General features: G+C 32.9%; 1 protein-coding gene across 1 annotated transcript; it reads right to left on the reverse strand.

Annotated features, from left to right (window-relative positions):
* Positions 1 to 26,650: 26,650 nt before the first annotated feature.
* NMBR (neuromedin B receptor) lies at positions 26,651 to 52,035 on the reverse strand. The gene is made up of 3 exons (XM_051997863.1): positions 51,349 to 52,035; positions 33,482 to 33,830; positions 26,651 to 28,530 (listed from the first exon to the last, which is right to left on the reverse strand). Exons 1-3 carry the CDS (start codon positions 51,804 to 51,806, stop codon positions 28,129 to 28,131), a joined length of 1,209 nt encoding a protein of 402 aa, XP_051853823.1. The 5' UTR covers positions 51,807 to 52,035; the 3' UTR covers positions 26,651 to 28,128.
* Positions 52,036 to 60,948: the final 8,913 nt, after the last annotated feature.

Consider the following 60,948-nt stretch of genomic DNA (forward strand, 5'->3'; position numbering starts at 1 on the left):
AAACAATAGGTTAAATTTCCAAATAAAGCTTTTACTTCATTATATGTAGTAATAAAAGAAGAAATGCAAAGCATGAACTCCAACATAGAGTCACCAAATGGATCAAAAGAAAAACAAAGTGTCTCTTCCAAGAAAAGACAAATTAAATTCGTTGACCACACAAACATACATGTAGATATATCCCTAAAATACACATAAACAGAAAGTCAACAAGCATTTATTAAGAACTTACTTTAGCCAGACCCTATTGAATAAAAGACAAAATGGAAATCATTCCTCACTTCTTACCTGAGACAACACATGTATTGCATGGTGTGTATCTATGTATATGTGCATGTATATAATACAGATGTGTACTGTGTATTTGTGCAGCACATAAGCTATACATCAGACTAAAACAGAGTCTTTTGATACAGTTATCTGTAGCAATAATGAACTTATCTCAAGAATGATCTAATCTTAACTCCGGAAAAAAATAGCTCTTTGATAAAGACTAATATTCCTTAATCAATAGGTTAAATTTTTTAAAAACACATATGCATGTGTGAATAAATGTGAATATGTGTATGTTATTTGTGTATGTATATGTTTATGTGTAGAGGTCTGAAACTCTGAATCAGACAAGAGAACACTTAAGGCTACCTATTCAATGAGATGATGGCTCTATTAGCATATATTTGGATGATGACTCTCCTCACCATTGGTGCTTGCTGAATGTTTGGTAGTAAGATAGTCATAGGCAAGGATTGGAGGGCAGAGGGAGAGAAGTGAGAGGCACTTGGTGGCAGGACGAGGAGAAGAGAGACTGGAGACTCCAGACTCCAGAATCCAGGATACATCTTTGGTAAGCCACATGGCAGCTTGCCTGCCTCCTTCACTTCTCCCCCTAAATACCAAGAACTTTGATTTATGCTGGCACTGGCTGACCCTGGGGCCCTCCAGGGAGCTAGCCCACTTTACATTTATGTAAACTAAAATGTAAAAAATACAAATATGCATATGTGATATATGTTCATAACTACACACAGACACACATATATATATACATATATATGTATGTAGAGAGAGAGAGAGAATCACTCAGTAAGCACTTAATAACCATTTACTATATGCCAGTTCTAGTTACTATAGGTTCAAAAACAAAAAGACATATTTTAGCAAAGTCAACATGTATGTATATATGCATACATATACACACATGTTTATACCTACATTGTATAATACTCAAGTGTATATACACACCGATATGCTATGACATCTATATACACATAGGACTGTGTATATATGTGAATATACATAGTCAGTCAACAAGCTTTTATTAAACTATGTGCCAAGTACTTATTGCTCAGCACTGAGAATACAAAGAATAGGAAAATCATGTTCCCTGATCTCAAGGAGCTCACATTCTAATGTAAGAAAACAATATGCAAATAACATGCAAGTGGGTTTATTTATATCCTACAGCTTTTCTGAAGTTATTAATTGTTTCAGTTAGTATTTTTAACTGACTATTTTTCTCTAAGTAAATTATCATATCATTTGGGAAAAGTTATAGTTTTATTGCTTCTTTAACTATACTTATTCCTTTCATTTCTTTTTCTTGTCAGTTCTAGAGGTAGCATTTGTATTACAATATTGTTTACTTTCTGAAACTTCTCTTAACTCTTATGTTTGTATATAATGTTTTCTACTCAGTTCTGATCTTTTTGTTTTGAATACTTGGAAGCCATCTATTTCAATAAAGGTCCATATTTTTCTCTGTAGGATTCCTCAGTTTTGTTATGCAGGTTTTAATTATAGGTCCTTTGTCTTCTGAAATATCATATTGCAAACTAGAATGTTCAAGCTTTCCCCTCCTTTATAATAGTGTCTGCTAAATTATATTTGATCCTATCTGTGACTCTGTGATATTTGAATTCTTTCTTCCTGGCTATTTGTAGTTTTCCTTGACCTAGAATCCCTGTTTTGACCAGAATGTTGATGGTTGTTTTCATGTTGTCATGCAGTTCAGCAAGTGATAGAATCTTAAATTTCTACTTTTCACTAAGATTTTAAGATAACCAGGTAATTTTTTCTTATGATATCTTGAGATATGACATCTAGGCTCTTTTATATTTATAGTTTGAGGTAAGTACTTTGATTCTTATGTGATCTTTCCTTATTCTGTTTTCCAGATTGTTTTTTCCCTATGAGATATTTCAAATTTTTTCAATTTTTCACACTTTTGACTTTGCATTGTTTCTTGATGCTTCATAGCGTTATTAGGTTTTCTATTTTTTGCAAAAGCATTTTTTCAGTAAATTTTATAACTCTTTTCCCCAAGTTATTAAATCTTTTTTTATATCTTTCTTCCTAGTTCTCACTTCTTTATTTTTACCTCTTAACTTTTCTAAGAATTTTTGTTGGATTTGTATCCAAGTTGCAATCTCTTCTTTTCTGCCTATGGTTTGAGCTTCTCAGTGATTATAGTACTTTTATTTTTTTAAATGACTAAGTTCATTTTGTTTGCTTGTTTGTTTGTTTGTACTTCCAGACTACTCCTTGTCTTTGAACCTCACGTTAGTATTGGGCTTTGTACCTTTTGGGTAAGGGAGGGTCAGAAGGATATCTAATTTGAACTTCCTGCCCTAGTCTCCTGTATTAGTTTTATTTGTCTGCCTCGACACTAAAAATGTTCTTCACCATGAGGTAGAAGCCTGACAGACTCTATCCTCAATGTCTGCAAACCAATAGTTCATTTTTCTAAATTGTCTTACACCTCACACTGAATAAATGACTCACTGTGTAAGGTGTTTTGTTTTGTTTTGTTTTGTTTTTTAGCTTTTATAAACAAAATTCAGTCTTATTCATGTTCTAGATTGTTGCAAAAAAGGAATATTGGGCAAGAAAGCTCAATTGTTTCCTTCTATATGACTATTTTAATTCTACCTCTGTGCTCCATTATTTTCTACTCAATTGAAATTAAAATATAGAAAGATGCAAAATAAATAAGAATGAAATGTAGGCCAAAGTCAGATTGTGTGGGACTCTCAATGATGGGCTCATGCTTTTGTATTTTATTCTGAAATAAGTAGGAAGCAATAGAGGAATTATAAGAACATTATATGTGTTTTAAGAGATTATTTTAGCATTGGATGTTGGCCTTCAAGTTAGCACTATTTTCTTCTTAATCTTCTTCCTCAACTCCTGGGTTTCTAGATTTGAAAAAGTTATCTCTCTCTTCATTTACTGGGTTTTCACTGACTTGCCCTGCCTATCTCCAGATGTCAATTGGAGGTTTATAAGAGGGAATTATCCATAGTCAATTTCTAGTTGAAGTTTCTATGCTGTGATTTGTTGGCTATGTGAGTTCCAGGGTAGATCCCTAAAGAATGATTTGGTATTGGACCAATCCAGAACTTTGTCACATCATACATAGCAATTATCCTATCTTCCCTAATCTCCATTTCCAAATGACTCCAGAAGCCAGAACCATACTTGGAGCATTTTCATCGACTAGATGTGAGAGAATACAGGATACCAGTTAGACTCAAAAAGATCTGTTCAGATCTTTTCTCAGATATATATTATCTATGAGTCTGAATGAGTCCTTTAGCCTCTGCTCCAGTCTCTGCTCTGAAGAATGAAGATACTAACAGCATTTACCTCCTAGGTTTGTTGTGAAGATCACATGAAGTAACATATGCAAAGTTCTTAAAGCACTACCTGCTATCATATTACTATCATAAAGATCAAATAAAGTAATATACTTTACTTTGCAAATTACTTTGCAAACCTTAAAGTGCTAAGTAAATGTTAGAACTTATTATATAGTTGGAAGGTAATAAATGATTTTTGCATAGAAAGGTGAACGAACCCCACCTAAATGCTCAGAACATTTTATTTTCAAGTAGGATTTTTCCAGATCTCAAAGAGTTAAAAACTCGTTGGAAGCAACTTAGGCAATAAGAAGAATAGAATTCTGTGTGTCTTAGCAATCTTTCCAAAATAATGAGAACAGTAAATTTGCACAGCTGTTCCTTTTTTCTTTCCATGTAGCTCCAGTTTATTTTGAGTATTCAGGGAATCTCTGCAAACAGAAGATACAGGATTCCATAGAAATGATCCAGGTGGTCGGGTATTTAAGTGAAGTGAATAATAATTAGAAGTATGAGCATTAGCATCAAAGTGGGGAAGAAAGGTCAATCAAATTCAATCACAATGCTTTTTATCAAAAGAATATTTCAAAAGTAGTTTAGAATTATAAGAAATAGCGAGAATTTTTTTGCTTCTTTCTTTCCTTGTAATTCACTTTCCTGGTCTTGGTTGTACCCCAATCCAGCTTTTAATAGACATTGATGGTGGGTGCAGTTCATCTTCAGATTCTATCAGAGTTGAAAGTATTTCAAAAAGCTCAGCCTTACAAGTCAAAAAAAAAAAGATGTTTCATGCCACGGACCTTCAATGACATTTAGTGACATCTTCACCTTTCAAAGAATTGCTAGGACTATTGTTCCTTTGTTCTGTGCCTGCAGCTGTTAGTTGAATGTTTATGAGTTGAGAAAATTCTGATGGGTAAAAGAGCTAGCTTTTGTCTGTTGCAGCCTATTGAATTCTCTTCCAGAGGACTTATATTTGTACTTTTTGAGGCAAGGTGGAGTGTATTTTCCTCTCACAGAACAGAAATAAGTAATGGATTCAGCAGGACAATACAGTGTTGCTGGAAATAAGGCTTATAATATTAAATTTTCCACCAAGATAAGAGGAAAAATGTGCCTTTTGTTCCAACACAAAGTGTCTTATCTTCTCCCCTGGCAAGTATAGTTTGTCTTTTTCTAAAAGATAGAATCTGAAACTTTTTTTTTTAAGTTTAGACTATTTTCTTCTATTAAGATACCTTATCACTGATCTAAGACTGTCATGCTTCAACATAAATCCTTATCGCCTTTTTACTATCAGTCGCCATACATTAAAAAGAAATGAGAAAATTTGGCTTTATTTCCAAATGATTCTCTTATGTATATAGATGTACATGATTGTTATGCTACTTTAAATCAGATGCATACTGATTAGTAATTGAAAAAGTGATGATGATACCTTATATATAAATGACATCAAAATCATTTAATTTCTTTTACTTTATTTTTCAGTAATACAAATTAAAGAAATAAAATTTTCATTGGGGACAACACCCTATCAGAATTCCTTTTTTTTTCCTTTAAGGTTGTTCATATACCACTTCCTCTATGAAGTATACCTTGATTCTACCTGCTATGGAATTCATCATGCCTCAAATTTTCTTTAATCATTTTGTCTGTATACACACAAAAAGATTAGATAGATAGATTGACAGACAGATAGATATAGATAGTTTTATTCTTGTCAAAATCTTGTTATTTGTACTTATTTGTATAGATGTAACATCTTCCAGGAGACTTTGGAGCTGTCATTTTTTTTGGGAGGGGGGATAGCCTGGCATCTAAGACAATATATATTGCACATATTAATCACTAATATTTGTGGAAAGAAATGGAATAGACTTCCATCTTAAGCTCACAATGAAGTCAAATGAGGATGGGGGGAAAGGAAGATTCAAAACTGGTGAATTTTGGCTGACTGGATTTTACTCTTTGAAATACTATTTTATCAAGTTTTATAAAATTCCTAAGTTTGTTTTATTCTAAACTGTGAATTGCAAAATTTACCTAAAGTACATAGTATTTAAAATGTAATGTAAGGTATAACCAAGGTATAGGGGCAAATAAAAGTGAGGTTAAATATAATTAAATCAGCTTTGTTCCTATTCTTTCATAGTCAGTTTGAATAAGTAATGTTCAACATCATTTATTTAGTGAAAGTTTAGTTATGTCCATAATCAAGAGATAATGAAGTTCTATTACTGTTTGCTGAGTAATGTTGCCTAGGCAACCATCTTGACTGAATATTAATTTTGGTCACTTGGGTATGCTTAAAATTGACCACTTCTCTCTTCCTAAAGAGATCTACTCTCATCTCAGTCACTCAGTTAATAAAGATGACTTTATTAGTAATTTCTCTTACTAAGCTTCTTTTTTATTTGCTTTTCCCTTTCTAATCAGGAAAATTTCTCTCCCTCAACTATATGAATTTCCTCTGCTTTGATCTCTATTTCTTCTCCATAACATATGCACACATCTGTAGAGGCAGAACTAGGAAAATGTGATTGGGTATTTCCTGAAGGCAACAAAATTAGAGGAGAAAAATTAAAATGTAATCCTTCAGCAACAAGAAGGAACTATGGAAAATAATATCTATTGCCATTCAACTGAATTTATCTTATTTACTTTGTTATTTTCCCATCATGAATCACAAAGTTGGCTTTAAGAACACGTTTTGTGAGGTTTGCCTTAAACCTACTTTTGTCATAAGCAGCAAAAATTGTAAGTTTGACAGGCACAACATGACACCTACCTCAGTGAGTACAAAGGAATTAATTCCCTCTTTAAGTTTCCAATTCTGACCTCATCACCATGATGGCAAATAAAGCTTCTTTTTATGCATTTCTTGACAAAAATATATTACTTATGCCCTTTCAGTTATAAATCTGTGATCCCATGATCTTATGAGCTAGATGGAAAGGATCATATAGATTATCTATTCCCATGCTTCATATTTCACATGAGAAATGAGACTTAAAGGGTTTAAATAACTTGTTCAATATCATTTAGGAAGCAATGAATAGGTATAGGATTCAAAGCAAGATCTTCTGAAAAAAAATTAATGATTTGAAGGCATAATACACATCAAGTCAGATCAACAAAGAGAGGCTTGGATTTAATTCACCATATTCAGTGTGCCTAGAAGAGAGGAAAATCTGAGTCCAAATTTTGCCTCAGATGCTAATTAGCTATGTGAGCCAGGGTGAATTATTTAAGTCTTCTTAAATTCATTTTTTTATCAGTAAAATAGGAATAGCAATAGTATCTGTCTCATATAATTACTGGGATTTAAAATGAGATAATGTATATAAAATATTTGTTAACCTTGAAGTGTTATACAAGTGCCAGCTACTATCATTCTGAATCTAAAGAAGAAAAGAGACTAAAAAAAAATTTATCTGTCCTATGGCACAAATAATATGGAAATTTAGAAATGAAAACAATTATAAGATTGAATTTCAGTAAAATGACACTATGATAATGAATTTATTTCATAAATCTTATCCCATGCTATACTGCATGCACAATGCTGCTATTATTCAGTTGTTTTCAACCACATATGACTATGACCTCATTTGGCATTTTCTGGGCAAAGATATTGAAGTGGTTTGCCATTTCCTTTTGCAGTTCATTTTATAGGTGAGGAAACTGAGGCAATCAGGGTGAAGCAACTTATGTAGGATTTCTGAGCCCAGATTTGAATTCAGGAAGCTTGAGTCTTCCTAACTCTGGGCCTGGCACTTTGTTGATGCCTATTTGGCACTCTATGTGTCACCTACCAGTCCCACATACACTATTATTTCTTGTATTTCTCAATGGAAAATCATGAAAAATATTCTGTGTTCTGTTCTAATATAAATCATTCCCCAGATTCTTATGTATATAGTTTATAATATCACTTAAATCTGATAGTACATCATGCAAATTAGTATAGTTAAATTAATAAATCCTAAGATGTTCCATTTCATCAAGAACACTAGTATCAGTAGTTTCCACAATGCTTTAATTGATTTCCATTTATATCTTGCCTATCCCCCCAAAAGCTTAACACTCAAAAAACTGCCTTGAGCAAAAAAGATGTAGTGTCTTCAGGTTGTCCTAGTTCTTTTTTTCCTCACTCTCTCATCTTATGCTATTTTTTTTCTAAGACTTCAAGTCTTTAAAGGGGAGAGAAAGTCAGAGCCTTTCCTTTTGGTTTCTATAGTAACACAAACTAATTTCCGAGCAACTTCATGAGCTACGATCATGTTGAAAGCAAAGAGGACTCATGGGCCTTGAAAAATTCATAAAGTCCTGAACAAATAGGACTGCCATCTTCTGGCATTTGTCCTGAATGACAAATAATTTTATCATAATTCCACATCTGATCTGTGGGATTTTCTGCCTCCATTGTTTCAATCACTGTCATGCATCAGGACCATAAGGAACAGTCACTTCCACTACCTCCCCAAAAGTTATCATTTGATTTCATTAAGCCCCCAAGAAAACTCTTGTCCTTGAAAGAAGCTATAGAGATAGTTGTGATTTATTATAAGAAAGCACTTTGGAAAATCTGAATCAAACCATTTCAGAATCTAGACCATAAGACTCAGAGGGATGATCTTGCTGTGAATTCTGGCCTAGAGTTTCTCTGCCTTAGGAAAGAATTATGTGTGACCTGAATGAAGGAGACTTCCAGAATCCACTAATTTTCTTACTCCCACTCTTCTCAGCTGACAGTCATGAGTTATGAGCTGCTACAAAGTAAAACAGTTACTGTAAGAAATGTCCAGATAACTTATGGCATGGAAACTCCTCGCTGGCTTTTGGAGATAACTCATGTCACCAGTGGATGTTCAGCAATGTGGATTTTCTCCAACATGTCACATTTAAAAGGCAACACCAATGAGTGGTGAATTTCATGATAGCAATGAATAATTTGATAGAGTTAGCTGCTACTCCAGTAAGGAACAAAATCTGATTAAAATGTATGCATGGTTAATAAAGTCATTTAAATTAAGTGCTGGGTATCAGTTGCAACTGATAATACATCTAAGACATTAAGCCAGCAGCCAAATCAAAAAGTAAAGAAAAGAAAGAGATGACCTAATTAAAATTAGTATGTATTTCCACATTGACTTTTAGCATTACTCAGGGATGGCATTGAATTGAACTTTAAATGTTATAAAGCATATATTTATCCTGCCAGACTATCATATAGCTGAAATCACTTAAATCAATCTGCTATATAATTAGATCCAAGTTGGAGAAATAATTTACTCATTCTAATGGAGACAAAGAGGCCACTTTCATAAATAAATATATATATATATATATATATATATATATTTAATAGGACTGGAATCTAATTTGTCCAAGAAGTTTAAGTCCCAGTGAGGTGAGCAAAGTAAAAAAAAAAAAAAATCAATCCCTGTGACATTAATTCTCAACAGGGTTGTCAACAGAAACAAGAATAAAAACAACATGCTTTTTATGTTTAGAAATCTCTTCTGCCACATCTCTCTGACAGTTGGAAACTTTCTCTTCATTTAATGCCCAACTAAAGTACTACCTCCTCCCTGAAGCCTTATTTTATTTCTCTAGCTTAAAGGGATACTCTCTTCTCGCAGCCTCTTGAACCACTGTATCTAGACTTTTCCATTATTTATAACTCATTTTGCCTAGAATTCTAAGAAGGTCTGATGTGAAGATGACACCTTAGATACTCAAAGCCTTTGTTAACCGAATGCAGCTTCTGAATACATCCTATCAAGGGGGAAAAGATTTGAAAAGTTGAGATTGGCAGATGTCTGTCAATCAAGGAACAATCTAGCAACTATATGTTCAATGGATACAGCACTGAAACTAATCAGGAATTACTAGCTTTGTAATCAACAGGTCACTTAACCTTTACCTGTCTCAGTTTCCTCATAAGTAAAATGGGGATAATAATATCACCATCTTCCTAGGGTTGATGTGAGGATGAGAGATATAATTTATGAAGCACTTACAAAACTTAAAGCATTATATAAATGCTAGAATTATTATTAGCTATATTAAAAGAGGTTCATTCATCATCAAATGGCTACAAAGTGATCAAATTTGGGGCCACCTATTAATTATCTGCTATATGAGTTGGTAGAGAGAGAGTCCAGAACAAATGAGTTGATCCTTAAAGTACTGAAGCACATTTAAGGTCATAGGCTTTAAAATTAGATGTTGCCTTATACATCATCTAGACCAATAGCTTGATTTTTTAACTAAGAAATCTTCGGCCTAGAAAGTGATTTGCCTAAGATTGCACAAGTGGTCCAAAACTAAGGATTTTCAACTTAGGTCCTCTAATTCTTAAATCCAGTGCTATTATTTATGGACATGTACTACTCACTATTAGATTCTAATCTTTGTGCTTTCAGGAAATATGGAACTTTTCTTGCACAAAGTAATACTTCTTTTTTTAATTATAAAGAATCCTAAAAAATCACCCAAAAACCTACTCAAAATTCACAGCTTTAGCAAAGTTTCAGGATATAAAATAAATCTACACAAATAATCAGCATTTCTATATATTACTGACAAAAACCATCATCAAGAGATAGAAAGAGAAATTGCATTTTAAATTACTGTAGACAAAATAAAATACTTGGGGGTCAACCTGCCAAGACAAACCCAAGACATACAAATAAAGTCAGATCTAAACAATTGGGAAAATATCAATTGCTCATGGATAGGACAAAAAATATAATAAAAATGACAATTCTTCCTAAATAAGTCTACTTGTTCAGTGCCATATCAATCAAATTGCTAAAACATTATTTTATAGAACTAGAAAAATAATAATAAAATTCATCTGGAAGAACAAAAGGTCAATAATATCAAGGAAATAATAAAAAAAATACAAAGGATGATGACTTAGCACTACCAAATCTAAAATTATATTATAAAATTATAAAATTATATATATATAAATTATCATAACCATTTGATACTGACTAAGAAATAGAGTGCTGGGTCAGAGGAACAGATTAAATATACACAACACAATAATTAAAGCTATAACAATCTAGTATTTGATAAACCCCCAAACTCCAGCTTGGGGAATAAAAACTCACTATTTGTCAAAAATTCCTGGGAAAACTGGAAAACAATACATCAGAAACCCAGCATAGACCTACATTTAACACCCAACATCAAAATAAAATCAAAATGGATACATGATTTGGGCATAAAGGACGATACTATAACAAATTAGGAGAACAAGAGATAATCTACCAATCAGATCTTTAAAGAAGGGAGAAATTTATGATCAAAGAAAAACTAAAGAGCATTATAAAAAGCAAAATGGACAACTTTGATTAAATTAAATTTAAAAAGTTTTGCCCAAACAAAACCAACAGAAACAAGATTGAAAGAGTAAAAGTGAAAGTCTGGGAAACAAATTTTTATAGCTAGTATTTCTGAAAAAGGTCTCATTTCTAAAATACATAAAGAATTGTGTCAAATTTATAAGAATATAGGTCATTCCCAATTGATAAATAGTCAAAGAATATAAACAGATAATTCCAGAGAGCAATTTGGAATTATGCCCAAAGGGCTACAAAACTGTTCATACCCTTTGATCCAGCAGTGCCATTAAATGGGTCTGTATTCCAAGGAAATCATAAAGTAGGAAAAAAGATCCACATATACAAAAATGTCTCTAAAACTCTTCAAGGAGAAAGTTTCTTTGAATCTAGCCTTTGTAGGGGATCCTCCCCCTCCCCAAGGAAACAGCCTAATAGCTTCATTCTGTTTTCCTGAGAGATGGGGACTACCCCCATTGATAACACTTACTACTGATTAAGCTTCCCATTGAATTAAAGATCAAGTCTAGAAGGACTCATTCAATTCTATTCAAATTCCAGCTCAAGCTGACCATCCCTCATTGGGAACAGGCCTGGGCTTGTAGCTAAGGCTTCTATTATAAAAAGAGCCCATTTTAAACTCACTCCTTGCAGAGGACCTAACATGCCATGCTAAGAAAACTCTCTCTCTCCCTGGCATAGCACCAAGCCTCTGCCCACTGGAATGATATTCTCTTTCAGTGCTACCCTCTCGTTATCCTCACCTATTTTCCTAACGAGACTTTATACCTCTCTGTTGGGATCTATCTACTGGAAACTACTTCTCTGCCAAGATCTCGCCACTAAGGAATTCAGTCTTTCTATTCATGCACAGCAAAAGCTGACTTCCTAATGCCAATAATAAACTTCCTTTTATCAGTCTAGCTTTTTGGGCTCATAAATTCCTTTACAAAGGACCTCTGCACTGCCAAAGGGGGTTCCCACAACACCCTACCACTGCACCAAATCCTAAGGGGGTTTAGAGGAGCCAAACCTCTTCATTTGGTTCCCTGAATCCCAAACCTGTCATGAACCTCTTCATTTAACTTCCTGACCACCAGGAACCCTAATCTCAATTTTGGTTCCCTGAATCTAATCTCATCACAATGGCTTCCTTCATTTTTCTGGCATTTCAATTTCTGACTTTCTTCATTTTTATAGTACTGTGTTGGGCACTAAAAAGATCCACAATGTTTGATCACTTCAGTTTCATCTGGGGCCATGGCTGAATCCTCATGGCTAAATGAATAAATCCCTAGGAGTCAGGATCGAATGCAATTAGGTTTTTATTCCACTCTAACATAAGCATAGAAACCCTTTTTCCCCTAGCATAAATTGCCCTGGCATATCTTTACTGACATGCTCCCACTCCTCCAAACTACTCTATCATTGCACTCCTTTTTTTTTTTTCTTAACTTTTTTTCAAGTGTTTTTTACTGACACTGACTTCTTGGCTATTCAATGAGCAAGACTCCATTTCTCAGGTCTGGGTATTTTTTCTGGATGTTCCCCATATCTGGAAAGCTGTCCCTCTTCCACTCTAGCTACTGACCTCCCTCATTTCCTTCAAGTTCCAACTCAACTTTTACAGGAATTCTCTTCATTCTTTGTAATTCTAGTGCCTTCCCTCTATTTATTCATTCCTATTTATCCTACATATAGTTAATATCTACGTGTGTGTGTGTGTGTGTATACACATATATATATATATATTTATTTGCTAAAAAAAATTTCCTACTTCATTAAAATGTAAGCTCTTAGAGGTCAGGGATTTCTTTTGCTTCTTTTTCTTGTTTCTTTGTCCCTAACATAGTGCTTAGCACTGTGAAATTCAAATATAGAGTATATATTTTATATTCAATTCTATAATTCTATTCTGCATTTGATGCAGAAACCCAAGCCTTTTCTTTTTCTCTAAATGAAGAAGCTCATGAGTTCAATCATTTTTCTTAGAGTTAGATGCCAAAGGGTTAAGCTTTATCATAATCATGGATGGATTATGTTGATTAAAGAGAAACTCTGATCTTGGCTTTAGATTTTCTCATAAAGAATTTTAATTTTATTAAAGTTTTTATCTCAGCTTCACCTGCAAATCATTCTTGTGAAAGGAAGCTTGTTATTTTACATAACTTTTGTCTTAAAGAAGCTGAATGATATATATATATATGCCATCATTCTGAATCAGAATAGCTGACCTCATCCCATTTTAAAGCCCTATTCTTGTAAATTTTAAGTGGTTTTATCTTAAACTCAGGTGCCCTTGTGTTTTCTGCTTCTGTTCAACATCAATGGCCTCAAGATGTTATTGACCTGCATAAACTCACAAAAACATTCCTAAGACACAAAAAGAGATAGGCTTGGTTGTTATGTTCTTCCTTATGTATGTTTCTTCCTTAATGTAACCAATAATGATCCCCTAATGCCCTGATCTTGCCAATTTTACAACTAATGATTCAATTTTTGTTCTGTTCTTTCTTCTGTACTTATAAAAGTGAGTTGTATGTTCAATTACAGATCTTTGGCCAGAGTCAGTGCCATTGACCCATCATTTATTTATAGGTTCAATGAGTTAGAGAATAGTATTCAGATAATTGCTTCATTTTATCTTTTTATTAAATTTCAATCATGATAGCACATAGCAAATGCTTAATAAATATTTATTAATAGATTATTGATTGAACTGAGGTTGGTGGCAAAATATGAATTGAAACATTTGAAAATTTATCATGTGGAAGAAATACAGTCACATGGAAGAATTAGATCTGTTTTATATAGTTTCATAAATTTTTCTTTTGTTTTGTTTTGTTTTTTGATCTGACATGCTTGGCCTCAAAACAGAATTCAGAGAGTTTATGGAAGTTTCTGAGAATTAGAATTCAACTTAAGATGTAGCAAATAGTTGTCACTGTAATTTTTAAAGGAAAGACAAACATATCATATGGAAAGTTTTCTTTAGGCTCAAATTGGACTAGAAGTTTTTCAAGGTCTCTTCCCAATTTAAGTTTTGGTGATTCTTTGGGAACTTGAACTATAATAAGAGAACCTGGCATTAAATCATGTCTCTATTAATACTACCTATGGATTCTTAGGTAAATTTCACTTTTCTGAGCCTCAGTTTTTTCATCATCATCGTTATCATCATCACCATCACAATAACAATATTAGCTAGCATTTATGTAGCTCTTTAAAATTGCAAAATGCTTTACCTATATTATCTCATATTATCCTTACAACAATCTTGTGAGACAGGTGCAATAAAAATAATAAACAATAGATTAAAAAAAATAAGAGGCTAAGAGAGATTGTAATTTGCTCTGGGTCATATACCTAGTAGGTGCCTGAAACACAATTTGAACTCTGAGTACATTACTCTCTCCACTGCATCACATATCTAGCTGATATGAAATCCCTTTCCTATTTTCACTGTTGTAGTTAAATGTCAAAGCAAACATCAAAGGTCCATTTTTGTTCAAGATTTCTGTGTTTTGATGCATAATTTAAAGGAAAGAAAAACAGCCAGCATCCAACTAGAAAACAAATAAAAATTGAAAAATAGTTTCTTCCACTGTATTAAATCATCAGACATTTTCACCAAAATGTCTAGTAATAGGACAAAATCTTTGAAAATGACCTCAGGAATGTATTAAGCAAGAAAGGTAATGTTTTCCATATTTAAACCTTTTCAACTCAGAAACTAAATCAGATAACCAAATACTCAAAGAGACAATTCTCAGAGCTTCACAGGGTAAACCTCTAAAGCCATTTGTGTCCAAATCAGTCAAGCTTATCTAGCCATCATCCCTATGTTTGGAAACCATTTGATAAGTTTGTTGTTATTGTTTTTGTTTTTGTTTTTGTTTTTTCCTGGCTTCACTCTGAGTTCATAAAATATTTATCTGAATGATCTGCAGTAGCTAAGCACTGATTTGAAATAGCAATGTAAACATGTCTCCATTCTCTCTCACAAAAGTACCTTAGGGCACTTGACTAATCTGCATAGAAATATCTTCAAATACTAAAAGGCAAAATAAAATTTAGTCACTATCAATTAAGTAATCCAGAAAAAAAATAAAATTGTTATATATCATAAGAATCAATAGACAAATTTGTCTGCATTATTCTACTCCCTCATAAAGAACATTTGTCCTGGAAAATGAGGCCATGGAACAAAATAGGCTTGTCAATCAATCAAAAAATCAGCAAGAATTAATTGAACACCTTCCAGGAGCAACACATTATGCAAACTCTACCTCAAGGACTTAAAATCTAGGCAGGTAGATATGATTAACACATCAAACAATGAAAAAATAAAGCAATAGAGTATAATTAGATGCTAATTTTTTTTGCAACTATTACTGCTTTAGTAGTTAAGAATAGGAGAGATTAGTGTACCCTGAAATAATTGACAAGGGCTTTCTAATAAATGTATCAGACTGTTTCTTAAACTACTGTATTCATTAGATCATCTCTCTGTTAAAAAAAAATCAGCACTTTTATTACTTATTATATGAAGCGTAAACTCATTTTCCTAAGTGGTTTTAAAGTTTCTTCATAATCTATTTATCTCATCTATACAACCTTAGTTCCCACTACTTTTCAAATTGAACTCTTTGTTTGCTCTAGTCATTTCAATGACATCCTTATCTCCAGCTGATTCCTTTTCCATTCCCTCTTTCATGTAGACTTTGCTCATGTTCTAATCCCAGATCTCTTCCTTTTCCCCCAGGAGAAGTAGGAGTAATAATATCCAAGAATGGAATCGAAACTTATACATGAATTCAGTCAATTATATATCAAAAGATCCATCAAACAAAGGACAAACATGTAAATTGTATGTATCAATTCAAATATTACAGAAAGTTATTCTTAAGGATCTCAGATTTAGTCACCAATTTAGATTATACAAGGAAATGGCAGAAGAAGAAGAAGAAGAAGAAGAAGAAGAAGAAGAAGAAGAAGAAGAAGAAGAAGAAGAAGAAGAAGAAGAAGAAGAAGAAGAAGAAGAAGAAGAAGAAGAAGAAGAAGAAGAAATAGAAGAAGAAGAAGAAATAGAAGAAATAGAAGAAGAAGAAATAGAAGAAATAGAAGAAGAAGAAGAAATAGAAGAAGAAGAAGAAGAAGAAGAAGAAGAAGAAGAAGAAAAGAGAAGAGAAGAGAAGAGAAGAGAAGAGAAGAGAAGAGAAGAGAAGAGAAGAGAAGAGAAGAGAAGAGAAGAGAAGAGAAGAGAAGAGAAAAAGAAAGGTCTAATATTCTCTCTAAAACGTAATGTTCTCTATTGAGGTTTTCTTGGGGTCTCTGGAGGCAGCCTTCGTTTCAGTTCAGTAATCACCACAAGTGCAGCCAGGTGTTAAACTCCAAATCCTTTATTGTCTCTTTCAAAGTCTTGTCTCCTTTCCTGGGGCCTGGTTAGCTTTCTTAGAAGCCTATCTCTCTCTTTGGTTCCTAGAGCTTAAGCTCCTGCCACCAGTCCTTTGCCTTTTCTTAGAATGTCAATACTGGCTAAGGCTCCTAGTTTATATGCTCCATGGTGAGTATACACCAATCATTATATGTTATGGGCCAGAACTGTGAACTTGAAACAAAGGATTCTTACAAGGTACTAAGTCAGTGGAATTGATAGAGACAATAGTTACCTAATTTAGCATGGTTCAGTATGATTGATTTAATCCTACAAGGAGATGTTATGGGCCAGAATTTGAAACAAGGTACTAAGTGGAATTGAGGAGACAATGGTTAAATGTAATTTAGCATTGATTTAATCCTACAACAAATAATGGTTTCCTAGTGATATAATGCTTGCTTTGTATCCAGTATACAGCATATAAACAAGAAGCTCTCAGGGCCAGAAAGACAAGCTCACTAGAAGCTCTTGGAGCCTCAGCCAGGATTCATTTGGGGACATTCAGAAGCCAGAGAAGGCAGGCATGAGCTCAAGCTCTCAAAACCAAGGCCAGACTGAAAGGCTCTCCAGAAAGCTGCCCAGCTCCAGGAAGGAGATAATAAAGGATCTGGATTATAAGAAAGCTAATTGGGCCGCAGGAAAGGAGACAAGACTTGGAAAGAGACAATAAAGGATTTGGACTTTAACCCTTGGCTACTGGAGTGGTGATTACTGAACTGAAACAAAGGCTGCCTCCCAGAGAACCCCAAGAAAATCCCAACAAGAGAACATTACATTTTAGAGAGAATATTGCAATTATGTCACTAGGAAGCCATTATTTGTTGTAGGATTAAATCAATGCTAAACTAGATTTAACCATTATCTCCTCAAATCCATTTAGTACCTTGTTTCAAGTTCTGGCCTGTAACAGAAAGGAGGAGGAGGAGGGAAAAGAGAAGGAACACAACAAGAAGAAATATTTGTATAGTGTTTTGAACTTTATAAAATGTTTTACTTACATTATCACTTTCAATCCTTAAAAATATATATATATAAAGTAGGAACAATTATTTCCCTCATCATATATAAAAAGAAACAGAAGCTCAAAAAGGTTAGATTATTTGCTCAGAGTTACATTGTTAATTTGAGAAAAATTTAAACTCAAATCTTCCTAACTGCAAATACAATATTCTATATCATGCTATTTTGTTTTTCCATCCCTCAAGGCCCAAGTTAAACTCCAGCTTCTTCAGTGATTTCATGCAGTAGGATGAATAGAATGGATGAAATCCAGTGACACTGGACACCTTGAAATTCCTTAAATAAGATAGTATATGTGTCAACTCTGGAAATGTTCTCCATATCTGGAAATATAGTTTTCTCTACATATTTTTATCTGTATCTTCCGTATCAGGAATTTTCTTTATTTCTCTTGGCTTCCTTAATTTCCTTCTAGTTTGAGATAATTTCCAGCCTTGCATAAGAAGCCTATTTTGATATCCTTGATTGTTAGTTGTCTTCTCATAATTAATAATCTCCAAGTTGTCCTTTCTCTATCTTGTTTATATGAGTATATTTACTTTATTCTTTATTTCCCCTCTCATCCCCCACCTCTCTCTCAAGCAAAGCATGAGTGTGTATATGTATGTATGTATGTATGTATGTATTTGTGTGTATGTGTGTTATAAATATATATGTGTAATTATATATTCTAACTCACCCTCAACACACACATATATTTATATGCACACATACATACAACTACATGTATATATCCACATATATATCAAGACACATACATATACATAGGCATTTATGCCTATGTAGATATGAATCTAAAATAATGTTAATGTAGCTGATATATAATGCAGATTTCTCTCTTGATTGATTCTTTAAGTATGACTTTGAGATCAATGATTATATTCTAGTTTTTTCCAATGAATTCTATTCCTGATCCTTACTATAGTGTTTGTGTTTATCTCTTATTTCCTATCTCTGATGACTCTTTTACTTTAATTCTACTCTTTAACTTGCCTTGCTAATACTTAACCTCCTCCTACCCATGTATCCCTCCCTTATCTTCTTCCCCTATCTTTTCCCTCCCTCTTTATTTCATTCCCATTAGTCTATATACCTTACCCTTCCCTTTAATCTAAAAACCCTTCTACATCTTCCCTATCTTATGTCACAGTTTCCCCTCTATTTTTATCCTTTTATCATTAGTCTATACATTTTGTCCCTTTACCTTAAATCTACACACTCTTCTATACCCCACCATATCCTATTCCCTTCCCTAATTCTTTACAGTTTACATATATACATGGTATATATGTAGTGTCTTTTACTTAACCCATTTCATATGTGGATAGGTTTTCAGAACAATAAATCCTCTTTCCTCCTATAATATCACTGCATCTCTTTTTTCTCTGTACCTCATTCATATAGCATTATTATTTTTAGTTTTTCCTAGACAGTTTTGATTTTTAGAGTCAGATCAGACTCAGCTTTGCCCCAATATTGCTTTTGAGCTATCCAGTTACTGATGTCAGTCTTAAACAGATGATATACATTTTCATGTAACAAACACAATTTGTTGAGATCCTTGAAATTAATCTTTGCTGTTGGTTCTTATTGTTAAATTTTCTCTTAAATTCATATTAGGTTGAAACAAAGTTCTGAAAATCTGCAAATTTATTGAATTACTTTTCTTGTTTGTTTAATGTTATGGCTTGTTTTGCTGGATATAATATTTTTGGTTGCAGGCCTACGTTTTTTGATTGTTAATATATATTATCCCAGGACCTGTAAGCTTTTAATGGGGCTATTTGTTAAAGACTGTTTTGTGAATTGGAAAACTATTATACAAATTTAAGATATTGATAATGATACTAAAGGGACATGTCTTTTTTATATATAAAGCTCTACTTTCAGTTCACTATTATTTGTTAATAAGTATAAAAGTATGAAATGGGCAGTGTTGAGAGATGTCATTCATTTCACAGATTTGGAGCTAATAATGACTTAGCCTAAATATTGAATAAGAAAGGCCATATGGTGTAGTAATTAGAGCCCTGGAACTAGCATTAGCAAGACCTATGTTTGAATCCTGCCTCAGACTTTCTTACTATATAAGGTATAGGCAAGTCAATTAACCTTCCAGAATCTTAGTTTACTCTTCTGTAAAAATTAATGAAAATATTGGACTCGTTCTCTAAGATCTTTTCTTGACTCTAAACCTGTCATTTGGGAATACCATTAATAAAACACCTTTTTAGATTAGTGCAAATGTTATGGCTATGTTTATATAAATGTTCTAATATGTCTTTTAAAGTAAAAGTCATCTAAATTTAAATAATGAAGTGAATTTTTTATTCAGATATTTTTCATTGTTTATGCAATGTAGCAAAATCTTAGAGATCAAAATTATGCCTAGCCAGAGAGTACATGTAAAACGTGGGGAGGGAGGACAGAGGGTGGAATCCATTGGTTCTTTTCTGATAATGATGAAACCTCAGAACTTTTATTTCAAAATTCCAAACCCATTTGTCTCTCCTTGGGTTAACCACAAGTATCTCACCTATGAGTTTAAAGCACATATTCATTTATAAATCAACTCAGTTCCCAGAAATCCAGTGGTAATGAATTAGGGCTCCAGAAGTAGAATTGTGTTGTGCTAAGAAGTGCAATTCTGAAGACAATGTACTCCCACAATAATTTTAATGCTTAAAACATAAAGCTACAATGACTTATTTGCATGCAATCACTTTACATATTCATAAAGTCTGCTAAGAAAAATGGCTAAATTATTTCAAGAGATAAATTCCAAGTAAACACTTAAAACAGAAGAGATTGAATGCTAAATTCCATGATAGTGCTAGGCATGCAAGCACAAGCTAACTCAAAGTATAGAAGCAGTTGCATTCTTTTCTTAGAGAATATTGCCTACTGTAGATCTAAGTTTTACTCAATCAAGTCAATTGTGTTTGAAAATAAGTAAAAGAGTTCAATTTTTTAATTCCCCTTCAAATGTTATTGAATTTTGTTATTTTTTTCTTCATTAACAACCCATTAGTCAAGTTGTTTTTTAAAAACATTTTGTTGTTATTGTTCTTTTTTTGTTTGTTTTCTCTTGTAAGATTGGGATTTGGTTGAATAAATAAATCAATTCAATGCCTTAAAGTGAAAACTATAAATCACATTCATAGATTTTAGTTTTAATCCATCAGTTATGAGCTTTAAGTGTATAAAAGTCCTTGAAATTGCAATGTTATTACATAGGAATCATGTTTCAATAGTTTGAATTAGCTGAGGAAATGTGTTCATACTGTAAGAGTGGTCTATAAAATATCAGGTGAGTTAAAAACCAGAGCTATGCCTAAGCTTTAAGGAAGTATGATGTTTCAATGAAATTCTTAAAGATGAATCACTTTAAATGGGGGAAGGAAATTCTTCAATTTTGTCCAATTATTGTCTTCTGGATGTATTCTGGTTCTGACTCTGCAGCCAATTCTAAAACTTGGAACCAGTTGAGAAGATCTACTCACATGCCAATGACCATGAAATATCATGTAGATATTTCATCAGTTGCACAAAGTCCATGTTCAGAAAAAGGGTCCTGTTCAGTCCACTCCTCTTAAAGTTGAACAGCAAAAAACAGGTAGAGTCCTATAATTTAGGATAATCCAGAGAACAAACTCAAACAATTTATATCAACACATAAACCACTGTTAAAACCATAATGAATCAAAAAAAAAAAGCCACAAATGAATCACAAAATACTTCTAAGGAGACTCAGACAGTCAAGTGTTTGGCAGAACTTCAATTATGATATTGATGAACATTTTTCTCAGTAATAAAGTAACTAGCCTTCAAACGTGAAATAAACTCAGAAATAATGATTCTGGGACATTACAGATTCTGAGATAGAAGATAAAGAATGGGTTATTGTGCATTTAATTCATATTGAATTAATATCAGTTCTGATTCTGATCAATTCTTACCTAGATTACCAAAGATTATCAAATTTTAACCATAGACATTTCAACTTTATTTCAATATACCTGAATCCTAATTCTTATGAATTTTAAAGTTATGATTTCTTACAAAAATAATAGCTAGTGTTCATTAGTACTTTAAAGTTTGCAAAGTTCTTTAAAATTATTCTCATTTTATCCTCACACCCAAGAGAAATAAATGCTATTATTATTCTCATTATGCAGAAGAAGACCTTGAGTCAGGCAAAAAGACAAGTAGGGTCACAAAGCTAGTATCTGACATAAGTGACCTCAGGTGTTCCTAACTACAATTTGGTGACATATGCACTGTGCCACTTAGCTGGCTAATTAAAGGATTTATGTTGAATCTGAAAAGGCCTTTAAATTGTAACATTCAAAAAAAGTTATGTTTTTCATTATGTTAAGCTGTCTTTTCTTGTGATGAACACTTTTTAAGCTGTGGACTCTCCCAAAAATTCTCTGTAGTAGATATTTTATTTTGCCATTTCAAGGGAGCAGAAAGCTAGTGTAACTAAAATGTAAAAAGACATAGATTTCAGAAAACTAAAAGGCTCTGAGATAGTCAGGATTAAGCTAATTAACTAGTGACAAAACTTAGCCAAGCTATTTAAGAAGTTGTAGGAAGAGGTAAGATTGATCACATATAAAACATGGTATTAACTCTAGCCTACAATCAGAAAATTTAGGGGTGATTGACTTCAAGAATTTTTTTTGTTTTAAATTTTTTTAATGGGGTTGTTTTTAATGTGAAAATAAGAGATTAAAAACAAGGGTATCTTGAAATTTAATAGAATTCTGATCATAGCAATAGCAGAAAGATTTCTTGAGATACCCAAAGGATGGAATTTATAAAACCAAAGGTCAGTAGAATTTTATTTTGGCCCAAAGTCAAATAGCTGTCCTAATAGTAAACTATGTTAGCCAAGGTATTTGGGATATGCAGTATCTTTAGGGAGGTTTTTTCAAAAGAAAAAGGATATCATTATAAAATAGTTTAAGCAGATTTGCTTGAAAATACTAATTTTGTTAGTTTTCTCACTGTGCCTTGTGTAATTAAACTTCAAATTTGAAAGATTTTGCTTTTAGTTGGTGTAGTTACTGCCCTCTATTCCCACTACACTGATTTAAAATAATTACATTCATTATTTGTACATAAGCTTTCTAAGGTTAAGAAGAATGTAGTTTTTCATTTTTAACTCCTTAGTATCCAGTTCAGTGCCTTCTATAGAGTAAGAGCTTAGTAAGTGTTTGGTAAATTGAAATGAATTGAAAAATAGGGGATATAAAATTTTGTGTTCATGGTTGGGAAAGGATGATGTGTCACAGAAAAAACAGGCTACTGTTACAAGTATTCATTTTTGTTTCATGTTTCTTAACTTATTCACTTAAAGTCTGAGAGAAAACACATCCTTCTTATTGAATAACAGGAAATGCAAGATAATTTCAATACAATTAATTACCATTTTACATTAATGTGCTCAGTGAAAAACTATCTAAGGAGCTGAAATAGTTCTAATTTTTAAATGTTCTAGATAACTCCTTATAGTTATGCTGAAATCTCAAACTGATGTACAGATACCCCACAACACTACACCACTAACATTAACAGACTTTGCATGACTAAAATCCAAAACATTGCCTTAAAACACCCCCATTAACTTCACAGCCAGAGCTTATTTGGTTGACAATATGAAGAAAAATGATGCTACTATTGGTAAATCATTGTTTGGATAATATTGTGTTTCTTCAATCAACTGGAAATATTTATTTGATAACTACCTAACCACTGAATTAAGTTAATTAAACAAAACAAACAACAGTGAAATTCATCAATCATTTGAATTAGAGTTTGAGCTACATGATGCCAAATAGTGGTTTACCTAATTTCTTACATTTTAACCAAGTTCTTTAGAAACCATGAAGACATGATACCCTTTAGACATAAAGAGAACTTGTAAATATTGTTAGATTTAATTGTGACAATAGGTTCATATTGGGATTATTTTTGAACATTGTGCCCTATCTCTCTTCTTTCTTCAACTATATTAGACCATTTTTCCAAAAATGATGAATGTTATAGGAACAGCTAGATATGGATTCAGGAAGATTTGTTTTCAGTTCCCAGTCTTCACAGATCCTTTTTAGTTGTATGATAATGGCCAAGTCACTTAACTTCTGCCTGCCTCATTTCTTCATCTGTAAAATAGGGATCACAGAATCTACTTTTGTGAGGTTGTGGTGAAGATGAAATGAAACAATATATTTTCATCAATTTATAAAAATTAAAACACTCCATAAATGCTAGTTATTTGTATTATAAAAATCAAACTGTAAGGTCTCTTTCTTTGGCCTGACATAATGAGAAAAATAAATCATCACAAAAGCCAGAGAATTACACAGATAATTGTTTAGATGGGTGATAGTAAAACAGAAATGTTATACTTTACTCTATATGGGCTTGGAGTCAAGAAAATAAGTTCAAATCTAAACTCAGACACTTGCTGCTATGAAATCTTAGCTAAGTCATCTAATTTTTATTTGACTTAGTTTCCTTAATTGTAAAATGAGAAATGATGGCATCTACCAGCCAGGATAGTTGTGAGGATCGAATGAGATATTGGCAAAATATTTAGCATAGTGCCAATCACATAGTAGACACCATAAATTATTATTATTATTATTGTTGTTATTATTATTATTTCTCTTTGCAAATGAAGACAGATCTATGAATTTAGGGTTCAGAAAGATATAAATGATTTGACTATCAATAAGACCTTGATTTAATAGTTGCTTTTGAGGTTTTTACTTCCCAGCCTTATCAGTCAGTCAACAAGCATTTAAGTATTTACTATGTACTAAGCACTGTTAAATACTAAAAATATCAAGGCCACATGGCCAGATAGAAAGCATTGTCCCATAACTTCCAGTATAATAAACATAAGCTACAACTAGAAGTACTTATACTTTTGATATATTCCCATTCTCCAAGGGCAAATGAATTGGCTCTCTCTCCATATCTGTCTATGGGAGAGAAGCACAATATGTCATTTCTACAATTGGTACAGCATGGATAAGAACCTAGTGGCAAATGTACTATCAAAATAACCTTCAAATCTATAGCATACTATAGTAAAAAATATTCCAAAACAATTTCTTTAGTTCTATTTCTTGACAAAAATGCAGCTATATATAGGATATGCTTCTATTCCCTTTCTAAAGTGTTTGGTGATAGGCAGACATACCCTAATATATCATTTTACAGATTTTTCCCCTTTTTATTTGCACAGATTTTGTTTCTATAATACTATTATGTGGATGAACTCTATGAACTTATTCTCATTTTTTGTCTTTAAAACTAAGCTCAAGAAGAAATAGAGTGTCTGAAGGACAGATAGAAATTTGTCCTAAAATATTACATGAAATCCAAGAATTATCAAACTTTTAGATCTCAATTTAATATTAAACTGCTCCTTTAAGCACAAGTAATTTTTTTTCTGTTTTAATGTTTTCAAACAAAATCTCAAGTGCCAAGATATCTTTTACAATATAAAAAATTTTCATTTACCTATATTTTTAAAAAGGGAAAACTATAGAAAATTAATGGAAAAATCGCATTATCCCACAAAGGAAAGCCTTTAGGCCTTTAGGCCTAATCAAGGTTACAGCACAGTTCTATAGCACAAAACTCGATTCATTATTTTTCTTCAAAATCCTCAAAACACAGTCAATTCTCAGCTTAAAATATATTGAAAACAAACATACCAACAAAGAAACAAATTGAAAAGACATATCAATAACTGAATAGACTGAAAGACAATCAAGTGCAAAAGGAGAAATATGTAATTTTAATATTAGCCAGGTTCTTCGATATTGTTAAAGAAACGTAAGTCTGTAATACTGCTATTATTAAATTAGAACTATTGATAACTAACAATGGTGAATATGTCAAATATATTATTAATACTTAACATGAACTTAATATGCAAGCTGTCTTATTAAGTAGATTCTTTCTGTCTATCTTTTTCAAAATTTAACATTGGCTAGCTGTCATATTAAATATGAAAAATTATTCAGATGCTTTTAAATTAACTGGATTTTGGATATAAGCCATAACATATGTGAGTTGAATGATGTGAATTTGGAAGAGAAAGGAGGTTATGTAAAGTCAACAGATGGCTATAAAATGAAGATGTTGTCAAGAAGTAAAACTTAATTTTTCACATCATAGCTTAAATACTGGAATGAAAAATTCTTTAGTAAGAATGAAGGACATTTAATGAGGACTGAGAAAACTATATGTGACCAGAAGCTTGCAAGTCTGATCAAGCAAGTTTGAAAATGAAAAATGAAAGAGGGAAAGGAAAAATACCTCAGATAAATTATAAACTTGTTCCTACAGGGAATACAAAATATAACAAAAAAAAAAGAGGGATTTGTGTAAAATAGTTGAGATTTTCCATTTTTCTTAAAAGAAAATAATCATTAAGAAGGACAGGAAAAGCTGATATTTTTAAATGTTTGTTTAACAACACAAACATAAACAATAAATAAAATATATTGAAATTTCAACATATAAATGATAAATATTCTCATATGTATTATTGAGCCTTGTTGGGAAAGAAGTCAGGACAGTAATATGTCAATTTTAGGGACAATTTCATATTTGTCTTTGTATTCCAGTGCTTAGGAAAGTGTTTTTTATGTAGCAATCACTTAATTAATAATTTTTGGATTGAATTTTTTAAACAACTGATCCAATTTAAAAGGCAATAGAGCAGGATTGTTGTTCAAAGTTTATATCTATCTAAATTGACAGGGAGTTACAATATGATAGCAAACATTTAGATAACAATATAAGAAAAGAAAAAACTATTTTATGGAAATATAATCTAGACCACCTTGATACTGAAGAACATGTTCAGTGAAATATTGATACATACCAAAGAACTGGTATAAAAGTCAAATATAGTAGTGATAAGGAATTTAAACTACAAAGATATCTGCCAAAAATATCATTCCACAAAAATGCATTATGAAATGTATCCTTCTATATAACAATTTTAGTTTCCACAAAGTAAAAGACTTTATTGAAATGTTAAGGAAATGGTATACATAGCAGACATCTCTAATTTTATGGTTATGTAGTGGCTTTTTTGAACTCAAGTGTAGATATATATATACACATACAGACAGATATACATATATATGTATATATACACAAGACAAAACTAAGATCTATTAGTGAAAATTATAAGTAGGAAGATTTCAGCTCAATATAAGGAAAAACTTACAATTAGAATTATATCAATAGCAAATACTTTGTGAGGTAGTTTAGTTCCTCACTTGAAATGTTTGTAAGAGATAAAAGTCAATTGCATTTCATTTGATCTCTAGAACCACTGGGTGTTATCATTTGCCCTACAACCCCTAGTATTGTCATATTTACTCCCTAAATAATCTAACTCACTTCTGTGATATGTCATTTCAAAATAGCAATGGTTTAAAATGGGTTGACTCAAAGGCAAGGTTTTTCTGATTCACAATTGGAGACTGGATCATTTAATTAAAACTAGGTCTGTTTTTAAATTGAGGGGGGAAATGATGGCAATTCCCATAGCATATTGTGAGATAATATGGTATAGTGGACAACATTCTCAATATGGAAAGAGAGAGAGCTTAAGTTTTAAATCTTTATGTGGCCTTGTATAAAGTCATTTAATCTCTCTGGGTCTCAGAAATTGTACTAGATCCCCTCTAAAATCCTTTCTACCTCTAAATCTAGGATCCTATGAGATGTGAATCATAAAACAAATTAGATTTTTTGATCTTTCTTGTTGCTGTTGTTATTTTTATTGTTCAGAAAGTGACATTAATTGCAGAGCCCCCATAATTATAGCTTTCGAAGAACAAAGTATATTGATTTGATCATACTCATGGGGACAAATCATCACCAAAGAAGTCTATTGTTTAGGATAAAGGATACTAACCATTGTTATTTCATTGTTTAATGAATTGTTATTGTTATTGTTGTTCACTGTGTTTAAAAAAAACCTCATCATATCATCTTAGAAGCTGACATTCTAAAGTTCAGGGAAGCATCTTATGCTGACACGTTGATTGAATTTTCAATGGCTATTATCACGACTTAGAAGTTGGTTCTAAATTTTGAAGTAACTTTCATTTTGTATATATAGGTACCATTTGAAGAAGAAGGTCACAAAGTAAGCATCTGTAAATGTAGCTTCTGCTAAAAATGGCAAGTCTCTGAAAAACAAAATCTCAGTATCATGTAACCCCTATGGAAAATCTTAAGCAATATAGAAATTCATGTCACATTTCTAAGAAAAATATTCTGCAGTCAGTTGTAACAATAGCTTAAATCTATGGTTTGTAATTTGTAATATATTAAGCTAAGGCATTCTTTGTGTGGGGAGATGCTGGTTGAGAGCACAGAAGATGTTTAGACTGCTTTTCAGTCTTCATGGGGGCAATCCATGTGTTGAATGTAATTAAAGGACTCATTCAAAAGAAAATACTTGTCTTGTTTGTCTTGCTTTTTTCTGAGTCAACAGTGATTCTCTAATGAACTAGCTGAAAGAACATAGGAAGAAGGAAAGAATTGTTTAGTTCTGCTCAGCTCAGCAAAGATATAGAAAGAGTGGGTTCTTTCAAGATAGTGAATCAAATGACTGGAATCACAGATTCATTTCCTGCTTCATGCTGTGCCCATTCAGGAAGGCAGAATTGGTCACTGTGTTCTTAGCATTGCTTTTCAGAGAAGTCATTCGCACAGCAGAGGAGCTAAGCAGGTAGCTGGTAGATCTCTCCTGGTAAGCCCTCCTCCCACAACAAAGCTGACTATTGAAATGTCTCCTGAAGGTCTCGCTGAGCAGGTAAAGAGCAAATGGGTTGACACAAGAGTTGCAGAAGCTCAACACCCGGGCCACTAAGGTGATGATCATGTGGCCAAGGGATGGATCAATCTCTTTGTAGTTAAAAGATCGATACATGTAGAGCACATGATTTGGAAACCAACAGAGCACAAAGCAGCCTACAAAGACCAGGACAATTTTAGCCAGGCGTTTTCGTGTTTCCATCTGAAAATAGAACAGAAATAATCATCCAGATGAACAGAATCAAATCGTCAGTGTCTAACCTAACAATCATTGAAATGAGTGAGGAAGACCTCGATTTGACAATGCATCCCAATTACAACAACCAAACAATAATTTCTTTTCATCAAAGTGGTGCCTTACATTGCTGTGGAATCTCTTAGTTTAATAACATTCAGCATTGCCTTTACCACTTATATTTGACAGTTTACATACACTGAGATGATAAATCACAAGTAAATGCCTAAGCTTTTATATTTCTAACCCACAATCTTTCAAAGCTCCCTTGTGTTTAACTGTTTTTCTTTTTTTTTTTTTGAGCCTTCAACTATTAGCACAAATTATCTCTGTTTATGTTAAATCTACCCAATTAATGAGACATGAAAACAAAACAAACTTGGGCATTTTTTAGATGCAATAATAGTCTGAATAGAAAAAAATAGAAGAGGCTTTTAAAATAGGAATGATTTTTAACCTTTTTTTTACCCTTCCCCTTCCAAACAGATCTCTAATAATATTGAACCTTTTAGAGTTTCAAAGCTCTTTCCTCTCAAGAACTTTTGAAATGAAAGCACTATTTCTCTATTTTAGAGATAAGAAATTTGAAGCTCAAAGAGTTTAAGTGATTTGTCTATGGTTACATGGCATGATGCAGTACAAAGAATACTTAAGTTAGGGCCACAGAACAAGAGGACAAATCCAGGTCCCATCACTTCATGCCTCAGTGACTTTTGGTAATTCACCAATAATCTTTCTGGGGTTCCTCATAGGCAAAATGAAGGTGCTAAACTAAATGATCTCTAAAATCCCTTCTAACATTAAGTCTATTATCTATGATCTCTTTATTTGAAGTCTACCTTGCTTCCCACAAATAGCTAGATATACATTTGTATGTATATAGATAGACATATGTGTATGTGTGTGTGTATTTGACCTGTGAAAATTGTAAAATATCCCACAAGTTTATTTTTTTTAATCTCAAAAACTCAAAATGATCTTCTTTTCATTTTTTCTGTAATATGCATTTTGAAGGTAATTATTTTGTGTAAAGTCTCCTCTATTGGGGCAGGGAGCAGGGGAGGGGCAGAGATTGATTGTTTCTTTTGTTTTATTTCTAAATCATTTTCTACCACCAAATTTCTGACACATATTTTAACATAATTGCTATGTAGCAAATTGAAAAAAAAAGGTACTAGTACCAAGATTTTCTCTTGAGTTACTAGTGGAATATGTTCAGATCTGTGATTTTATTGGTGTAGGGAAATCCAGGGATGATATTTCCCTTTACATATTGGCAACTACTCCTTATATTTTCTTAGAGAGTTATCTATAGCACTGAAAGGTCAAAGTGACTTGTCCACAACCAATCTTTGTCAGAAGGAGAATTTGAATATACTTTTCTGACTCCGAGACCAGTTTACTATTCTCGATATCATGTTTCCTTCCAGTTGAAGATACCAATTTTAAAATTGTGCTTCTGTTGCCTATTTCAATAACAAATTACACCAAAATTTGGAGACATCAGCACCTCTGATCCAAGTAAATATTCCAAAATTACCAACTCTGTCTTACGAATCTTTTGCTCAGAAGTTACTATTTCAATTTCAACCCCTATCTCTCTGACCTCTTTGATTTAATATTTGATGGTATAGTTACTAGAACTAGCTGGTTATTCTGCTTAGACCAAAAGAAGAAGAAGAAGAAGAAGAAGAAGAAGAAGAAGAAGAAGAAGAAGAAGAAGAAGAAGAAAAGAAAGAAAGAAAAAGCCTTTATTACCATCCACTGCAGCCATATCTAACATGTCATTCAAAATGACTAAGAACTTCATGAGTTCTGGATGGGTACAACTATTCCTGATAGTGGAGTGATGCCTAATATTCATTCTACACTACTACTCTGGAAGAGTACTAAAGATCTGTCACATGTAAAATCTACTTTCTCCCAAGAGGTCTAACAATCTAACAGAGAAGAAGAAAACAGGGAAACCTGCACACTCATATTGTTTGCTCTAATTTAAACAAATTCATTTGGCTTGGAATGATTTAGCAACTGATAATTTGGGTTTTTAACTTTTTGATGAGTCATTTTCAGAAATAAAAAAAAAAGTTTGTTGCCTTAAAAAAAATCCATTAACTTTAGGATAATGTCCAAATGCCCTCCCCTCTCATATTACTCTGTCTTTCCCTTGTATTTTCATTGTCTACAGAATAAAGTAATAATATAGACTAATAAAAGGGGAATTAACCTATAGAAATGATTGAGTTGAATACTCTAATTTGTTGATGGGTAATTAACATCCGTATCTTATCTTCCCAGGTATATTGTAATATCCTTTGGAAAGAAATCATGCCTCCAATTTCTTTGTATTTCTCAGACTCCAATACAATGCTTTGACTCATAGTAGACTCTCAAGAAAAATTTTCTTTAGCTGATTTGGTTGGCAAATATACGTTCTATGACTTTGACACAACTAGTTGTATATCTACCTGGGCACCAAAGAGAAGAATTGCCTAAAGTAGGAAAGAAGTTCCATAAACAAAGGTTCTCCATATAGAATACCCTATTTGGAGGATACATAATTTGAAATCAATGAGTTGTGAGTTTTGTTGGTAAGAATTTGCAAATTGCTCATCTAACTTGTCATTGTATAAAAGGGACAAGTTCTTCTACTGGGCAAACATAAGGCAAAAAGACATAAGGAAAACATAAGGAAAAAAGAGACAATATAGTAAAGAAGAGTACAGAGTTTGAATCTTAGCTCCAACACTAGATATATGACTCTAGGCAAGTCAATTAAACATATTCTGTCTCAGTCTCCTCTTTAAAAGTGAAAATAACAATATTTGTATTGCCCACATCAAAGTTATTATTTTTAAAATCATAATAATGTTATTTAGGATAATAGAGTAAAAAGTTAATTAGTGATAATTTCCCCTTTATGCCAGATCTGGTTGGAAAAATATAATTCAAATGAATACTTTGTTTATATAATACAAAATACCCATATGTTGAAAAGCATTATGTGATTGTATGAAATAAAATATTCACTTTTCAATCAAAAAAGTAATATCATTGAGACCCAGTATTAAAAAAAAAGGTTGTGATCAAAACCCTTACTTGAAAAACCAAATTTGGATGATACTAAGTTTTAGTAGTAGTATGTTAAGATTCTTATAAGGTACTAAGATAGTGGAATTGATAGAAACAATAATTATCTAATTTAGCATGGTTCAGTATGATTGATCTGATCCTACAAGGAGATGTTATGGGCCAGAACTTGAAACAAGGTACTAAGTGGAATTGAGGAGACAATATTTAAATCTAGTTTAGAATTGATTTAATCCTACAACAAATAATCGTTTCCCAGTGATATAATGATTGGTGTGTACTCAGTGTACAGCATATAAACAAGAAGCTATCAGAGTCAGACACACAAGCCCACTCTCAGAGGAGGAGACACATTTATTCCATATTCCACCTTTGTGCTGGCTGGAGAAATTCGGAGAGAGCTAGAGGCAGAAGCTGGAAGAAACAAAGAACTAGCGGCATGAGCTCTCGGAACCAAGGAGAGAGATAGGCCTCTAAGAAAGCTAACCAGGCCCAAGAAAGAAGACAATACTTGAAAGAGAAAACAAAGGATTTGGACTTTAACTCCTGGCAGCATTTGAGGTGATTACTCAGAACTGAAACTAAGGCTGCTCCCAGAAGCCCCCTGAGAAACCTGTTCTCAGAGAACATTATATTTTAGAGAAGGACATTATAATAGTACCCAAATCCCCATCCATATTTCCTTTCATTACTTGTATTTAATTCAAAGGAATTTATAAAGCATTATCTCAGAATTTAAATCAATTTAATTCTTCTCTCCACAAGAGACAGAGATAATTTGTCCCAAACTATGAAAAATAATAGAGAATTTCTCTCTCCAGGTTTACATACAAGGATGCCTTTCCCTGATCTCCAGTAGTTGCATTTTGGTTCCCCCCCCCCTTTTTTTAATGAAAAAAATCAATATGATTAGTTCCTATTGGTAATGCTCTTAATGATGAAGTGATTTGGATTTAAAATTTTTTTACTATGGGAATTCAGGGCCAATTCTAAGTAAAATTGTGTAGTAGTCAAAATTCAACTTCAGTCCCTTTCCACCTCCTGGCACTCACTTCTCCTTGGTCTGCATTTTCATATTACCTTCAGGCTGCTTAGCAACTGGCATAGTATCATCAGACTTATGTCTCCTTCCCCAGGCAGTGTCCATCCTCTGAAATTAATTCTCTTGTTCCATTCCTTATTTTTCAACAAAACTCCAATTTCCTATCTGAATTTCAATTAGCTGCTCTGAAGGAAAAGCAGAATAACTATGACTAACAATGTTATATACCACTCCCTGTTCACCAAGATGTTTACAATTTTTTTTTAAATACACTAACCTTGAGAAATTGATCTCTAATAGTAGAATTTAAAACCTTATGATAGTATTGTGAGCCACATAATGGCGGGGGTGAGGTGGGGTGGAGGAAAGGGGTGTCCAGATTAGACCTTCTAAGATCACTTTAAATTCCACCAGATTGTATAAATATATATTCCATCTGTGTACCAGACTAGGCTTGACTACAAAGAAAGCGATAATGCTTTTCTTTTAATTCATTCTAAATACAATCAAATCCTTACATCTGAGTTGTGACTGAAATCTCTACTATATACGTATATATACATATATTCTACCCCTTTCTACTCTCATCAGCCTTGGGATGTGAGCTCCATGAGAACAGAGAATCTCTCTATTTTTATTTTTATATCTCTAGTGCTTAGCACAGTCATTTACACATAGTAACTACTTAATAAATGATTTTTCATTTATTCATTCAATCACAGTTTCCTGAGCTTACTAGGTAAAAAAACAATTAGTATCTTATACTTACTCCCACCCATTTCTTACCTGCTTTTTAGAATGTTCATTGTACTCTCCAGGTATGTTGTGTGCACTTTTGATTAATGTTTTTGCAATGTGATAATAATAAATACTTATGATAACAAGAGGTATAAGGAAATAGACCAAGAAAATCATCACTGAATGGATCTTTGGATGTAACTCATTAGTTTGTGGGTATGGCATACATGCTATAAAGCTGCCGTTATCCATACTACTGATATGGGTCACTTCAGAAAACACTGCTTCAGGAACTGCTAACAACACTGAAATTATCCATATGCCAATAGCTTTCATACAGGTCCACAGGACTGCCCCTGATGTCTGGATATCCATAGGATTCACAATGGCTTTATATCTAGAAAGAAAACAAAATTTTAATTTTATTTTTCAAGTTTCTTCTAACATGTAAAAAAAGACAACAAAGATAATGCTCTACTATTCAGGCACAGATTGTCCAATTCATGAATTGTCTAGGTTTCTCATTATTCATTTCCCTATGACTATTTGTTAGTAAAGTAGGTTGGAGATTAGGTATGAATTACAAGTTTTAGATTCAGTTGCACACTGAATGGAGGAGCAGAATAGTGCAGATAATCAAAAATTTCAGCTTTAAGAATTGTTAATATGTAATAATGGTTCACATCTATATTACTTTAAAGTTTGTAAAATAGTTTACTTATCTAATTTAATCATCAAGAGATTCTATCATTACACCAAATTCACATGATACCCATTCTTAAATCATTGTCATTGAATTCTGATGTATGAAAATACGACTACTGAGCTCAAAACTCCCCTGATATCCATAGGGAAGAAAATTGTCTTTACCTCTTCCTGGAGATAGTCTCCTTTCTTAGCACCAACCTAAATAGTAATGCTCTTTTTCTGCCTTAATTTGCTATATTTACAATTTATGACCAGGGAGTGAGAAAGAGATAATTGAAGTTAAATGCCTCCTCTTGAGTGAATTATGGAACCAAAATAAATAATAGATATTAATAAAGGATTCATCACCTGTTTAAGCAAATAAATAAGAAACTGAAAGCATACTTTGAGACCAAATAGTATAAATGTATCATTGAAACTTAACTGTATTTTACAACTATTTGAAACTATAACTAAGAAAAATTTAGTAACATATGTTCAAACTCTTGATGTAAAGGAAATTTGGAGTTAATCTCAGGCACATTTTCTTCCCAATTCCATATTATTAAGTGTAATCAAGACTCCACTTTCTACTGTTTTCTAAGACAGTGGTCTGAAATTTTTTTTTTGATCCTGCCCTCCTATTAGTGGTTTTGGGGTTTTTTTGTTTTTGTTTTTGTTTTTGCCGATATATATTGACTCCTTTCCCAAATCGGCTGGGGAAATGGGGACTGTCAATGGCAGAAGCACAGATGCCACAAAAGTATTTGGGTAGGTGTTAGGTCATAAGTGCCTGAGGGATTAGCAGCTTCAACAACAGGAAAGGAGTGAATTTGGAGAATATTGGGACTTAATGGTGAAGAATGAATAAATATCTTTGGTTAGACAAAAACCTCAAGATAACTAGGGTGGAAAACCAACTCATCTTTCCACTCTCTGACTGGTTGATCACATATTAAGTCACAGGTTCCCCAGAAGATCCTAATTCCTATTTTGGAAACTACTGATTTTACCAATGTACCTTATATATTAAAAATCATAGCATTTTAGATCTAAAATAATCCTTAAATTTTGTTCAGTCCATTGATAAGGTTTAGATTTAGGGAACCAAAATGAGATTAGGATTTCTGGTGGTCAGGGAGTTAAATGATAAGGTCTAGTGGCAGGTTAGGGGTTCAGGGAACCAATTGGAGAGGTTTGGCTCTCCTGCACCTCTTTGGGATTCGGTGCAAGGGTAGGGAGTTTTGGAGACTCCCTTCTGGTGGTGCAGAGGTTTTCTGTAAAGGAATTTATAGACCCAAAAACCTAGATTGATAAAAGAGGTTTATTATGGGCATTGGAAGTAAGGGTAGAAATCCTGACAGAGAGGCAAAAAGTCTGGTTAGGGAAATAGATGAGGGTAAAGAGAGAGTTTCCTTGGCATCCCAAGCAAGGCATAGCTGGCATGTTTGGAACCTCTGCAAAGAGAGGGTTTTAGTTTGGCTCTTTTATATTGAATGTCTTAATGGGAGTTGGGACAGCTCAAGTTGGCTACAAGCTGGGGGTTGCCCTTGATGGGGCTGAGTACAGCTTGAGTTGAGTTGGAATTCTTCAGCTCAAGACTCAACCAGCCCCACCTAGGTAAACCACTTTATCTGATTCCCTGGGGCAGTCTTTCACTGAGGCAGAGTTGAAGAAGATTTTCTCCTTCAAGAATTTTTAGAGTTTCGGCATCCTCTCTTCATTATCTCTTTTATTTGATAGACAATGAAAGATTGCCTAGTGATCCCAATTTCTAGTAAGTTTTTCTTACAAAAGGCAGCAGTAAAAGATTTATTTCAGAAAATAATTCATGTCACTGCAGAGCAAAAGTTACCAAAATGATGACTTTTGAGCCCAATGATGCTATTATTGATAATACATCCTGGGGCCATTACATATTGTGCTTTGGGAGGACACAAATTCAATTGGAATAGAAGATAATGGGAAAGATCATAGGAATCTTTGTCAGAAGTAACCACAGTTTAAACTTTTTAGACATGAAATGGAGAGCTAAAGCCAATGTGATGTTCTATGTAAGTATCATAATACAAAGTCAAAAATGTCAGAAGGCAAATCTGGAAACACACAATTTATCAGAGGCTCAATCCCAGGATGGCAATGCAACCCTACAGTATAAATTGGAGGGTTTTTACCTATTTATCTTTTAGTTTTAAAGGATTTGTCTCTATGAAAGTGTTTTTTTTTTTTAACTTAAATATATAATACAGGAGCAGCTAGGTGGTACAGTAGATAGAGCACCAGCCCTTAAGTCAAAAGGATCTGAGTTCAAATTTGACCTCAGACACTTAACACTTCCTAGCTGTGTGATGACCTTGGGCAAATCACTTAACCTCAATTGCCTCAGCAAAATAATAATACAAATAAAAATATAATCCTTCAAGCACTGATGAGAAAAGTACAAAAATAATGAGGGTCCCCAAACTTGTTTGCTACATGCAAAGGGCTATTTTCACCTGTACAAATAGACTCAGTAAAATAGTGCCAATTTTAACAAATGAGAAACAAAAAAAAATTGAAAAGGAAAATGGAAATGCAGTCTATGTATTGAAATTTTAATAATCATTTCATTGAATCTCACCTGCCATCTTTGTTTAATACAACTACATCAAAAGATAATCTCACTGAATTCACCTTCACGTTCCCCTGAATTCAAACTTGTCATTTTCTATCTTTGATTATACATATACCACATGCTTCTACTTCCATTGATCTTCTAAAATTCTGGGAAAGATCATAATTATTGATATTGATGCACTGTCAGTACTTTTGTGTTAGATTAAAGTACAAAACCTTTCAATAAATCTTTCAAAAAGAAAGAGCACATCAAGGCATTTTTAGCAATTTAAAAGTTTTTAGATATTGGAATTATAGCAAAGATTAGCTTTTTAAAATTCCTAAGTGGCAGAGGAATTGCCCACTTCTATTTTAGAAGAGGAAGTTTCAGCTTCCAAACAAATCACAATCAGATCTCCTAAAGTTAACTTGTTCCACAAAACTAGATTTTATGTAGTTCCTCAGAGGATATTGAGAGAGAGAGAGAGAGAGAAAGGACTAGTAATTTTATCTTGATTAGGAATTTAGGAATGGGAAAACTCCTTCTACTAATGTTGATTGGCACTTTCCTGAAACTTAGAATTCTATAGAGTTGCCCAGGATACTAAAAAAAATCAGCAAGACACTTAAAGCAGATCTTTCTGGCTTCAAGGCTAGCTCTATCCACTACAAGAAGATGTTTCTCCAAAACATTCCATTGTCCACTCCACCCCAGTAGATAATACAAGAGTCATTGTTTGATGTTTTGGTCAGGGTGAGAAAGGACATTGTTCTAAATCTGTGAATTCATTAGTGAAGAACTCTCCCAATCCACCTATAATTTTAAATTGTAATTTCTTAAGATCAGATACATTGCCCCAAACAGATATGCAAAAAGATAAATGCTCATTATACTATGGTAGTTATACAAAGGAAAAAAAAATATGTTTATTTAGAAGAATGGATGTCATTAGCTACACAAGATAGATAATAGATGACTGTCCTTTTAGTATATCCAGATTCACCTGTCAGATTCAATAAGGGAAGGAGACATTCCAAAAGCTAAATTCCCACCACCACCACCACCCCTTTTTATTTCTTTTCCTCTCTTTTTTCTTTGTTTTCTTTTCTTTCTATTTTATATATTTTTTGTTTGCAATTGAGGATTTCTTTTTGTTTGTTTTTTGTTTTTTGTTTTTTTTGCAATTGAAGTAAGTTATATTCTCCCCAAATTTAGCTTTCAACAAAGATTGAACCAGAGATTCTCTTATGACACTAATATTCCCATTTTGTAGGTGAAGAAACTGAGATCCCAACATGATAAATGATTCCATCACTCCAAGATCAAATACAAAATAGTCTTATTGGCACTTAAAACTGTTAACAATTTGGCCTTTCCAGTCTTTTTTTACATTTTATTCCCTCCCAGATACAATGTGATATAGACATTGACTTCATGCTATCCTTTCCCAAGATTCTCCATATCCAAACTCTGAGCATTTTCATTGACTGTCTTTTATACCCAAAATGATTTCCTGTGGTGTTTTTCTTCTTTAAAATAAAAATGGTTCTCTCTGGGAGCAAGCAGGTTTCTCGGGGAGGCTTTCTGGAGGCAGTCTTAGTATCAGTTAAAAGTAAATAATCACCCAAAATGCAGCTAACTGGTAAAAATGCAAACGTTTATTTTCTCCTTCCAAAATAGCCCGGTTAGTTGAGGCCTCTCTCTCTGCTTGGTTCCAAGAGCTCCCTCCGAATGTCTCCAAATCCAAAGGTTTGTCCTTCAGTCCTCCAGCCAGCCACTTGGAAAATGGAATGAATCTCTCTTGCCTCTGAGAGAGGGCTTCTGGCTCTCAATCTCCCAGAGTGCTGTGTCTGTCACAGCATGCTCCTCTCCAATCTAATTCAGCTGAACTCTCTCGGAGAGCCTCTGTCTGTTTCTTATATATGAGAGAGTGGGATTGTGGGATATCTCCCAGCGTGCTCTCTGGCCCGAAGAGCTTCAAGGGAGGTGTGAATCCGGATATATCATACTAAACCCTGAAATCTCCCAACCATGTGAACTCCAATGAGTAAAGGTGTGAATACAAACATTGTATCAATTAGTTCTACTTAGTACCTTGTTTCAGGTTCTGGCCCAAAACATCCTTGTAAGATCAGATCAAGGATACTGAACCATGCTAAATTAGATAATTATTGTCTCTATCAACTCTAATGACTTAACAATTTGTAAAGATTCCAACATCTTCCCTTCTTGTTTTTCTTCCTAGTTTCCTTGAACTCCTTTAAGCCCCAATTAAAAGTCCTACCTTTTGTAAAAAGTTTTCCCATTCTTCCTTAATGGTAGTATCAACTATTGGTTTTCTTTAATTTTTCCTGCACACATTTTATTTGTACATAGTTGATTACATACTATCTTACCCATTAGACTGTCAACTCCTTTAAGGGAAGACTATCTTTTGTCTTTCTTTGTATCCTCAGGACTTAGCACAGTGCCTAGCTTGCAACAAGAGCTAAAAAATTTTATTTGACTGTCTGACTTGAACAGCTAATGTTCCTAAACCCAAATCAAACTCTTTATACCTTCCAGTAGTCTGAAGCCCATTCAGTTATAGGTTTGAACCCAAGATCACTAATGGATGGAAGAAGCTTGGATTCTGGAGAGGGTCAAGTGCATAATTTAAGAATTGGTTTCTAATTAGAAAAGAAGCCATCAGTCTGTGTGTCTGGAATAAATAATTCATAGTGCAGAACAGTATGAGCAATATTATTACAATTGTTACTATTATTGTTTTTTAGGATGAAAAGGGAGTGGATATCAGGGTGGAGAGGGGGAACCTATTTTATTTTGGCTTGAAACTACCCTTATTTGAAGTCAGTTGCCCATAAATTTACTTCAAATAAATCAAATACCTGCTCTCCCTAGTTTTGAAGAAAAGGCTGAAGCTAGGAATATGATATTCATTTTATATTTGGAGCACAGTGCTTACAGAGAAATTGCACTGGTAGGAATCCTGGATTTCATATAAACCATTCCCCAAACCTAATCTTTCAGATTAGGAAATAAACTCAGAAAGAACTCAGCACAAATTGTAAGACCAATCACAACTGCTGATTCCTTTCTAGTGTCTTCTCTGCTTCCCCAATTGACCAAAAACAAAACAAAACAAAACAAAACAAAACAAACAAACAAACAAACAAACAAACAAACAAAAAACAACTAAACAAGATCCCTCAGCTAGTAAGACAGAAAGAATCAAGATTTGAACTCTAGTCTTTGCACTCCCAAGTTCTATATTCTTTCAGCTTTGACGTATTCTGAACCTCACATTCCTGATCTGTAAAATAAGAATTATTGTATGCCTTTTGTGATCAAATGACATAAGATTTATAAAGTATGTTTTCAACATAGACCCTATAAACACACTCATTTCCATCATCAACATCATTATTTATTATTATCTCTAAAACTGAAATATTTAAGATCTAATGCTGAGCATGTGGCTATTTATTATTCTTATTTAGATACCTGCCCTAAGTTTAACATGAATCGGCATTTAAATAGAAATGACAAGTCATCCATGCAATGGGAAAACTCCCAGTTTCAATCAATTGTCCAATGCTCCATCTATTTTAATTTTCTGTTGTTGGGACTAGCTGTTTCTCCACAAAATGTTTGACATCAGTCTAACAGTTACAATGAAATCAATTTGTGTGTTAACTTCAGGAAGCCAATGGATTTAGGTTTTTCTTTAAATTTGATTAGTAGTTTTCAGGATTAGAGAAACATCTCCAAAAACTTCCCTCCTAAAGAAATGTTCATTGTGAAAGGAATCACATTGGGATATTCCAGCAAATTTCACTGGCATAAAAAATAGAGCCTTAAAACTGTCACAAGTTGAGTGCAAAACATGGACTAAGCAAATAATTGGCTTCTGAAAGGTTATTTTTATTTACTAAAGGGAGTAGAACTGACAATCCCTGACAGTTATTTGGAATTGTTTGAATGGCTCATCTATGAAAATGCTCCTGAGGGCACTTCTGTACCTGAAAAATGCTTCATAGAAATAGGGATTCTGAAGAAAGAATTAGTTTTGAGTGAATTTCATGCCTGTTGACTTGGATTACTGAAATTGGTTATATTTATTTATGAAGGCAAGAAATCAAAGATGCCATTTTTTTTTTACTTAAAGAATGTGAGATTCATGAATGGTGCTATTCCTCATAGGGCAGTTCAATAAACCAATGCTGATTTTTCTTTAAGTTATAATAGAGTTCATCAACTTACAGCAAGATCTCAATCTCTTCAGATTTTTTAAAATATAAAATATGCTTTAATTTAAAAAATATTCTTAATATTATATATTAAAATATAATACATAGTAATGTCTTAAATAACAGTAAAAAACATTTTTATTTTATTTTTCTTCTCTTTCATAATCTTAAAAAACAGACCTAAATAACTTCTGTTTTTAGGAGTTTCTCATAGGCTCTTGTATTGTCTCTGTATGTCAAATCTTCATTTATTTACCTGAACAACCAATTAGATTATGGTTAAATTTGAGCAAAATGTGAAGCAGGCAAAAACTGCTTTGATAACCCACTAGCCCTCACACTCAGCTCATCTCCTGTGTTCTAGGTATGCTATACCTAGCCTGGAATTTACATGATATTTTCTACTATCCACAAATTATCACTGCCATGTTCTTATCATTCAATTGAATGCTCTTCCTTAAAATCCCTTCCCACACAACATTCCCCTGTTTCTCATTCTAGGTATTCCATCTCCTTAATGTTTCACAAGCTGCCTGTCACCCAAGCCTGGAATCCACTCCCTTTTTACATCTGCCAATTAAAATCTCTAGTTTCCTTCAAAGCTTAGTTCAAATGTTACTTCCTATGCATGGCTTTCCCTAATCCTCCCAGATGCCACTACCTCCCCCCAAAATTAATTTTAATTCTTTTTGTATGTTTTTTTTTCTATATGCTTTTATGTGCATATGTATTCTTTCTTGATATAATTCCTATAGAGCAAGGAATGTTTCATTTTTAAACTTTGTATCCTTAGATCTTCACACATTGTGGCTATTTAATAAATGCTTGTTGATAAAATTGATTGATTTATAGAAGCAAATAATGACATCATTTAACACTGGACCATTCCCATATGTAGTCAATATAATTGAGGGAAATCAAAAGATTTCATGTGTCTGAAAATATCACCATTAATCCTGTCATACCACCATCTGACTGCAAGTCCTCACTTTTGACAATGCAGGTTAGTAAGTTTGACATGGGCATTAGAGTTGAAATATTGAGACCATCTTTGCCTCAATTTTGACAAACTAAATAATATGTACAAATTTCAATACATATGAAAGACTTTGAATTCTACATCTCTTAGAATTTTCTGCTTTGAAATCTCACAAGATTTCTCTAATGCAAGGAATATACAACTTAGACTGGTAATAGCTTATACTTCATTTAGTATTTGCTAGTTACAATATTTTTCCTAGGTCTGGAGGACCTAGTAAAAGAGAAGAGTAAGCTGTAACCTAAGAACTTTTCATTTTATAGTCAGATGAATTTCCTGAAAATAAGGAATGAAGTTAGAGAAAGAAAAGTGGAACTTCTTTCTTTGGGTCTTCTTTCTTTGGTCCATCTGATTGTGGTTATTTAAGTGTGATAACATCCTAGGGTAGAAAAATTACCTAAATGACATGCCAAACTTCCTAACAGCTTATGAAAAATTATTCATAATCAGACTGGTCAAAATGAACAGGACCTCTCTTTTTCTCAGTTCCTTCTTTTTTCTTGGTAGTCTCTGCCATATAATCAGAGCTTCATAAGATTTCATAGAATAATAGAGCCTCATAGGACCTTAGAATCACATTATCTTGGATTTGGAAGATACTTCACTGGTCATCTATTATTACTAGTACTTGAATAGAAATTTGTGCAAAAGTCCTGAAAATTAATCATCTAGCTCCCATACGAAGATTTCGAGCAATGGAAAGCTGATATATGTAAAGGACTTTCCAAACATAAATGTCAGTTAATATTACATTATTTTCTTTCAAGACAGCCCATTTTATTTTTAATATCTTTCATTGTTAAATATTTATAACATACCTATATTACTAAATACTATCAAATCCTTCAGCCAATTCTTATATAGCCTGTTCTCAAGTCTCTCTAACCATTCTTGATCATGGAACTAATTTTTAAAGTGATTCATAAAATGTCAGACCCAGAACTGATTTCAGTACTCTTCATGGGATCTGATCTGGACCAAAAGGCCAAATATCTGATCTAATTAATGGGATTTCATTTTATTTTAGTTGAAACTAAGCCTCCATATCACTTTCTAATCACCTCCCATTGTGCTTTATACATTCTTGTAAAGTACTGGATAGCTTCTTGGAGGGCTTCAGGGTCAGCCAGAGTCAGGATAAATTAAAGTCCTTGGTCTTTAGGGGGAGAAATGAAGGAGGCAGACAAACTGTCAAGAGGCTTGCCAAAGATCTTTCCTGGATCCTGGAGTCCTGAGTCCAGCTTCTCTCCTCCTTGTTCTGCTGCCAAGTAATTCTGGATTTTCTCATTCTGCCCTCAAATCCTTGCCTACAATTATCTTAACACCAAACATTCAGTAAGCACCAACTGTGAGAAGAACCATTTATCCAAACATATGCTAATAGAGTCATTGTCTCACATCCAATAGGTAATTAGCCTTAAGTGCTCTGTTGTCTGATTCAAGGTACCTTTTTGGAGTTTCAGCCCTCTATACATTCTGATCATCATCTTTAAACCCCCACCAAAACTTTAAACACTGTCACTAAGTCTTCCAATCCTGACAGGTGAATTTTTACCTTATGTTTTCTGGGAATTAGCCTCCCCACCATTTCCCAAACATTTCTGAACCATACTTTAAAATTCTTATTCACCCCCTTTCCAGTTTTATTTTATATATTGCCTTCTCTATTGGGCATACAAGCTTCCTGAGGACAAAGAATGTGTCACTGCAGCCTAGAATTTGTTTGGGGGGTGGGGAGGGAGGGGTTTGTTTGTTTGAGTGTTTGTTTCTGGAAATCTTGCCACATTGAAAACTGATACTGAGTTTACATTTCACTTAAAATCCATTCCATACAAATTGTTGTTTAGGCATTGTTTCTTCAACTCTGCTGATTTTTGAAAAACAATATAGAATTTTAAACTCCTTTATTAATTTCATCTTCTTCAAATACTTTAACCTATTGAAAGCTTTTTGCCTTCTTATTCTTTCATGTAACACTTTAGCTACTCATCTCAAAATTTAACAAAGTGAATTTTTTTTAAAGTTTTATGCAAGCCATTAATAAAAATGAGCAACAAAAGTCAAAGTCATATCCATGAAACATGCTACCAAAGGATTTTCCTTTAAGTTAACAGCAAATCAATAATAATTCCTTCTAATGCCAAGTCATTCAATTAGTTCTAAATTTACTAACAAATTTAATTATATATTAATTATATTCCTATATAACCCACATTTCTCCAAGTTGTTTACTTTATTAAATCTTGGCAAAAATCAAGTATACAATGTCTAGAGGAGCCTCATAACATATCAATCTTCTTGAAACTGTCACCTATCTTCCTCTAATAAGGAGTAAATTGGCCAAAAAATGAAAAGAAATTGAAGTTAGACTTGAAGAAGCCATACTCATTCCTGGTGATTAACACTTCCCTTCAAAAAGTTCATAAATTATCTTCTGAATAATACATTTGAATTAAAGTCAAGATTATTTTTTTTCATTTGAAGCTTATATCATTTTCTTTTTTTTTTTTTTGAAAATCGGGATATTTTTATGAATCCTATGACACTTGTCTTATATTCCAAGATTATTGACCGAAATTTTAAAAACACATTACAGTTTTATAGCCTGATAGCTAGATCATCCAAGAAAGTAAATTCAAGTCATTAAGATTTAATTGTTCTCTTAAATATCTCCTCCCTTAAATTTTAATGCCCACTAAACTTTTTTTTTAATCCTGCTTAGTATGAAGTTAAGAGCTCTTAGTTTATTCTTTTCACCATCATTCATTCTTACCATCCCTTTCTTCACTCTAAGCAGTAGTCCAATCCTTTTTCACATATTTTTCTTGCCCCTTTCCACTCTTCACTTTGCATACATAATCAGCCCACTAACTTTTTCTGGTCATACATATCCTTTATGATGACTTTTACAACATAAAATTGTTTCCTTTTCAACTCACAATGGATGCAATAACCTACTAGTATCTCTTTATTAGAGGAAGTGAGGTGACACGGTCCCTAGCACAGCTAAACCTGGAGTCAGGAAGACCTCAGTTAAACCCCCATCAAATTATATTAACAATTTTATTTCTATTTCTTTCCTAGGAAAAATCAATTATAGAGAGATATTTAGGACAGTAATGTAATCATATTCTCTTTTCACTTTTGGATTCTTTTCAAGTTATTTTGTTCATTCTTTTTATTTTATTTTGAAGGTTAATTATTTGTTAATTGGACCAGAAGTTTTTTCTATACTGTTAAATATCATCTGAATACAGAGAGGCTTGGAGAGACCTACATGGACTGATGCTAAGTGAGATGAGCAGAACCAGGAGATCATTATACACTTCGACAACGATATTGTATGAGGATGTATTCTGATGGAAGTGGATTTCTCTGACAAAGAGACTTAACTGAGTTTCATTGGATAAATGATGGACAGAAACAGCTACACCCAAAGAAGGAATACTGGGAAATGAATGTGAACTATTTGATTTTTGATTTTCTTCCCGAGTTATTTTTACCTTCTGAATTCAACTCTCCCTGTGCAGTGGGAGAACTGTTCGGTTCTGCAAATATGTATTGTATCTAGGATATACTGCTACATATTTAACATATATAGAACTGCTTGCCATCTTTGGGGGGGGGAGATTGAAATCTACTAAAAAATTTGTGACCCTGAGGAATTTATTTAAACTTTTAAACCTCAATTTCTCATCTGCTAAAGAAGGGAATTAAACCAGATGACCTATAAGATCCCTTTCATCTCTGGACATAGTCATATGATTCTGCTAACTCAAAAAGTTATTGACATGAATGTTCTATAAATACTATATAAATGTCACCTTTTGGCATTTTTGAGGAAGTTAATTCTAGGTAAAATTGTGATGTTGGCAGTTTGTGGTTGATATCCTCAAACCTCCTTTTTAAGTATCTCTCTTTTCCTTCTTTCCCCATCATATACTGAACCCTTATTTTTGATATTCTGCCTCACTATGTCTGTTTTGTTGATTATTGTTGTTTTACTTAATGACCAAATATCAAAAAATTCATTTATATCACATCAATAAAATTTATTAGGTATCTTCTATATGATACTGGAGATATGAATATAATTAAAGTGAAAGTGCATTCTACTAAGGGAAACGATATAATATGTTCATAGGTAATTCAGGATACATAAAAATAATTGTAGATTATTTTTCTGTAAGGAGAAGTTATTCATAGCTTGAAGGCTAAAGAGCTCCTCAAAGAGGTGGCATTTGAGCTGATTCTTGAAGGGAACTAGAGATTCTAAGAAGATGTAGAAAACAGACTGCAAAAATACAGTAATGAGAAATAGAATGTCATCTACAGGGAACACCAAGTAAACCAAAAGTTTGACTGTAGCAGGAAGTACAAGAAGAGTGACAATGTATAATTATTCAGCATAGAAAAACAGGAGGGAACCAGGTTGTGAAAAGCTTGAATGCCAAACACAATAATTTGTTTTTTATCAAAAGAAAAAGAAAGGAAGGAAGGAATGAAGGAACAAAGGAAGAAATGAAGGAAGGAAGGAAGGAAGAAAGGAAGGAAGGAAAGAAGGAAGGAAGGAAGGAAGGAAGGAAGAAAGGAAGGAAGGAAGGAGGAAAAAACAAAGAGAAAGAAAGAAGAAAGAAAGAAAAGAAAAGAAAAATGAAAAGCCACTGAAGCTACTTGAGCAGGGTGTTGACATGGTTAGATCTCTTTCTAAAATGTTACTTATTTCAAAAGCTAATGAATTTTAACAACAAAAAAATAAAGATCAAAGAGACTTTAAGAAGAAAAAGAAGGGAAGTCTAATAGTGGGCTTTCAGGAATTATAACAGGTAATAAGAAAGAAATTTGAGATAAGAAAGTAATTTGAGAATAAAGAGAGAGTAATGAGTTTTGCCAATATTCTGCAAATCACGTGTAGAAATTCCCCAATATTTCCCTATAAAGTTAACCCTAGTCATAAAAACTGGATCCAACTGGATTTTTTAAGGAATATATGACTCTCTTCAAAGGACAACTATAGCTAAATTAATTTACAAGCATTTTAAATAGTCGATTGTGTGCATAGACTTTCAAATGAGTGGATCATAATGATTTGGTCAAAATTTGATACCTCAATAATGTGATTTAATTTTATCAAGTCTCTACTAAACTTTGCACTATGTTTATGTGCTTTTGTGCCTTTCTATAATTAACTTTCTTCTTTGCAACCTGCTGTGTTGATGGCCTCTCTGTGGTCTCAGGAAAAGGCAAGTAGAAGATTAAACGTTATCAGATGGATCTTCTGTGATTCAATGATTATGAAATTTTCAAATAGCTGAGTCTTTCTGATCAAAAAATAAAAAAGTCCAATTTCTTCTTGATTCAATATCAGGGATTTTGTATGAATTAGCCAAAAAAAGTTTCAATCTTAATTTATATTCAAATATTTGTTATTTTGTCACTGAGGCTAGTTAATGAGATCAACATTTAATATTTTTGGATTGTTCAGCATGTCATTTTTTGGTCTGCTGTGAAATAAATCAATAACAATTTTCTTTCTCTTCTATTTATTCTGTTATTGCTGTGTTTACACTTAATATAGACATATATAATATTTAACAAAAGATAGAATAGGTATTAAAATTAAGGCTTCAAAACAATGTATACTTACAAAGATCTCTTGATGTAATGGAAACAGAACTGAATTTGAAAGCAGAATTCTTGAATGAATCCCAACAATTTGGTACTAGCTGTGTAACATCAGATAAATTACTTAATATATCTGTTTTTCAGTGTCCTTATATGTAAAATAAGGATAAAAATTAAACCTATATAAGGACATTCCTCTATCAATGCAGCTCAGTACCTTTCTTGCAATTAAGTTTTATGAGTAGTCTATATAAATGAGAAATTAAGTGACTTGCCCAGGAGCATCACATAGCTAGTATATATCAGAAACAGAGATTGAACCCACATCCTCAAGGCTCCAAAGACAGCTCTCTATTTACTATGCAATATTGTCTCTCCTGAAAAACAAAGATATTATCTGTAACAACCTATTTATAGGATTATAATGATGGTTGAATGAAACAATGAACTTAAAGCACTTTATGAACCATGAAATCCTATTTAAGTGTAAGCTATTATCACTAAATAAGCCACAAGTTGAATTAAACCAGCAGTATAGATAACTTGAACTGACTATGAAGATGGAAGACTGAATAGGAGTAGAAGATTAGGCTAAATCAAATTTGGAAAGTTGCACAATGCCTTCAAAAATTTCAAGCTATTCACTGTTGCAAAAGTGTATATTTTAACAATAGTTTTCCAGTAATACTATATGGTTCCAAATCATATGACACAGAATTTCAACAGAATAAAAATTATAGTTTACTCAAAGGGCAATGGAAAGATCTAATATATTCTGAAGAATTCTCTTCATTTTCCCTTATATAATGAAATGTCTGTTTTTGTTGATGATTGCTACATCCAGAATTTTAAAAATAAAAGAAAGAAAATTCGTTTCAAGCTTCAAATAACCAAAGTATAAATGAGCTTTTTGAAAATGATGCAAATGTAAAACATATCACCAACAATACATTGGGAATGAGAAATAGTATTTAAAAAATGCCTAATGTAAAATGAAATGTGCAGAACCTGGAAAATTAATTATAGAATAACAATGATACTGTAAAGACAAACTTTGAAGGACTTTAGAACTTGATCCATACAATGGAACCAACCATAGTTACAATTAAATATGAGGACTCACTTTAAAATGCTATCCATCCCAGATAGAGAGGTGATAGATCAAGAAGGTGAGTTTATGCATATAATTACATATGTACATATATACATATATGTGGGAGCATCTAGGGATGGGTATATTTGTACTACCACCACTATCACCACTCTCATCCTCTAATCATCCATATTTTAAGGGAAGACTCAAAATAGAGATTAAAAAAATAGCAAATAAATTGAAAATCATTTCGGATCTTGAATTATATTGGATTCATATTTTATTCCCTAAGCACACATCAATACAGAGAGAAATATCTCAGAAATCAATTGAATAAAAGGAAGGAAACTCATATGGTATTAAAATTGCCTGGGACATATTCACTAAGAACATAGTCTATATGGAAACCACTTACACTTACCTGCTATCTGTTAATATTGGATAAGAAATAGAATACAGTACCAGACCTTAGACAAGATAATTTTACTTATGTTTCTCTGGCAGTTTTGAAAAACAACTGGGTAAACTCAGGATTGTCCTACCAGAATACTAAGATTCATGTCTGAAAAAAAATTTTTTTAAGTTTTTTTTAATTATTAGAACTTCTATAATAAGAGCCATACGTGAGATTTGTCCAAAATCACGATACTATCATTTTAATTTAAAACACGTAAAAATGGATTTTTCATAAAAGTTAATCCAAAAAGAAATATCATAAGTTTTACACACTTCAGGAATATTAAAAATGCATATTAAAAAGTACAATAAGAGTTGTGTCCATGTAAGTAAAGTAATACATATAATTGAATAAAGTTTCTAGATAACTCAGAGTAACAACTATTCTCTATGGAGGTGTATATTGAAAGCTAAAATTTTTGGAATCATATTCTATAAGCTTCAACTTAACAATATTTATTCAGTTATTCACTTCACTTTATCCTTGTGCTATTTCTGATCAACTTTCTACTGACAAAGTAGCATAAGGAATCATTACAATGATCTGAATAATTCACAACTTGGATTAAGAAATTAAAGAAACTCAATTTTTCATATACTTATTTTTATATCCACTTTACTTCATCTTTCCTAGACAATATGACATTCAAAATTTTAGATGATACAAGTGAGTTCCTGGAAGTATAAAGTATCAAATTAGTACATTGCTATTTTAAGGCATACACAGTTCTCCAAGTTCCTGCTTCTACTCAACTAAGCAGATATTGCTTATCTTCTTGGTAAAAAGAAAGAAAGAAAGAAAGGAAGGAAGGAAGGAAGGAAGGAAGGAAGGAAGGAAGGAAGGAAGGAAGGAAGAAAGGAAGACAAAGGAAAAAAATCTTTTCCTTTAGCTACCTACTTAGGGTTTGATGAGCAAGAATATGAGAGCAAGATATAGTGGGAATATCCCCGGACAGGAGTTAAACAGATTTGTGTTCTCATCCTAGGTCCATAACATGCCAAACCATAAATTATGAATCACATGATATCTCTGGATCTTCTTTCTCATTTGTAAAAGTAAACAATTGGAGTATATACTGTATATGAAGTATATAGACTAGGATCTAGTCTATATAGCTCTGTAGATTTATATATATGATAGTAATATATACATATTATATATGTATATAGATACATATACACATGCATATACATGTACACTTAACAGAAAGTGTGTGGATTTGGGGAAGGTGATCAAACTTATGATTTTATTTGTATAGAAAATCCTCAATAAATAATTTCCTTCTATCACTGAAACACCTGCTTTGCAACATTTTATTTTTGTAAATAAAAATGTTGAAAATATCTTGCATAAGGTTGAATTTTAATTTATTCCATTGTCTATAAATAATAAAACTTGATATATCCCAATTACAAAGAAAGTGTATATTTTTAAATTGCTGGTACTAAACAAGTATAAAATGTCCAAAATACTGGGTCTTAGGACATTGCATAAAAGTAGATGCTGTTGCTTCAGAGTAGCAGTGCATTATTAATACAAAGGTTTTCCCCTTGGCCAATAAAAACTTTAGAGGCAAAATACTGACAACATTTGAGAGAGTTACTTTAAAGAGATATTCTGAACTATGAAGTGAATCTAATGATTAAAAGATAAAATATAGTCTCACTTTGAAGATTTCTCCTCCCTTCACAAGACACCTGAAATTAAACTTTTACCGTACAAAGTGGTCAAACTAGCTGTACGAGTCTCCAAGCAATGATGTACCCATAAATGCGTTTTAGAAATGATTTCAAGTACTTTGATCTTTTCTTAAATAAATTTCTTGAATTATTTTCAAATTTGACGTTTAAATTACGTTTTAATTCACTTTACCCATTTTCTCTGACTCTCTCTCCCCTCCTTGTCTTTCCTTTCATCCTTACTCTTTTCCTCTCTCCCCTCCCATTTTCCTTATTTCCCTCCTCCCTGTCTCCTTAGATTTCTTCCTTTCTTCCTCTGCCTGCTTCTTTCTCTTTACATTTTAACTCCTTTTTTTTCTCTTCAACTCCTCTTCTCACCTCTCCTCCATTCCTACCCTCACCCCCAATCCATTCCCCTTCCCCCGCCAAAAGAAAAAAAAAAAAAAAAAACACCAAAAAAGTCTCAGTGTCGTGGCAAGTAATTCTTACCTGTCTGCACTAAGCGCGGTTAGAGTGAACACAGAAACTCCCACTGAGGTAAGCTGTATGACGGGAATAAGTTTGCAGCCCACTTTCCCAAACATCCATTCTTCAAAGAAGTAGCGAGAGGCATCCACCGGCACGCAGGTCACGAGAAGCAGCAGATCCCCAGCTGCTAGGCTAGAGATAAAGATGTTAGGAACGCTTCTCATGGAACTATTTGTGATGAAGATCTTCATTAGAGTAATATTGCCCAGCAAACCCACTGTGATAATAAGCAGGTACAGCGACGGGATCACGCAGCGGATAACGAATTCAATGGTGCCTTGTTCTGAGGAAGGCAAGGAATCTGCCTCTAAGACCTCCGGAATCAAGCTGCTCTCATTTTCGTCGGTTTGCAGGGAAAGGTTTGAAAGAGATTTTGTAACCATAGTCTTAAGCACTGAAAAATTCACTGTAGTTTTCATGTGTTCTATAATACCAAGGAATGAAGAATATTAAAAGATCGATGGGATTACTCGGCGTTCTCTTCCCCGTCAAGTTTCTGCCACCAGAGAAACTGTCCTAAAACAAAACAAAACACTTGAAAAGTTGATCCATGCGTTCAGGGTGCTTTAATTTCTTCCTCCAAGTGCACTGTCTACCTGAAAAGAGAGAGATAACGACCCCGTGGGAATGTCTCTTGGAGCTATCCAGCGGGACTCTGCTGAAAGCCGGTTAGGATAATCACTAGAGCAAGTCTACACCAACATCTTAGTCCTACTGCTGATTCCCCTTCCCCCCCCTTTTTTTTCCTGCAGTTCTTCCAGCATGTGTAAGAGCACAGGGGACCAGGATCCTCCCTTACACACTGTGTCTATATACATCCATACCGACCGCCTCCACCGGGGAGGAGCTTCTCAACTGTAAGAAAACATAGGCTAGAAGTTTGCTAGCTTCTCTGGGTTTGGACTGAAATGAAAATACCAAGGTGCCAAAAACCTAAATTGGGTTTGAGAAAACAAGGATTCAGAGACTCATTGAATAAGATCCACAATATTCCATTTTATCTATCATTTCCCATATGTACAGCATATACCAAAATCCACATCCAATACTAACATCATGATAGAATGTAAGGGCTCCATTAGGAGATTGAGAAAACTCCTGACATCTGTACATTGGCCAGCTAATACTTCTTGGTAACAGGAAATTACTGTTTAGTTTTAAACTAATACATTAGTCTATGGCTTACTTAGTAAAGGAAAATGGCTATCCAAGAAGATAATTAGAGGAGTTTTGAAAGAATGAAATCATATGATTGCTGGTCAATGTTATGTATATACACATAAAAGTGAAGTGAATAATTTTACCTATATAATTCAGACAATATTTGCTGAACTGTCCTAAAAATCAAACAATAGTATTTTAGTAGAATTAATCAGATTTTTAAAATCCCCTAGATGTGATTTCTGATATTTATTTTCACCCATTATGATTTTGAACTTTTAATTTTCCTTCTTTAAGATCTTCCACTTAACTTGAAACAAGTTTTCCTGTTAAATGGAAATATAACAGTAGAAGTTGGTAAAATGAAGACTTAATGTTATAATAAAAGATAGTTATAGTGCAATGAAAAGCATCAAACAAGACTAAAATTGCATGACAAATAGAAATAAATATCTAAAAAAATGTATCCAAATGACATTGAAGTCTCATTATACTGCAAGATTGAATCCATGTTCACATCTCATCGGTATCCCCTAATTGAACCCTATATCTGGAAAGCAAGACAATGACTGCAGGACCTCTATTTTATCTCCCACCAGATATACAACATTTGGACTTCTCTGAAACTCTCTAAGATACCTTCCCTCCAAAAAAATCTCAACCTTTCCCTTTCCTCATATTTTCTCCCTCACCTCTTCATGGACTGACTTTCTTTTGTGTGACATCTCCACTGACTAGAGTATAAACACTTTAGGGTAGTAGTTGTCTTCGTTTTTATTGGTATTTGTACCCACAAGGCTTAGCATAGTTCCTGGCACATAGTACATGATTAATAAATATTTATTGACTTTAGTCCTTTAACATTTTAAAGATTAGCCTTTATTCTGTATATATAAGAGACAGTGGAACGCAGTGGAAATATTACTACAAATTGAATAAACCAACTTCTGAGACTAAGTTTGCCTTCAGACACTTTCTATCTGTGGGATCATGAGCAAGTCATCAAAATTCTCTGAGCATGTTTTCTCCTTTACCATATATATATACATATATATATTATAGATTGATGGATAGATAGATTGGTAGATAGATAAATTTTAAAATGAATAAATAAAGTCTCTGGTATCTACTTCACAGAGTTATTTTGATGATATAAGGATATATATGCTAAAGTACTATAAAAATATCTGCTATCATTACACTTGCAAAGCAAACTAATAAATAGAATCAACTGTGTAGGCAATATATCTTCCAACACACACACACACACACACACACACACACACACACACACACACACACCTCTCCACCACCACAACCACTCAAAGCACTTTTATCTCCATTATTTATATTTATTTTAGTAAAAATGTATTTTGGATTAAATTATTTATATGCTTTCTGGTTGTCTATTTTCCTTTGTTCCACCTATAGGATACTTAAAATTCAGATGAAAACCTAAATATTCAGCTTAAAGTTTCAATTTTAAAAGCCTCTACAGTCAGCATTACATAAAAAAGCATTTCGGGTAAATTTTTCAAGTCTTCACACAGAAATTTAATATCACAGCAAGCTTAATGAAGCAAATTCCTGACTACTTGGTAAATGTTGTAGCTATATTTTGTTGCATTTGAATTTACAGTGTTAGCATTGTATAATGGAAACACAGGTTTGAAATCCTATCTTGACATCTCGACCTTGTGTCTGTGAGCAAGTCACTTAATTTCTCTTGAGAATCAATTTCTTCATTTGTAAAAATGAGATAATGACAGGGAAAGATGATGCAAAATGTTGAAGGGGATGTGGGAAAACAGGGACACTGATACATTGTGTCAGTGAAGACATCCAGCCATTCTGGAGATCAGTTTGGAACTATGTTCAAAAAGTTATCAAGCTGTGCATACCCTTTGATCTAGCAGTGTTTCTACTGTGCTTATACCCCAAAGAGATACTAAAGAAGGGAAAGGGACCTTTATGTGCCAAAATGTTTGTGGCAGCCCTGTTTGTAGTGGCTAGAAGCTGGAAAATGAAAGGATGTCCATCAATTGGAGAATGGTTGAGTAAATTGTGGTATATGAATGTTATGGAATATTATTGTTCTGTAAGAAATGACCAGCAGGATGAATACAAAGAGGATTGGCGAGACTTACATGAATTGATGCTAAGTGAAATGAGTAGAAACAGGAGATCATTATATACCTCAACAATGATACTGTATGCGGATGTATTCTGATGGAAGTGGATATCTTCGACAAAGAGATCTAACTCAGATTCAATTGATCAAGGATGGACAGAAGCAGCTACACCCAAAGAAAGAACACTGGGAAATGAATGTAAACTGCTTGTGTTTTTGTTTTTCTTCCCAGGTTATTTATACCTTCCGAATCAAATCACCCTGTGCAACAAGAGAACTGTTTGGTTCTGCACACAGATATTGTATCTAGGATATACTGTAACCTATTTAACATGTAAAGGACTGCTTGTCATCTGGGGGAGGGGGTGGAGAGAAGGAGGGGAAAAATCAGAACAGAAGTGAGTGCAAGGGATAATGTTGTAAAAAATTATCCTGGCGTGGGTTCTGTCAATAAAAAAAGTTATTTTAAAAAATTTAAAAAAAAAAGAGGCACTCATCCAATTTCAATTTAAAAAAAAAAAAATGAGATAATGACACTTGAAGTACCTACCTACCTCACAGATTATTGAATCAATTGTAATCATGCACATTAAGAGTGGTATTATAAGCATATCTTTAAAAATTTTGTAAATGTTTCTTTTAATGGAATTCATAAGTGCAAAGATTTTCTGTTTCCCATCGATATCAGCTTTGATTTAATAGTATCAATTAGGTTTGAGTAATAAAATATTCAGAAAACCATTTTTAGAAGATTAAACACAATAAAGCTAATAGAATTGTATCTACTCCTAATCTTAAAGAAAAAATGGCCCAACTTTCCATAAATATTTTACAATAACTTTTCTTTTTAAGGTTGAATTAAAATTATTCAATGAATGAATTCAGTATGTTTATTCACTTCCCTACCTATGTGTGTATATACAGGCATATGAGAATTTATTCATGCACATACATACAGAAACTCTAAAATATATACACACTCACATACCCACATACACATGAACTGAACTTAAAACCACATCATTAAAATTTTTTAAATTTACATAAGCCCTGAAATTCCTTAGACTTAACATTTTTGGGTTAAGACCTGAGATTTTATTATCATTAAGTGAAGATTAGTACCATTTTGAAGCTTATTCTCATAGAAAGCTGCCTGAAGTATTGAAAAGTTAAATATTTTTCCTATGTCATACAATCAGAGCACGTATTTGAGGTATAATTTAAATATTTGGCTTCCTAAATATAAAACTAACTCCAAAAATTTCAAAATTTCAACAGATAGCACTAAAATAAACATTCTTTAAGTTGTTTATGCTTGCTAACACACAAAACATAAGTAATTTGGATGTTCCTATACTTTGGATCTAGCATCTTTATTAGCCAACTCTCACTTTATGCATATACATATTATATATAAAGATATAGGCACATTATTATTACTTATACCTCTCTTATAGCCATCACTCTAGTTCAAGACCTCATTATTTCCCCTCCTCTACAAAATCTCCGCAGTAATTTTATTGGAACAGGTATCAGTATGTCAATCTCCAGATCAACAAACCCAAATAATTCCCTATTGCCACTAAAGAAAACCCTAAACTCTTCCATTTGGTATTTAAAATTTGAATTTTTCAGATTGTTCAAATCATTTTTACATATTATTTTCCTCCTTGTACTATTCAATACAGATATTGTGACTTACTTTCTATAGAAACTACACTTTATCTCCCTTCTTGCCTTTTCATACTCTACTCCTTGCCTATAACACAATCCTCCATGAAATACTTGATTTCATTCATGGTTCAATTTAAGTGATTTTCTCAACATGAAGCTTTTCCTGATGTCTTCCCCCACCTCCATGACTAGTGTCCTCCTTCTCACAATCATCCTGTATTTATTTCATATGTATTATGTTTATACTTAGAAATATACATGTTATCTTCCTAATTAAAATATACATTCCTTGAGGGAATGATTCATTTTTGTCTTTGTATTCCCAGCAAGTAGCACAGTGACTGGCCCATAGTAGCACTTAATAAATGATTTTGAATTGATTCATTAACTTACACATGGCCACAAAGGTCTCATTCCAATGTTTCAGTGAAGCATAGAGAGGATCTTGGTTTCTGGAAGGCTGTGATATTCAAATACAAATCCTAATAGTTTCAAGTCATTTCACATCTCTAGATCTAAATTTCTTCATCTGTCAAATAAGAGATTAGGTCAAATGACCCCTAAAGTTTCTCCAAGGTATGGAGCTTTCATTCTTGCCCCAGTTTTTGCTCTGAAATGGCACTTTGAGATATTAAAAAAAAACTAAATGTTAGTCATATTTGAGGAAAAACATCTGTTATTTGGCAATATCATGATAATTTTGGCAATAATAATAATTGGAAAGTGATGACAAAGACAACAAAATTCAACAAAAATTTATTTTTATATATCATCTTAAAGTTTATAACTATTTTCCTACCACTCCTAAGAAGTAAGATATATAAGAATATATTTAATTTCTCATTTTATAAATGAGGAAACCAAAATTGTGAAAAGTTAAATTATTTTTCAGTTAGACTATTTGTTAAGGATATGAGTTTAGATATAAATCTATATGCTTTAACACCAAGTCCAGTATTATTTGCACCAAAGGTATAAAATATGTGGCACATGGACCACATGCCTACAACACTCCAGAGTAGGGTCAAATCAGATTAAAATAAAATTAGGAAATGATTGACAAAATAAATAAAAATCCAATAAAGCATAAATAATATTAATTTTAAAACTAAGTCTGCAGAGATCCCAATATATACTTTAATGGCCCCCCTTTTCTATTTGCGTTAGATACCATTTCTTTAAACTACATACCAAGGGCACTACAGGGACACTAATCCCACTGTATATTAGATATGGATGTGAATAAGTAAAAGATTTGACCAAACAGGAAGTCAGATGAGAAAATGAAACTTCTAAACTCTTATCAGCAGTAAAAGAGGAAACTCCCAAGTACTATAGATTGGCCAGATGAAGAATATTGCCTATGGGTGAACAAAAAGGGAATACTATTGATTGTTATTTTTTGCAGCGACAAAGGACAAAAGCAGTGTTTGCTTTTCAGGGGTTTGAGAGAATTGGGCCAGTTAGGACAACAGGAAAGGAGTCATGGTGATTTTAAGAAATGAGAAATTGGTAGCATGATTTGACACAGTCATTGTGATGAACCAGAAAATAGGAACCAAATAGAATCAAAACATCAAAATGGAATTTGAAGAAGCATATTCAAGGTTTGTGAGGGTTATCAGTTTTTTCATGTTCAACTTATTTCAATTTCTAGTTCCATACCTTCCTTTTCTCTGCCTGCCTCTGTCTTTGAATCTTTGCCTCTTTTTGCCTCCCTTTAAAGTTTATGATAGAAAACTGAAAAACATATTATTATGTATTTTACTCAATAAATAACTTCTTCCTCTTATATATAAAGGTAAATTGAAGATTTTTCTTTTTCTTTGTAAAAAGTAATTTTCCTTGGTTGAATATGTCTATGTATATATATATATACACAAACATATACATACATATGTATTTATGTATGTATGAATATATATATATATACACATATATATATATATAGTGATATCTATCTATATACCCACCCATAGGTGATAGATTACAAAACATGATGTTATACAGGAATTGAATATCAATGATTAGTCAGAACATAAAATTTAGAGGGAATATAATAGCTATCTTAAGGTGTTTGAGGAGCCTATCCCAAAAAAGCATTACTAGAAACAAAAAGTCAAATAGAAGAGAATCATATTATTATTCAAAATAAAGAAAAAAATGCAAAAACTATAACTAAGTAGAATAAGTTGTTTTATGAAGTAGGGATGTTGGGTCATCATAAGTACTCCTTAAGCATAGGTTAGGCTGTTTCTTATTGGATATGTTGTAGGATGAATTACTATTCAGTTATGGATTCAGTTAGATTATCTTTAAGGTCTCTTCCAGTTATTCTATGTATAAGAATCAAGACTTCTCCAATCAACTTGTTTATAGGGTTGGGGGGGGGGTCCTTGTTGGGGTTTTTTATTGCATCTTCTTAGGATAGTGCTCTTTGACAACTCTAAAAGGATGAGTTTCATAGATAAAGTTTACTCCCAAGATGAATTTGTTGAATAGGATTCTACTATTGGAGTAGACACCTCCTTTATTCTGACATATAAAAGAGAGCACATGGGGAAAATGTCTTATATCCAGGCCTACTTAGTCCAAGACAAAAATAAACACTTAACAGTATTGACTTCTTGGTCTCAGCCTTGGGAAGGTAGTGAAAAGCCTTGCAGTCATATGTCAGTCATGGAAAAGAAAAACAGAAATCTAAATGGTAAATGATTCAGGGTTACCTATCTAGTAATACAATAGTCACATTCTCTGCCCTTAAAGCCAGAAAAAAAGAATTCACTATTAATCATAATACTTAGTCCTTCCTTCTAGAAAGGAAGTGAGAAATTTCAAGGTGATACCATTCTTGCAGATTGTCTCACGATTAACTCAAAGGTGAAGAGAAAGTATTAAAACAATGTGCCTTTGAGAAACAGAAGAGGATTGCACACATGGCTCTGGGTGCTGAAGAGATCAGTATCAAAGGACTAAACTATAGTATAGAAGAGCAAGGAATCAAAGGTCTTGTCCTTTATTATTACTATGAGTTATTTAGAAAGTATGAATCTCATGGGACGTAGGATTACCTATATAGTAATCCTAAACACATTTACCTCTTGAGATAGTCCAAGATATCAGAGTAGCATCATAAAATTGAATATGAGTATAAATCATGTGGGAATAAAAGGAGGGCTTACTAGAACAATGATCTTTTGTCTATCTATCTATCTATCTAGCAATCCTAAATTCACTCTCCTTTTAGAGGAGCCCAAACCACAAAGCGGTGCTATAAATCTGGGTACTGGATGACTCTTTGCAAAGAGACTCCCCAGGATGTTCATAATTGTTCTATTGGCATCCGTATCTTTAGTTTGCTAAAGGTCCAAATCATCAGGCACTGAGATAATGCCCTGGGAATAACCAGAAAAATAAAATTGCATTGTTTATATATAGCTTATAAAGAGTCCTTCATGTTGGAGTGGGGTATTAGAGAGGCTATACTCTGAATCCTTTGCATTTTCTATATTACCTGTGGAATGAAATAAAGGTTACTAATAAAACATATAGGTAAGGGTAGATATTCTTTATATTAAATACTTATGATATAGGAATATGGGAATAACCTTTTGTTCATGATTTCTTAATGTTTCTCAGAGTATAATCTAGATATGTGCCAAAACAATGATTGGGGGTGAGAGTAGGAAACACTCCAAGATTTGGCTTAGGATTCAGGCATGACTAGGACCATGGGTTGTATATTATTGCATGCGTATGATTTTCATCATACCTATTATTTACAATATTTACAAGGTTTTTTATCTATTCATAAAAACGTGGAAAGATTAATGAAAATATTACCATCTAATTGTATTGATCAAACCTATCCTACATGTTTTCATGGATCTTGTTCTACATAAAATATATTGTTTTCTGAGTATTCTTTAAAAAGTTATTAAATAACATCAACTAAAATAAAAAGATTAAATACAGTGGCAAGACCATGACCACTATGGTTCTTAATACTCTGAATGATGTAAATGATGTTAGAAACTTTCTATTAGTATTTATTATTATAATAGTTGAAAAATACATAGTTATCATTATTTGTTCAAAGTGAACCACATTTAAAATTTCACAATTGACTGAAAAATGTAGAAAAAGTAAGACAGTTGGTAGAACAAAATATTGGATTACAGGTTACTTATTAACAAGGTGTCTCCCTACCATATAATAAGATAGCTAAAAAATCCTTCTTATATAATGACAGAAATAACCCAGTTTGATGGCCCTTAATAAAAAGGAACATAAATATTTGCCCAAAGTATTTGTCATTGTCATAGAGGAAATCCAGTATAGAGTCCAGGTCAAGAAAAGCTTCCTAATTAATGGTGGAGTCTTTGAAATAATCCTGTTTATAGATGACATTTTGTTAATATCAAACTAAATACAAACTGAAGGCACTACAGAGAGCTTCCTGAAAGAGATCTCTAATCATTCAAAGTACTGTAACATGTTCTTGCACACAGGAAAAAACAAGTCCATCAAGAATGTCTATTGCCCAGAAATCAACATGCATCTGAATGGACCCTGTATAGAGATTTTCAAAAAAT

Source organism: Antechinus flavipes, chromosome 4 (genome assembly GCF_016432865.1).
Source record: "Antechinus flavipes isolate AdamAnt ecotype Samford, QLD, Australia chromosome 4, AdamAnt_v2, whole genome shotgun sequence".
NCBI classification, from domain to species: Eukaryota; Metazoa; Chordata; class Mammalia; order Dasyuromorphia; family Dasyuridae; genus Antechinus; species Antechinus flavipes.

Coding starts and splice junctions, on each gene's coding strand:
- NMBR (XM_051997863.1), bottom strand. CDS start 51,806: ATGAAAACTACAGTGAATTTTTCAGTGCTTAAGACTATGGTTACAAAA. Junction 33,831..51,348: donor ACCGCGCTTAGTGCAGACAG/GTAAGAATTACT, acceptor TTTTCTTTCTAG/ATATAAAGCCATTGTGAATC. Junction 28,531..33,481: donor ATGAACATTCTAAAAAGCAG/GTAAGAAATGGG, acceptor TTCTATTTTCAG/ATGGAAACACGAAAACGCCT.